Consider the following 72,089-nt stretch of genomic DNA (forward strand, 5'->3'; position numbering starts at 1 on the left):
TCAAAAGTCATAAGACAATGCTACGTTCTTGTAGATATCCTCCTATGGAAATTAACCTCATGGACTAGGATGCAAGTCAATAAGGGGTGGGGTTAAAATTTGAAGCCTCTGGTGGGATTTATGCTCAAACTTGTAAATTTCACCAGTGTTATTTAAACTAGCTAAAATTGCAAAACATCGGCTAGATTCCAAGCTTTCCTTCAAGTAAACCAGCAAAGTTTTACAAGTTTGAGTGTGAATACATGAAAACTCTTTGAATTGTGACCTAAAAAACAAAAGCTCTTTAGGTGTGCCCTTATTTTCTTCAATTAGAAAAATTGTTTTCAACAAGCCAGAAGTAGGGATATGTATATTCATTACTCAAGTTCTCATTAGGAGCTATGGTCATTTGTGTCGGTTGGCCAATGTGTATTTATTTTTAAGCATTGAAGAATCTATAAAACAAATACGTGCAAGAGGGAAATGCTCACTCTTGCCTGGCAAGAGATTGCTGGCTTTATTCTTCTTTCCTCTCCTCTCTTCTCTCTTGACGTGCCGGCATAGCACTCCGCTCTAGGGGGTGCGCCTGCGTGTGCTTTATCTCGATCTCTCTCTCTCTCTATTTGTGTATCATGCGATTATGCGCTTATGGGATTGCTAGGTATGTCAATTAGTCTGTTTTATGGTTTGTAGTACATTATTGTCGGTATTTGCGACTGTAAACTTGGGTTGCTTACCTTTTGTACAAAAGTTTACTCCCCCTCGTCGCACTACATTTGTACACAGACTGCTTACATAGATTGCTCATCAATTTAATTTCTAGGTGTATTTTAAGGGTATATGTATGTCATGAATGTGTATTTGAATATATATATATCTAACAAGTGAATTTTCCATTTCTATAGCATATTTCCCCGGTCTCATATCTTGTTTGATAATTGCTCCATTAACTTTGCTTTCATATCAGTTGCTCTCTTTATTTGTGACTAAACTTGATCTAAGCTATTAAGTTGAACTACAACGTTTTTCGTCCCGCTCAATTGTCTCACAATTCAATTTCAACGAGGGTATGACTCACTTTTTGTTTGTGTTCTACCTTAATTTATTTTTGACTTTGCAATTTTTGAATCTAGGTGCCAAGACTGTATGTTCTAAATGTGCAATCCATTTGCTTCTAATTTGCTTTTACGACAACAATCAGTGGTTTAAAACTTACTCACATATACGGTCCACCTCATTGATCACACCCTCATCTCACACAAACCCTTGATCCCATTACCCAGCACACTAGCTGCGACAATGTACATTTTTCTGGCAAGGCTCTTATGGGTTGACCTAAATTGGAATGGCACACTTTCTACATATGTTAGAGCTCTTATGCCTGAAGAGCGCAGGACTCTCCGATCCACACCTTGTTATGGAAATTTATGGTTATTGACACATGTCTTAGAGTGCCTATGCCTTGTGAGGTAGGCCTCTCCGCTTTGCAATATTGTTATGGAAAATTTATGGATGTTGATACATGTGTACTAGAGTGCTTATGCCTAGTCAGGCAGGACTCTCCATGGTTACATTATATGTGGAACTGGCCCACCACGTTTGGTATGGATTGATTTGAAAGGATATGATGAATTGGTATGGAAAGGTGGACAGATTGGAGGTCTATTTGGAACAACAACTCTACGCAAGGTTGCACTCCGCACCTATGCATATTTAATTTAATTTATGCACTCCCATCACACCATACACATGTTACACATTTTTGCACTTTTAAATTGCTTCCTACTAATAATTCTTACTCTTTTGGTTTTTAGTTATTGTGCAATGCACGCAGGTACTCAAAGTTTTGTACCTAACACTCAAATCCTCCACTTCTGCACCTCGCAACTGAGGGTAGTTGCTTTTTCAACCCTGGAGTATGTTATGAATAAGGGATCTGTATATTTATTACTCAAGTGATCATTAGGAGCCTATGGTCATTGGTGTCGACCGGCCAATGTGTATTCATTTTGAGCATTGAAGAATCTATAGATGAAATACGTGCAAGAGGGAAAGGCTCACTCTTGCACAGGGGGAGAATGCACCCAGTGCTTGTGTGTTCTTCTCTCCTCTTCTCTCTACTCTCTCACCATGACGGCGTAGTACTCTGCTCTAGCAGGTGCACCTGCACGTGGTATCTCGCTCTCTCACGCTATCTATCTCTCTCTGTTTGTGTACGATTGGACGATATGCTCACAAGATTCGTCAGGCATGCATGTTCGTTGTTTTATTGTTTTTATCAAGCTATTTGAGGTATTTTGCAGGGACACCATGCCTTCCCAATTCATTCCTCTAGCACCACTTAATTAGTCTCACATGGAGGTCTTTGTTGCTGTTGAGGTGGAGGTTATTGATTCTGTTCCTGAGGCCTGTTAATATTGTTGCTATTGTTATTGTTGTACCTGATGATAGGAATGCCTCTATCATTTTTGTGTCTGCACCACAGTTCATAATCAGGACCTTGTCTATGTCCTATTGCTCCACAATAATTACATTGCATATTATTTTGTTAGTATATCCCCAATTATTTTGGCTCTAAAACCTTCTTTGAGGTGCAGGTCCCTAATATCTCCTATTAGCACCCTGAGGAGCTACCACATTTGCAACTGCCTCCCTCATTTTTTGAGTAATATACACAGGTCTTATTCCCCTAAAATCTGGATTATAATAACAATTTTCATATCCATGACCAAATCTTTGACAAACCTAACAATATGGTTTTCCCGACATTCCAAACTGACTCATTCCAGCTGTCTGCAATTTTTCTTGAATGATTTTGTTGACTACATCTGCATCCGCTTATTTTCATTCTTTTGCTTACGCTTATCTTTCTTCTGCTTCTTCTTTTCTGACCAATCTTCATCATCAATATCAGTTTCCTCCTCAGTATCTTGATTTGAATCTTCATCTTCTGAATCTCACTCTTTTGATTCTGATTCTAAATCCTCGGTCTTCTTCTTCTTCTTTTCCTTTAGCTCTACCTTACCTCCATATCTTCTTTTAGCTTTTGCATCTACTTCCACCAAATCAGTAAAATCATGTGCATTTGCTAATGGAGGTCTCCCTGCAACGACTGCACTTCTAAACTCCTTATTGAGTCCCTTACAAAAGTAGTCTCTCAATTGCTCCATAGAAGGGTGTTGTGTTGCCTCCAGTCTATTATTGGAATTCCTAAATTTCTATGCATAATCTTCAACCAACAAATCTTTCTGCTTCAATTTTCTCAACTTCTTCAAAATGTCTTTAGGTGTTTTATCCTCCCTGAACCTTAATAAAAATCTCTGCCTCAAATCATTATAATCAGCAAAAGATGCCATGCCATACTACAATAACCAATCCATGGCCTTACCCTGCAGTGTTGCTGCAAAATCCTCTTTCTTCACTACATCCGGATGTAACACCCGATAACCACTTGCAAACCACCTTGTTTGAAACTGACCAACGTGGCTGTCAGTATTTTGGGACTTTTCCCCGTTGAACTTTGCCGTGTCCACTTTGGGATTTGGTGCAACCATTGGAGGTATTGGAAGTGTTTTGAGTACTCTTACCGGGAGTGGATTGAAAAGTAAAGTACCTGTCCCTGATGGTACAAACTACAATTGTCTTCTTGCCCTTAAGATTTTTTGAGTTAACAGTACATTAATCGATTGTCCCAAAAGTGGGTCTGCTATCAGAGGAGTTGTTTGTTGGCCTCCTTGGTTTGCAGATGGGGTCTCTTGAAGCCTGTTTTTAGGTTCTTGTAGTTTAGTCCCCACCCCAATAGTTTCTACTCCTATAGCAAGCCCCCTTATTATAGGTTCTTTTTGGCCATCACTACCTGACTCTTCTTCCTTCCCCTTGCAGCGAACTCTCTTCTCAATCTAAACCTTGTGCTTTATGAGTGTTGTAAAAAATTGGACCCTTGCCCTCACCCACTCATACATTGGTTCTTCTTTTTTGTCTTAAATACTGTACCAACACTTTCCTTTCATACAGACTATGACATGAAGGTAAATTGCATGCCCCAAAAGGTAAAAATGATATAACTACCTTGTCAGCAACTGCAATTTTGAAGTCCCTTGGCAGATTCGGGAAGAACTCCTCCAAGAACTTTGCATATTCCTCAGAATCTTCCTGCGGGGTTACCCAATTTGAGAATTCTTGCAGGTGGTCTATGTCAACCAACATATCAGTTCCTTGCTGCATTCCTGAGTACCATATGGTTCAGGCTGAATTTGAATAGTTGCAAAATGGCAAAAGTGTTAGGGGCTCACAACCATAACAGGTATTCAGTACAAAAACATGTAGTATAAAGGAAAACGAGTACAAGAGACTGCTCATTTAATCACAAAACTGCAAAGTATATGAATAAGAAACACCATAATAAAGATAAGAAAGTATTGCTTCACTGTGTATTCATCATCACCATCAAACTACTTGGAAAAATAGCAGTATGACTACAAGGGAAACTGCAAACTGCACGTTGGCTACATCCAAAAACTGCTACACACCATAAGACATTTCGGGTATTTCAAACTACCTAAGCAAAGGTACTGGTGGAAACATGCCCTTAAGGTTTTAAAGCTAAGACCTTAGTTAAAAGTCCAAAAAGATAAGTGCCCTGACACATCAGGCCCTAGCATTCACAGATGCAATACCACTTGATTTTGGGGATTATCTACACCAGCTTAAGTAGATGGACCTTTTGACAATAAGAAGAAATAGGATGATCCAAATTGCTGGATTTTTATAAGCTTGTATTGAGATTCAATTGGTTCACGGGGCCTCTGCCTGCATCCCTCTTCAACTCTAGTAGGCTAAAGGTACTTTACCATTGTGAGCACAAAATTACCATTTCAAAGAACAATTCAGGGTTTGTTTGGGAGACAAAGGTTAGCCGCTATAAATGCGTCAGTCAATCCTTTCATCCTACCATTGATTAGATATGATCAAAGCTTGAGATGCTTTCATCTCTGTCTTATTTTGAGAGCTATGTGTACATGAGTGGGTGAGAGAGGGTCTTCTATGGTTGCACTTTAAAAACCACACTTCGTTGAGTGAATCCTTTGCTACCTCCAAACAAGCTCTCATATCCAGAGGTTTGGTACCTTCCTAGCAAGCACACCAACTTCTTGACATATTTTTGGTGAGCCCAACACGAATCCGCCAGGGTGAGAGTTTGTGCGAGAAATCGGTGATGACACATGGCAACATTATGCCTTCATAGGGAGTATTCATGGCAAGTAGGTTAAGGGTACTTTACCTTAGTGCAAATACCTTCACAAGAAATATTCCTTGCAAGTAGATTAGAGGTACTTTACACAACAATTTTGTGGTCAAGTATGGTTTGTTGTCGTGATTCTATTGAGCCTCACCTAAGGTTATTTCTTGGCTCTCAAACTAAGGTATGAGCATTGGATTTAGGTTTATGATTAGGGTTTTTGTAGTGCAAGATTTCAATCATAAAGTAGGATTAGGGATATGGTTTTTGCATATCAAGGCTTCAATCCTAAAATTAGGGTTAGGGTTTTCTAAATTAGGGTGCTAGTCAACTTATTTGGATTTTGATTGCCATGTCATCAATAAGGGTCGACCAGTTGGGTGCAAAACCCAACAAGAAAGATTCTAAAATAATGTTGATGTTTGGCAGCACTAATGATAGAAGAATGCAAATACACTGGTCATTAGTAACTTGAATATGCATGCTAAAAATTTCAAAAGTATTCAACAGTATCTCGTCTCATCTGGGCATGCTCGCAACTCTTACCACATAAGCACAAAAAAACCTACATACCTCCCATGTACAGAGTATCATTCATTGTTGGGATGCATGGACATCCTCAAGTACTAATCCAAAGCTTCACTCTTGTGTTTGAAGGTTGCCATTTTTGCAACAGACAAGCACCCTTGTTTGGATGCACTCATTGAAGAGGGTGACACGAGGATTAAGCAAGCTTGATTCTTCTCCAGCTACGGCATGTTTGGGCAATATGGGAAGGAGGGCATGGCATGTATGGCATGACAATGTGCTCCCCATCTAATCAAGTAGGATATTTTATTGCAACAGTGTGGACAATAAATTTGAGGCTTCCTTTGGAAGCAGACTTGATTCCTTCCGTGGTGATGCTTGCATCATAAAACACATGTATATGGAGCTTTTGGTGACAAAAGTTTAGAAACTATATTATGTTCCTTGGTGGAGCTGATCACTTCAGCAAGTCAGGTCAATGTAATGTGAGCCTGGACTTGTTTAATTGTGCTCTTTGCTGGTAGTTGGATCTCCTTTGGGATAACCAAGGCAGCAAGACCATTTTGCAAGAGAGTTAGTCGTGTCAATATGTTCAAATTTAGCCTGCTACAACATTGCCCCAACATCTCCTCAAGACTTTGCAAAATACCTCTCATGTTATAAATGTATTTGTCAATCTGATTATCTATGTTGTTGAGAAATTTCTCAGCTACATCTATAGTTTCATACCTACGCTCACTCGGTATCCTCTTCACTTGCTCAACTTGGCTAGCAATTTCACCACATATATGTGCCAGCACACCAACAGTTCGAGACATAGCGTCGGATATCCTCATGTGCATGATACATATCTTGCATCAAACATATCCTCGCTTGTTGCATGCATCAAATTTGACAAGCGGCTATACACATCATCACGCTTGCCCTTGGGGACCTACACACAATAATAGAATTCATGTATGAACATCAATGCGTATGCACGAGTTGTCATGAAGAGCACATAAAAGATATGACCTACTTGGGGCAAGAGGTTCTCAACCGATGCCTTCTTCACATGAAACCAACACAACAAAACTATTCGTGGTGACTTGTAGTCACCTCCCATTGTCCTCTTCTCTCCAACAAGAAGGATCTTCATTCAGAACCTTGACAATCACACTTTCTGGCTCTTGTCGATGAAAATGGCTGCATGTTGTGAACCTCACCTAGCCTCGTAAAGAACATCTTGAATGTCAGCTCAAGGGCCACCTTTTCTAGGATGGTGGCGACATCATTACTGCATAACGTCAACCATATTGGAGTTCCTACACCATTTTGGTTTGGCAAGATTGCAGCGTTAGAGCAATAGACCAAAAATGTTTTTCTTTAGAGTGTGTCCACTGAAAGGAGGGGAATAATGTTGTGTGCTAGTCTCCACCCAACCATGCTATCTTATAGCCTCCCCCTAGCATATGTAACATTTAAATGGCCTAAAATCTTATTTGTAGCGGAAATTAGCATGAACATAGTGGGCATTTCATTAGAATAGATTCCTAATGAGAATTATAAGAGTGCTTGGGTGGAGAGAGCAACAAAAAGCATAACACCTAGTTAGAGAGCATCGACAATACTTTCAAAAGAGAGAGCAATTAAGCTATTGACAACAGTTGAGGACCGGATTTGCATGGAGCCGGTCCCCCCTCCAAAAGGCTTTGTATTATGGTTTCTCCCATCAAGAGAGACATTGTACAATACAATTCTTTGTGTTCCTTCAAGACTAGCTAGTGCAATGAAGATGGAAGCTTCATACACCAAGCAAAACACTTAATCAAACACAACTTGAATTATCCCCGTTCTCAGACCCAAGACCTCACACACCTTCGAAGATGGTGAGAGCTAGCAGGGTATGAGAGTAGATTGACAGGAAAAAGAAGTATCTTACGAGAAAGAAGTACATCTCCTCACATAATCACTCATATTAGCATAGCTTAGCTTAGTAATTAGCTTGGTAGAGAAGATGAGCATGCATTGAAGCTTGGCTCTTGGTTGGATTTGCATCCACATGCCAAGAGAGTGTTGATGTAGGCTTCTATCTCACAAGCTTGGAGTAGGTGATGAGCTCTCCATTAAAGCTTGGGAGGAGATAGAGTATTTTCCCTTCACACATGGTCAAGTGTGAGAGTGTGTGTGTCAATGCCAAGCAAAAATCAGCCCCCCCCCTCTCTTGGGCGAGCCCTAGCTGCTAAATAAGTCTGGCTTTTGCCTCATTGGACCTTCCCAGGTCAAGCCAATAGGGATTAAGCAGCATAAGTGATAGCCTTCTGACATGTGTCCCCCTTTCCCCTTTTGTGAGAGCTTTAGGTAATTAAATAATTAAACTAAACTCTCATTGGACCCCTTTGCCTCCTGGCCAATAGGAATCAGGCAAGCCATGGGGCTCCTGAATGCTCATTGGACCCTTTGGGAGACTGCCCAATAGTCTTCTAGGACACTTAATTCTTATTGGTTTCTTTTATTAAATGTTTTTAAATTAATTAAAGTAGATTTACTCTAGCTTAATTCTCATTGGTCCACTTCAAGGGTCTTCCAATAGGAATTGGGCACACCTTGTGGGCATCTGGCCTAGGGAGCTGACATGTGTCCCTCATTCCCTTTGTGTAAAGGGAGCCTGTGTGTGTGTGTGTGGCTTTCTCTCTCATCCCCTAGCTTTGGGGCTCGCCCCCTCCCATGTAGGGATGTAGAAAGACTTTTTGGGCACACACTAAGCATCCAATTTTCCCTAAGGTTGACCTTTGGACACAACCTTTGAATTTTGGAACCTTAGCATTTTGGAAGTCTTAATGGGCTGAACCTTAGGGTCTTTTTAGCCCGTTGTTTCACATGGCTCTTTTGCAGATGGCCCCCCCTTTGGATCCCTATTTTCCCTCTTTTGGATCCCTACTGTGGCCGGTCTGCTAACTTAACCAATATTCTATCTTTTTCTCCCTTGGCACTTCCCCACATTAAATCATCAGTTTAATATGAGAAAATCATTTAGGAGAATTAGATATTGATTATTATGAAATTACCTCTCTCTTGAAATCAGAGTCGTCCTCGACTATGGTGTAGAGAAGATAAAGCATATGCATGAGTCCTTTTCTTAGCGGGTAGAGGATCCCTATGTTACCCTACGACATCATTCCATAATGGATGACTAGTCCATTTGGCGCTTGAGAGCTTGAGGCTGCCGCAAGCATGTCTGCACATTAGTCCTATCAGTCTTCCATAGTAGAGTGACAAGCTCTACTTGGTGTTCGGGAGACGTCGTCTCCGCAAACTTGATCTAAGCATGCATACTACTTCATTTTTGTGCACAAATAAAGAAAAAGAGAGTCTTATAAGACAAAATTTTTTTGTTCATTTTTAACATTTTGTACATTTGCTTACTCTTGGGAAGCATTGTAAGCATTGACAAGGTTTAGGTTATCCTTTAATTGTATGCCTTGCATCCATCTAGCATCTTCAAAAGGATAATTCTTAAACTTAATAAGATATCGTCGGATAGTCTTACCGCCTCTTAATACCTTGTCTTCATGTCGGAGAATGGACTCGGGCTGCAGCACCTCCTCGTGGTCCTCGATCTCCGGTGGGTCTTCAATAGTTGGTTCTTGAGGTGGCTCTCCTTTGTAAGGCTTTAAAAGGCTCACATGAAAAGCATTGTGTATGAGCCAATGATTGGGCAACTTAAGTTGATAGGCCATCTCATTGATTGGCCTAAGAATCTGGAAGGGACCATAGTACCTTTTTGCTAGTTTAGCATAGTACTTTTGGTGGCCCGTAGGATTCTTGCCCGTCGTGTGCCTTAATCGAGCCTTGGGAAATTTTAACAAGACCCAATCGTTTTCTTTAAAGGCTTGGGCTCTTCTGTGCTTGTCAGCAGCAGCCTTTTGCCTTTGCTGTGAGATAGAGATAGCATCCTTAATCTTTTGGAAAGATTCTTGTAGGTCTCGGCTATACTCATCTGCAGCGAAGATCTTCCCATGTACCTTAAGTAGCAAGGGACTTTTTGATCTTCCCTCAATTACCTCGAAAGGTGCTTTTCCTGTAGAAGTATGTACAGTGTTATTGTAAGCATACTCTACTAAGGGTAAGTACTTCTCCCATTGGGATCTTTGATCTACTTCCGTTACATAGGCTTTTAGTAGATCGAGAATAGTTAGGTTAGCTATTTCACTTTGGCCATCAGTTTGTGGATGATAGGCCGAAGAGAAGTTTAGCCTTGTTCCTAAATTCTCAAAGAGACCCTTCCAGAAATTACTGGTCATTCTAGGATCTCTATCCGACACTATGGACATTGGCAAGCCATGGTACTTGAAAATTTGTGAAATGAAGAGGGTTGCCATTTGATGGGCTTTGATAGTCTTTTTGACAGGTATAAAATGAGCTTGTTTACTGAACCTGTCTACTATCGTCCATATTCCCGTATTCCCATGGATAGACTTAGGCAATCCAAAGATAAAATCCATGGATATGCTCTCCCACGGTGAATTAGGGATTGGCAAGGGTTGAAGCAATCCAAGTTGCTTCCCTCTATCAAATTTTGTCTTTTGACATACCACACATTTGGAAACATACTCATGTATGTTCACTTTCATGGTAGGCCAATAGAAATATGTTTCAATTCCCTTTAGGGTAGACTGAATCCCTCTATGCCCCGCATATGGGGGAGCATGAGATTCATACATTACTTTCTCACGTAGTGAGTTAGTAACGCATAGTCTATTGCCATAGAGAAGATAACCATCTTGTAAAGTAAATGGTTCTTCTTTCTTCCCTAATGCAAGGCTGAAATCACATCTCTAAAATCGGGATCAATAGCATACTCATCTATCATTGAAGATAGATCATTGTGAGTTGCTATGGAAACCGCATTCACTCTCGGTCGTCTTGAGAGTGCATCGGCTACTTGATTATGCTTGCCAGCAATGTGAGCAATATGAAAATGAAATTGCGAAAGGAAATTTTCCCACCTCATTTGTTTGTCGGAGAGCTTGGTCTGCGTCATGAAGTACTTAAGACTTTGGTGATCCGTTCGCAGAATGAAAGGAGTCCCCAATAAATAGTGCTTCCATGAGTCTAAGGCATGTAGAACTGCAAGGAGTTCTTTTTCGTATATGCCTAGAGCTTGCTCAACAGGGTCGAGCCTTCGACTCTCATAGCCTATGGCGTGCCCTTCTTGGAGCAAAACAGCCCCAAGGCAATCACCACAAGCATCACATTGGACCTCAAATGGTTTTGAGAGATCCGGTAGTGTAAGCACAGGTTGAGAGATAAGCTTTTCTTTAAGCTTTTCGAAAGCATTGTTCTCCTTAGCAGACCACGTATACCTAACATTTTTCTTTGTTAGGTCATGTAATGGTCCCGCAATTTGTGAGAACTTTTCTATGAAGCGTCTATAGTATGCACACATACCTATAAAGCTTCTTAGTTCATGAAGATTCCTTGGTTTAGGCCATCCTTTTATTACCTCTAACTTGGATGGATCCATTTGGATTCCATCTTGAGAGATAATGTGACCTAAATATTGAATCTCTTGCAAGAAAAATTCACTTTTCTTTCGATTAACATAAAGTTTATTCTCTCTTAAAACTTGAAATATTACCTGGAGGTGTTGCTTGTGTTCCTCTAATGAATTAGAGTAGATGATAATATCATCAAAGAACACTCCAGTGAAGGTTCGATGAGGTCTGAACAGCTTCTCCATCAAGCGGTTAAATGTGGCTGGTGCATTAGTCAAGCCAAAAGGCATGACAATGTATTCGTAAAGACCAAATGTAGTACGAAATGCGGTCTTTACAATGTCTTGATCAACTATCCTTATTTGATGATAGCCACTTTTTAGGTCAATCCTACTGAAGTAGGTCGATCCTTGTAGCTTATCAAATAGGTCTTCTACCCGTGGAACGGGAAACCTATTCTTGATAGTGATCCTATTTAGTGCTCTATAGTCGACACACATACGATATGTGCCGTCTTTCTTTTGCACTAATAGCACAGGTGAGCAAAATGGAGATGAGCTAGGCCTAACCATGCCCTTCTCAATTAACTCATGCACTTGCCGCATAATCTCCTCTTGTTGAGCTTGAGAAACTCTATAAGGAGGTTTGTTAGGCGGTGAACTTCCTGGAAGAAGTTCAATTGCATGGTCGTCATTACCTCGTTTAGGAGGTAGCTCACAAGGGATGTCGTCAATAAAGACATCTTGAAACCCCTTGAGAAAATTGGATAACTCTAATTCCTTTTGGTTGCTTTTATTTTCTTTTGCTAAAGCATTAGGTTCATTTTGAGAATCTTTAACAAAAATCATGTACACGGAAATAGAGCTCTTTATTGACTTGTTGAAAGCTGGTGTATGTACAATGGGGATGGTGTTACCCATCTCCCTAGCATCTATATACATGTCCTTTTCCCTGAACTTAAAGGAGATTCTCCTTTCAGGAAATTTAACATGGGCAGCCAGACGGTCAAACCATGGTGCCCCTAGGATTACATCCTCATGCTTGAGAGGAGAGATAAAGAAGTCCTCTTTGTCCACATAGCCTTGGACATGAAGCCTTAATTTCCCGATTAAGGGAGTGACTGAAGCTTCTTGCCCCTTGAAGGCACTGTCTGCGGGTAGGATATCTCCCATCTCGTAGGATTGTATGCTTAGCTTGGTGGCTAACTCCATAGATATAAAATTGTGAGTAGAACCAGGGTCAAAGAGAATAAAAGCATCATGTTCTCTTACCTTTCCCCAAGCATGGCATAGAGGAGATCCTTTGTGGTGAGTTTGGTGAATCTCCTCCTCTTGGATTTCAACCAAAGAAGCTCTAGGAGGATCTTGGCGGTTGTTCTTTTGGGGACAAGCGCGGTACGCATGCCCTTGTTCGCCGCACTTGAAACACCGGTTATCTTTACGATAACGCTCAAGCTCTTCAGGAGAGAGTTTATTCTTTCCTTTGTAAACTCCCTTCTCTTTAGCTTTGTTGGAATTGCCCTTAGGAGACTTTTGGACATTGTCCTTCCCCTTAGGCTCATTGGAACCCTTGTTTTCCGGGGGCTTATTATTTCTTTTACCCCCCGTTTGGAAGTTGATTCGCGAGGCCACCATAGTATGGTGTATTACCGCCGATATGGTACGTGGCCTTTGGGAGTTGACATACTCCGCCATTTCTTCGGTTAAGCCCGCACAAAATTGTTGCTTTTGCTCTCCAAAATCCAACTTTTTGAAGACAGTGGCTTTGAGTTGTAGGTCCCAAAACTTGTCTACATATTTGTGGATGGATTCATTGGGAGAGAGCTTTAAGCTTCGCCATTCGGTGAGTACTTTGTCTTTGGCATCGGTGGCCAAAAATTGCTTCATAATGGAAGCTCTTAAAGCCTTCCATGTTCGTGGAGCTTCACCGTTGGCTCGTAGGCTAGACCACCATTGTCTGGCGGACTTTTGAAAGTGCATAGCTACATGGCGTAGCTTAGAGGACTCCGTGAAGCCCTCATCTCCAAACGCCGCATCGAATTGCTGGATAAAGGCCAAAACTTTGTCTGTAGCACCGAAGGTGCCATCATAGGTAAGGAAAGAGATGCTCTTCCCTCCCTCTTTGAATTTCTTCAGCTTGGACGACCTCTTCCATGCGGCATAGGATTTTCTATGGCCTCTTCTTTTTGATGGTTCAAAAGTTGCACCATCACTTTCTTCAGAAGATGAAGAATTTGAAGAAGGTGGAGAAGAGGGTGACCTCTTTCTCGCCTTTTTTTTGTCTTGATCTTTGTCGTCTTCACCATAGCTTTCATAAGAGGAAGAGGATGAAGAAGATGGAGAAGAGGGTGTCCTCTTTCTCGCCTTTTTCTTCTCTTGCTTTTTATCATCCCTCTTTGAATTATGGCGTGGAGAAGAGTGTGATGGTCTTCTCCGCTTTGGTGGTGATGGAGAGCGTTTAGCCCGCCGTCTTCGTGGAGCCATCTCCGCCGAGGTGGCGGGAGACTCGCTTCTTTCTCATTCCTTCGGTGGAGGATCTTGAGTTCTCCTTTGGGAAGGAGATGCATCATCAAGAAGTAAGTTCTTGAGCCCTTCATATGGATTCTCTTCTTCTTCCCGAATCGGAGAGAGACCTCTTTTGGTAGTCTCACAAGGAGGCTTCCTAGGTGTTCTCTCGTCATGGTGATGAGCTTGGAGAATCCCGTGAGCACGGAGCTGCCGTTGCACTTCACTTTGGAGAGATGGATTGCCCATGGCTTGTTGAAGCCTAGAAACAAGATAATTAACAAGCATTGAAGCATCATTAGTAGCTTGCTCATGAGCAAAATCAAAGTTATCAACATTAATTTCACTCTCTTTAATATTGTAAGCCATTCTAACAACTTTTAGGTGTAAACTTTTTAGGTGTACTTTGGCACTTCAAGCCCTAGTTGCTACTCCTCTTTACCCCTTTAGAAAAAGCACTCAAGCTACTGTACCCGCGGCTCGAATACCATTAATTGCAAGGAATAGAAGAGAGGGTCTTTCGACACCAAAACAGCACCGGCTCTTGTCAAGCTTCTAATAGCTCAATAGTGGTTAAGCCGTAGGCAAGCCCCGTAGGACTCCACTATTAAGACCATAGCTCTCGACGGTGATGCCCCGTTAACTGCACAAAGGCAGGCGCACTGAAAGGCTGAAAAATCCCTATTCTACTTACTCACAGGCAATTAATAATACCAACCATTTGTAGCTAGCTTGAGGACCTCCCTTCTTGAGCAAGAAAAGAGAAACCTTGAGCTCTGATACCAATGTAACATTTAAATGGCCTAAAATCTTATTTGTAGCGGAAATTAGCATGAACATAGTGGGCATTTCATTAGAATAGATTCCTAATGAGAATTATAAGAGTGCTTGGGTGGAGGAGCAACAAAAAGCATAACACCTAGTTAGAGAGCATCGACAATACTTTCAAAAGAGAGAGCAATTAAGCTATTGACAACAGTTGAGGACCGGATTTGCATGGAGCCGGTCCCCCCTCCAAAAGGCTTTGTATTATGGTTTCTCCCATCAAGAGAGACATTGTACAATACAATTCTTTGTGTTCCTTCAAGACTAGCTAGTGCAATGAAGATGGAAGCTTCATACACCAAGCAAAACACTTAATCAAACACAACTTGAATTATCCCCGTTCTCAGACCCAAGACCTCACACACCTTCGAAGATGGTGAGAGCTAGCAGGGTATGAGAGTAGATTGAGAGGAAAAAGAAGTATCTTACGAGAAAGAAGTACATCTCCTCACATAATCACTCATATTAGCATAGCTTAGCTTAGTAATTAGCTTGGTAGAGAAGATGAGCATGCATTGAAGCTTGGCTCTTGGTTGGATTTGCATCCACATGCCAAGAGAGTGTTGATGTAGGCTTCTATCTCACAAGCTTGGAGTAGGTGATGAGCTCTCCATTAAAGCTTGGGAGGAGATAGAGTATTTTCCCTTCACACATGGTCAAGTGTGAGAGTGTGTGTGTCAATGCCAAGCAAAAATCAGCCCCCCCCCTCTCTTGGGCGAGCCCTAGCTGCTAAATAAGTCTGGCTTTTGCCTCATTGGACCTTCCCAGGTCAAGCCAATAGGGATTAAGCAGCATAAGTGATAGCCTTCTGACATGTGTCCCCCTTTCCCCTTTTGTGAGAGCTTTAGGTAATTAAATAATTAAACTAAACTCTCATTGGACCCCTTTGCCTCCTGGCCAATAGGAATCAGGCAAGCCATGGGGCTCCTGAATGCTCATTGGACCCTTTGGGAGACTGCCCAATAGTCTTCTAGGACACTTAATTCTTATTGGTTTCTTTTATTAAATGTTTTTAAATTAATTAAAGTAGATTTACTTTAGCTTAATTCTCATTGGTCCACTTCAAGGGTCTTCCAATAGGAATTGGGCACACCTTGTGGGCATCTGGCCTAGGGAGCTGACATGTGTCCCTCATTCCCTTTGTGTAAAGGGAGCCTGTGTGTGTGTGTGTGGCTTTCTCTCTCATCCCCTAGCTTTGGGGCTCGCCCCCTCCCATGTAGGGATGTAGAAAGACTTTTTGGGCACACACTAAGCATCCAATTTTCCCTAAGGTTGACCTTTGGACACAACCTTTGAATTTTGGAACCTTAGCATTTTGGAAGTCTTAATGGGCTGAACCTTAGGGTCTTTTTAGCCCGTTGTTTCACATGGCTCTTTTGCAGATGGCCCCCCCTTTGGATCCCTATTTTCCCTCTTTTGGATCCCTACTGTGGCCGGTCTGCTAACTTAACCAATATTCTATCTTTTTCTCCCTTGGCACTTCCCCACATTAAATGATCAGTTTAATATGAGAAAATCATTTAGGAGAATTAGATATTGATTATTATGACAGCATACACATTGTTCGGTCGTGCTGGTGGACTTTCTCGTAGGACCCGTGTCCTTATTACCCCCCGTCCCCCCCCCCCCCCCCCCTTCCCCCCCCCCCGCCCCCCCTGGAGAATCGTTTTCGTCCTCAAAAAAAAGTAGGAAAATGTTTCTTAAGTGCGGAGACATTCTCCCATGTAGAACCTTCTTCAGGTTTATCTAGCCATTTTACCAACACCTGTCGTCTGACATGATGTCTAGTGCGAAGCTCGTGAGAATCCAAAATATTTTTGGGTTCATGAGGGATGCTTGGTGGTTCTATAATGTCAAATAACACACAAGTGTCAATGAAAGGAGGGGAGTAATGCTATGTGCTAGTCTCCACCCAACCATGCTATCTCATAGCCTCCCCCTAGCGTACACACTGTCTGACCGTGTTGGTGGCCTTGCCTGTAGGACTCGTGTCCTTACATCCACAGCCCATGAGTTATGACGAGAGAAACAAAGAGTGACTTGTAGAATCCACTCATCCTTAATGATGAGGATGAAGGGCCATTTTTTCTCATCAACTGCTTGGGAATTGCAAGGATGCACAAAGATTACCTATGCATACGAGAAGTTTACCTCAAGAAACATGCTTATTAAATGTATTAAGAAGCTGAGAATGCAATGATACCTTCTTCAATTCTTGCAAATGTTGAGCCCGTGCAAGCATTGTAGCCCATTCATTGTCTACAAAGTTACCTATAGTCGATGAATGTGGATCAACCGAACAAATCAAAAACTTAGTAGAGAATGTTACCATATACATGTGGTAGTGATGTGTGTGAACATACAAGGACCGCTGGGGCGTTTTTTCCCTCTTTAGGAGGCAATTTCCCCCGTGCATTAGATATACACCCATCACTCTAGGGCTATCTATCTTTTCCATTGCACACTAAGCAATACACTCTCATTTGTGTGCCTTTAACTTCCTTCATCTTCTCCAAGATGTGTGTGTTTCTCTGCAACCCTAATTCCAACAATTGTTATCAGAGAGAGTTGCAACCTCTAGGGCTTAGTCACCAACAACTCCAGCACACGCCTGCTCACTTTCTCCAATTTCAGTGAGCTTTGGCAAGCGTTCACAGGTCGACAAAAATTTGGGAGAGCTCGTAGAGCTTAGTCTGCTCAGATTTCTGATTGGGGCTCATTTCGGCCATCGTTTCCACTACAAGCAGCACGTGTTGTTCTCGCTTTGTTTCTCCTCCTTACGAGCAATTTTCACATCAGGTGCAGCATTTACCATGGCTGACAACAACACAAATGTGTTCAAGATGTTTGCTGTTGAGGACAGGTTGGATGGGGACAATTACCCTATGTGGGCTTACATGATGCAACATGTTCTTGTGTCAAAGGGCATCTAGAATATTTTGTAGGGCATTGATGTACGTCCTGGTTCTGAGGATGCGAGCATTGTTGAAATGTTGCATGTCTTGCTGCAAGAATTGCTGCTATTAGAGTTGTTTTGCCTACGGCAGAACAATCTCGTTGGGATGTAAAGGATGCGCAGGTTCATGCATTGATTGCATTGTCTATGAAGCATACCATTGTTCCTCACATTTGTTTAGCAAAATCTACAAAACAGGCTTGGGATATTTTGGCTGGTCTTTATGCAAGTCGCAATGAGGCTAAAATTGCTTTGCTGTGTAAAGAGCTGGAGTCGAAGATTATGCATGAGGAAGATGATATGGACACTTTCCTTGCTGGTGTCAAGGATATCAATGAGCAACTTATTTCTGTAGGTGAAGTCATTTCAGACAGTTCCCTTGTGCAGATTGTTCTTGATGCCTTACCAGATTCTTACCAAATTTTTGCTAGTACTTGGAGACTTATGACCCAAGGAAATCCTGAAGTTGTCAAGTTTGATGCTGATGGGGGCTTTTCACAAGCCAAGCTCCCATACCCCTCTTCTCTCGTCCCCATCCCATGAAAACCCCCTCTTAGGGAGGGAGTGATAAAAGGCATTGGAAAAAGTAAGAAAAAAATAAAGTATGATTATGTAAATATATAAGAAAGATAAAATAGGCCACCTCATGCCTGCGGGGTAGCCCATCCCCACCTTGCCTCTTTTTTTCTTCATTGTTGCCTCGCCGTGTGTCCCTTTTCCTCTCCTCCACTCAAAAGGTCAACCCCCTCTCTCTTCCCCTTGTCCTTTCTCCTTTCTCTCCCCTCAAGCTACCCCACCTCTCACCAATAATGCATTATAACTCACCAATAATGCACCCTAACTCACATGCAACTTACCCTATCTTCCAAAATAGTATACCCCACCCCCTCTTTCTCTCTCCTATCATATCCCATGACCCAAATACCCCCCCCTCTCTCTAAAGGGCGCCATGTCTCTTGTCTTGTAGCTAAATAACCTCCCCCCCACACACACACACTCAGTTTCACTAAAAAAGGTGCCCACAGACCCATCCCCACCCGATGGTTACCTGATTTTTCTTGTGTTCACACACATCTGCACACAGATTCACCTCTGAACACACTCCCCTCTCTCCCCTCTTGTAATTACTTTATTCTCCATGTCACCTCTCACTTTTTTTCATCCACCCATCTCTCTCTCTTAGTCTCTCTCTCATGAGACTGTTGTTCTGGCACATATACACATAGCCAGACAAGTGGGGCCCACAGTCACATGGCCTATGTAGATAATGATTTCTTCATTTCTAAATTCTAGAATTTCTCCCCCCTCCTCCCCTATATAAAGAGGGGTCACCATCACACTAAATACACACACAACATCACCAAAGAACACACTATGCACTGTGTGTGCCTAGTGCACACACAGACACCCACACCATCACCATCACCGCAATCACCATGCTTGTCTTGAGCATGACCTCTACACCCTTGGCTATGGAAGATGAAGGGCAACTAAATGAAGGATGATGGCCATAACCCTCGTGCGAGTCTTCTCCATCAACTCCCACCTATCCGCCATGTGCTCTACCACTCTCTCCCTTCTCATTCCCCTACCCTATGCTCCCCATTTCATCGCCTTATTCTCTAAATAAATCTTGAGGTTTTGTGAGTATGTTTTCTTGCAATGTTTTGCCCATTTGAGGTGTGCGGAATCGCCACCTAATCTTGTGTTTGGAGTGAGCTTGTGTATGTGTGAAGGGTGTGCGGATTCGCCATCCTTTTGTGGTGCCTAAGTACTAAGCCGCTATACCCCCTCCCTCACTCTCTCTCTCTCTCTCTCTCTCTCTCTCTCTCTCTCACTTGATCTCATTCCCTTTCCTCTTCATCATTACTCCCAAGCATCCATCTCTCTTGGATGAAAACTTTGTTATGGTGGTGTGTTGTTTGCGTCCTAGCCGCTGAAGCTAGGTGGTGCCCTTCTTTGCTTTACCATGACAGGCTCGAGGCGCTCCATTCGGTCCCCGGTGTTTTAGAGGCCGTCGGGGGTTCGGAGTTTGCTTTGCTCCCGTCAATGCATTATGCACATTGTTGTTGCAAGAGTCACTTTCCAAAAAAACGACTAGATAGCGTGCAGTTGAACAGGATTTTATTTCTTCTCAAAGAAAGGGTGGTAACAGCAATGCAGCCACTTCTTATGGTTCTACTGCGAGTGGGAAACTTCTGTTTCCAATGCTTCTGCTGGCAGCACTTCATCTGGCAATTCTAGTTATAGGCGCAAAAAGAAGATGCGTTGCCATTATTGTAAAGCTAACGATCACTTGATCAAGCAGTGTCTTAAGTTGAAGGACAAAGAGGCTAAGAAGAAAGAGGGTAGTTCCATTGCAAATGCTGGTTCCACTACAAGTGTAGATATTGTTGAGTCTTCTGTCAAAGGAGACTCTGATGTTGATGTTGATGCAGAATGGGCTTTTAGTGTAGAGTGCACTTACAATACTGTTGTCCATGATGTATGCATTCCAGTTGTTGCAGATTCACGTGTGTGGTATTTTGACAGTGGTTCAAAGCACATTACCTCACATTGTAAATTGTTCACCTCTCTCGAGTCTGTCCTCATGGGAATTCAGTCACGTGTGCCAACAATGCCTCTTATTCGGTTCAGGGAGTTGGAAAGATTGTGCTTACTGCTGCAAATGGCAGTTCCTTCACACTTGTTGATGCACTTTATATACCTGGGATCAAGAAGAATCTTTTGTTTGTATCCGCACTTGCTAGACTTGGACTTGTAGTGAAATTTGTGGATGACAGATCGACAGTTCATGATCTCAGTTTTGGTAATGAAATTGTTGCATCTGGGCTTTTGTGTCGTGGGCTGTATAAGCTCACTTTGTATGACAAGTGTGGACAAAATTTTGCAAATGCAATTGCAGATTCAAGGGCTATTTCAGATGCAAAACTTTGGCATGTACGTTTTGGTCATCTGAATTTTGCCAATTTGCTACATTTGCAGAAATCTGATATGGTTGCTTCTTTGCCGCCTCTTGAAGCACCTGTCAAACATGTTTGTGAAGGCTGTATTTTGGGTAAAATGCAGTGTTCTAAGTTTCCAAAGGATGGTTCAGTTAGGGCCACATGATGCAGGTTGCAGCTTGTGCATAGTGATGTTTGTGGGCCCATGCAGACTCTGTCCTTGGGCAATTACCTGTACCTCATGACTTTCATTCATGATTACTCAAGGCATGCATGGGTATTTTCTCTTAATGTCTTCAAACAATTTTTGGCTATGGCTGAAAATGTCTCAAAATGTACTATGGGAACCCTCCGTTCTGATCGAGGGAGGGAGTATATGTCTCATGAATTTAATGCATTTTTGGCTAGTCATGGGATACAACACCAATGTACAGTTCCTTATACACCTCAACAAAATGCTGTTGCTAAAAGGAAATAAAGGTCACTTACGGAAATGGCACGATGTATGGTCAAAACTCAAGCTTTGCCGCATTCTTTTTGACTTGAGTCCATCATGTGTGCCACTTATGTACTTAACAGGTGTCCTAAGAAAGCTTTGCAGTCTATTACTCCATATGAAGCATGGCATGATAGAAAGCCTTCTATTGAGCACATGCATGTTTTTGGTTGTTTGGCATATGCTTTGGTGCCACAAACACAGCGCAGAAAATTGGATGATAAGGCTATCAAATGTATATTTTGTTGGTTATAGTGTTGAAAGCAAAGGTTACAGGTTGTATCACCCGCAAACAAAGTGTATTCTAGTTTCACGTGATGTAGCGTTTGTGGAAAATTTTGTTCATCCCTTGATGTGCCATGTACTAGAGATAGTAATCTAAGCTCAAAGGACATTTATAACACTTTGTTGCCTCTTTTTAGTGGTGGAAGGTTGAATGTAAATCCCAATGAGGCAAATGTACAGCCTATGAGGGTTTCTGAAAATGTTACAGATCAACCTATTACTGATGCAGATGTACATGACGTACTTGATGAGGAAAGGCTGAAAATGAGCAAGCTAGAGGTATGCCAAAATGGCTGGTGCATACATTGCATGACAGTAAATTGGATGCACCTTTGTCTAGTCATACTCGTTCAGGCTCTTGCCATGCATCTTATGCATCATATTGTTATGCTTTTGTTGTGTCTAGCTTACATGATGTTAAGGAACCTCTATATTTTGATGAAGCATAGAATTCAAAAAATTGGATGGTTGCCATGCAATCAGAATATGATGCACTTATAGAAAATGACACATGGAATTTATGTAATTTGCCTCCTGGCAAAAAGGCCATTGGTACGAAGTGGGTTTACAAGTTGAAACGCAAGTTGGATGGTGAGATGGATCTCCATAAGGCTCGACTTGTTGCAAAGGGTTATGCGCAGCAAAAAGGCATACATTATGAAGAGACTTTTGCTCCCACTTGTCGTATGACTATTGTGCATTTTCTATGTGCATTGGCAGCTCATTTTGGTTGGGATGTACATCAATCAGACATTGTTAATGCTTTCTTGAATGGTGACATATTTGAGGAAGTTTATGTAACGCGGTCTCCCTGTTTTGTCATAAAGATGTAAGAAGGCTTTTTGTGGGTTGAAGCAATCTCCTCGTGCTTGGTATGAGAAAGCTGACATTCGTTTGGTAAAACGAGGCTTTTGTAACAGTCCAACAGAAAGCACATTGTATGTAAAGCGTGAGGGTGATGTACTTCTCATTGTGGTTCTTTATGTAGATGATTTGCTGATCACTGGACCAAATGAGAGACATATTGCTGAATCTAAGGCTGATTTAAATACTACTTTCAAGATGAAAGATTTGGGGCTGTTGCATCATTACTTGGGTATATAGTTTAAGTAGTGTGATGGTGGTATTGCCTTATGTCAGAAAAGTTACATAGAGACATTGTTATGTAAGTTTGGACTTGAGGATTGCAAACCTATTTCCACTCCCATGGAAACAGGTTTGAAGCTGAGTCTACATGATGGTGGCGATCATGTTGATGTCACTCTTTACCAAACTGTTGTTGGTTGCCTCATTTATGTATGCAACATGAGGCCGGATATTCAGTTTGCAATCTCACAGGTCAGCAGATTTATGCATAGCCCAGGGTCTAAGAACTGGCAGGCTGTCAAGAGGATTTTATGCTACCTTAGTGGCACTTTACATCTTGGCTTGTTTTATCCCAAGGGGGGATCATTGTTGCTAGACTTACATGCTTTTTCGGACTCAGATTGGACTGGTTGTTTTGACACATGAGTGTCCACAAGTGGTTTTTGTTTCATGCTTGGCAGTTCATGTATATCATGGTTGAGCAAGAAGCAACCTACTATGGCTATTTCTAGTTGTGAGGCTGAGTACATGGCAGTATTCATAGCTTCGGTTGAGTGTGTATGGCTCATGGATTATTTGGGTGTTGGACAAGACACTGCCAACACTATCTACACTGAAAGTCAGAGCGCATTGGTAGTTGCGAGAAACCTAGTTTTTCATGCTCGCACAAAGCACATTGAGGTGCATTACCACTATGTCAGGGAGAGGCTCTCAGTAGGAGAGATCAGCTTGGCTTATGTGCCAACACAGGACAACCTTGCAGATCTTTTCACAAAGGCATTGTCTCGTGAGAAGCTTGAAGCTTTCCGCAAAGCTTTGGGCTTACTCCCCTTTGTGGACTGATCATGGAACTTCCCTTTACTCATGTGCCATCTCTCGTTCATCGCATCACTCCAAGGGGGGTTTTGTTACCATATTCATGTGGTAGTGATGTGTGTGAACACACTAGGACCTCTGGGGCATTTTTTCCCTCTTTAGGAGGTTTTTTCCCATGTTCATTAGCTATACACCCATCACTCTAGGGCTATCTATCTTTTACATTTCACACTAACAAATACAATCTCAGTTGTGTGCCTTGAGCTTCCTTCGTCTTCTCCAAGCTGTGTGTTTCTCTGCAACCCTAATTCTAACAGAAAAAAGACTTCTCAAAGCTTTCAATGGCAAGTTAGGTACTGAATATGCACATCTGATGGAACAACATTTACACCTCTTTTGGTATCATTAAAAAACCTGTAGATCACACGATCTAGCTCAAATGTATTTTCTATGTGAACCTTTTCTTGGAGATTGAAATTTTTGCAACATGGTAGCATGACTCTATGTCAAACAAATCATCCATACAACATGCAACTATAGTTGAATGTACTGACGAGTGGTAAAGGTCAACGTGTGAGCCAGATATGTGTCCCTTGTTATCACCATGGACTGTGATAGTCACCCTATCAACATCATGAAAGTTTTGGACAACCACCTTAAACGACCCATACTTCTTGGACTTTCGTTGTCATCGCTTGTCCGCACCTCTTTGATCTATGCTTCCACCTTGAAGACACATGTATTCTTGTAGCCATTTAGTTGCTCTATGCTTCTTCGTTGATCTAACTAGGACCAATCTTGTGTGGTGCTTTGTCATGATACTAGTCAATTGTTACTTTACTTGAGGTGTAGTTGTCTCGATTGCTGAGCTGGAGTAAATTGATGATCCACAACTGGTAGGAAAAGCGCAGACATCATGATCAATGGTCTTCTCTTTTAGCATGCATCCGCATGCAATAATTGAGTCTTTTATGTAATCAAGAGGCAAGCCATGTTGTTTCTTGTCAGTGCACCATTCCACCTTGATTGTCTCAATAGTAATAGCCACTCCCAAATGATTTTCATGCATAGAAGGGCAATGGACTCAATGAACAATGCATGCCCAATCTTCCATGAAGGAAATCCTACAGCCATTGGATTTCAATCTCAAGTAGCACGATTCCAATACTATAGTGGGACAAAGTGTCAAGGCCTCTCTTATTCTATTCCACTTCTTTAAGTCAAACACTCTCCATGCATGATGAGCTTGAAGTACTTCATGTGATACTGTAGGTCCCCCTCCCAAATCTTTGACCATTAATGAGTATGTTTTCTTGTCAAAAGACACAAATGTTTTTGATGTACATAGAAATGGATCTAGTGCATCCGCCGATGAACATTAAAGATGCAGAAATGGATTAGATTTCAACCTTATTTTAACCCCAAGTCACTCAATTTTTGGCATTCGTCCATGCCACTATCATCATTTGTTGCCAATCATCTGATGATTCCCCTTTTGTCATTGTCTCACAATTGAACTACACAATATTGATGGGAGGCAGCTATAGATACACATTATCTTTGTCTCTCTCTCTCTCTCTCTCTCTCTCTCTCTCTCTCTCTCTCTCTCTCTCTCTCTCTCTCTCTCTCTCTCTCTCTCTCTCTCAAACACACACACACACACACACACTACCTAGTTCAAATCCATGGCTCCCTTGGAAGCTTTTCTTGACTTCACCAGATTCCCTTTCTTGTTTTGCCCTCTAGCTACCTGGTCAAATCCATGGCTCCTTTGAGAGCCCTTCCTGATCCTACCAGGTTTTCGAGCTCTAGCTTTGCATGCATGCATGCGGGCCCTCCAAAATTCAAATGGCCCGCCTCCCATGCCTTAGCACTCCCCCATGTAAGCTTCTTCTTGCTCCATGTTTACTTTTTAAATCCATGTTCACTTTTTTTGCTTGCATGGACACCCAAGATTGCCCTGGAATATGCACCCAACTTCCCATCCCTTAATCCCATCATCGGGGTTTCATTAAAGGCCTTGTGCTCCTTAGTGCCCAGGGACTATAAGCAAGTCGAGGTAAATGTGTTTAGCTTCATAAAAATATATTGCACTAGTATGAGGTACCAACCGGAAAAAATTAAAAAAATCACCTATTAGTTGAAAGGGGAGAATGGAAGGGTCAGAGACCACGTCTCTCTCTTTTAGTCTCTCTCTCTCTCTCTCTCTCTCTCTCTCTCTCTCTCTCTCTCTCTCTCTCTCTCTCTCTCTCTCTCTCTCTCTCTCTCTCTCTCTCTCTCTCTCTCTCTCTCTCTCTCGTGCTTTAATGGGATCGAGATTGTCAAGAAAGGGAAAGGCAATGAAATAACCCCCACACCAACCATCATCAACTTGACACTAAAAGAGGAGCAAAGGAGACGTGTGCGGGCCTTACACGTAAGGATATGTGGCCTCAAAGACCAAGATAATGTGGAGGAAGAGGTGAAAGAACTCATGACTCTGGTGGGGGTCAACGAGCAGACGCATACGAGGGCCTGGAGAGTGGGCACAAAGAAAAGCGGGAGCAACGGAGAAACCTCGAAGGAAAGGGCACTCATTCTCCGGTTCCCCTCCATGGAAGTGAAGAAGGACTTCCTGAAGAAGAGACTGACTCTAAAGAAGATTGGCATCTTTCTTGGAGATGACCTCGCCCTCTCGCAGATTGCTCATATGCAAGAAGTAATGCCGGAAATTAGAGCAGCAAGGGAAAAGGGGAAGATTTCTTTTTACAGAGATGGAAAGGTGGTGATATTGGAGCGACGTCCCGCATAACGGTACGAGACCTATGGGACCACACTAAAGATGGCAACCTGGAATTGTAACGGGTCACTTCGTCTTGATGTAGGGGCCTTTGAGGATAGCTTCACAGGAAGAGACATCATCTTCTACTCTGAGATGCATCAATCCCATGGGCAATCCATTGCATAGGTGAGCGGATATAGATGGGAGACAGCTTGCACAAGAGACCAGATCGGAGCATCGAGGGGGAGGCTCAGGGGGAGTGGCAGTTCTATCTAGGGAGGAGTTGCAGCCATTGATATATATAGCGCGCAAGGATGAGCATGCTAGATACATGTGGGTGAGGCTCAGGGAAGAGATGAGCAGATACCTCTACATTGCTATCTGTTACTTTCCTCCTAGTACGTCAGTATATGTATCACCTAGGGGACAATCCCCCTTTGCTATTTTGGATAATGACATATGGGAGTTTTCTAAGGATGGTGACATTATCATACTAGGGGATTTCAATGCTAGGATTGCCCACCACCATACAATATTTTATGATACTTCCGAGGAAATGCTTAGGGATCTAGACGTTTAGAGATGGGTCTATCCATATTATCACAAGATGAGGAATACACGGAATATGGCAGATACTTGATAGATATGGGAACTGCACATAGATTGGCCATTTTGAATGTCCTACAAAGATTTTTGATAGCTGGAGGTTTTACTTGCTTTCCACACCGACATGGTGCCAGCACAGTGGATTATGTTATGTCCCAGCCAGGTCTCATTCCATTCTTTCAAGATTTCATGGTGGGCACTAGACCAGTTGGAGTAGCAGTTGATCATGCTATCTTGTCCTTCACTCTGACGTTTCAGTTCAGCACAGCTCCATTAGGAGAGGTCCCTACACACATCCGGTATACCTTCATGAGGGAGATGGACTCTGTGTATATGGATGAGATATTCAGGAAGCTATGCACCCAAGAGCGAGGACAACCGCCGCTGACATAGATGCTCCATGATGCAGCATCAGAAGCATACCCCCACAGCTAGCCTACATGGAGATGATCTGGAAAAATGCCCGAGAACAGTTGGTATGATGAGGAGTATAGAGAGATGAGGATCAAGTTATAGAGGGAAGTGCTCATGGGTATTACCACACATAGACAGTCACAGATTATCTTTTGCCACCTAGTGCGGCGAAAGAAAAGGGCTTATTTATCCCAGCTAGAGCAAGATCTGTATCAATTATTTATAAATCAGGACTCGGGCGATGCATGGAGGCTATTCCACGAACATTCACCACCGCCAGCGGTCACCTCCACTGAGACATGGGGGGAATATGCCACATCTTTCTACACAGCATCAGGACAACCACCTCTGTCGGACCCACTAGAGACATGCCCGGAGACATGTTCTTTCTTTACTGTCGAGAGGGTAAGGAAAGCTATTGTGATAGGATGAAGACAAGGAGAGCACATGATCATGATGGTTTAGTAGCAGAGCACTTCATCCATGCCAGAGATATGCTCGTAGAGCTCCTGGCTATGATGTTTAATCGATCCATGTATGAAGGCTTCCCTGAGACTTGGAGTACGTCCACGATTGTGCCTATTTTCAAGTCAGGAGATCCCATGATTCCCGAGAATTATCGCACCATCATGGTTGGTCACACATTAGCTAGGCTGTATGCATCCATTCTTGAACAGGAGTTGAGTAGATGGGCAGAGCAAGAGGGCATAAGAACACTAGGGCAAGTAGGTTTCAGGAGAGGTTTCTCCACTCTTGACCAGATTCTGACACTCAGAGCTATTATTGAGGAGGGTAGACACCATGGCAAGAGGATCTATTGTAGCTTTGTGGATTTCCGCAAAGCTTTCGACACAATGTCAAGAGCCAAACTTATACACAGATTATAGGACATGGGTGTGCCTACAGAGCTGATTTGGGGGATTCTGGCTCTATACAGGACAATGACGGGCGGGTATGCACCACGGAGGGAATGTCGGACATGGTTCTCTCCACTATTGGAGTAAAGCAGGGATGCCCCCTATCCCCGACTCTTTTTGGGATGTATGTGGATGAGTTTTCGGACTATGTAGAGCGTCAGGGGGACAGGGGGGCTCAACTAGCAAGGACATGGATTCCGATGTTACTATATGCTGATGATATTGTGTTGATTTTTGACTCTCCAGAGGGGATGTAGCGTCATTTGGATGATCTGCATACATTTGCTCGTGACAGTGGATTGTCTGTCAATCTAGGAAAAACCAAGGTTATGGTGTTCAACACCACACCATAGTGGGTCAGGAGGTCGGCACCCACATTTATATATGGCCAGGAGACTGTGGAGTACACAGATGCATATACTTATCTTGGGGTAGTCTTAGGTGGACCGGTGGTTTCACTAAGGAGAGCATCAGAGACAAGACTGACGAGAGCATATGCAGCTTTGGGAGGACTGGAAAGGATGTGTTCGTAGGTTCAGTTTCAGGAACCGCGAACAAAGCTTTGGCTTTTTGACACTCTAGTGACTCCAGCTATGCTCTATGGAGTTTAGGTATGGGGACCCTTAGGAGACCACCATGGGAGATCTGGCAACTCAGATGGATAAAGATGTATGGAGAGGCCTTTGGTCTCTATGATCGCTCGGATGATTCAGGCTAAGGCCTCAGTACCACATGAGATTATTTGAGCCGAGCTAGCCCCCCCCCCCCCCCCCCCCCCCCCCCCCCCCCCTTCTCGTGGTGGAGGCATTGACGAGATCAGTTTCCTTTATGCACGGTCTATGGAATCTCCCCAAGGACAGATATGCTCGGCTTGCCCTGGAGTCATCTCGACAACTAGCTCTACAAGGCGATACAGCATGTTGGTATGGTCAGATGACAACATGGTTTCAGTCGCATAGTCTTAACATGGATAGATTACCTCCGCTTCAATACTCCCTAGATGCACCCTCCCTGTCTCTCACACGGACAAATGCCATCAGAGTAGCATTCACAGTATCTCTGCCTGAATGCGAGCAAGGCACCCGTCTGTGCAATGAGATTGCTTGTGTGACAAAGAGGGGGGGGGGGGGGGGGGGGGGGGGGTGGATGACCATTGGGTTAATGTTTTTTTGGTGGGGGAATCTCACTAATTAATACATTTTCTTTTACTCTCTCCAAGTGCATGTATGCACTCGTATGCACTCTCCAAGTATGCACTAGTATGCACTTGGCACTGGTAGGAAACATGACACTTTAATGTCGAATTATAGGACTAAGGATAATTATTAAGTGGTTGCTCAGGAGATTCGGTTTACTTGGCCGGCTTCGGGTAAGGCGTGCCACTGTCAGGGATTTCACGTGGCATTGATGTATCCTAACAGCGACAAATTTCAATCCATTGGGTGGAAGCTCTGCTTTGGTCTTGTGCATACTCATCACTTGCTGCTCTACCGACAATTTAGTATACTCTCTCCTTTTGGACTTGTTGCAATTGGGACATTATTGATCCAAAGATGCAAAGCAATTGATCTGCATCTTTTGAACAGTGCGGACCCATGGAGGAGTTCCATTCTGTTTATTTATGCAGTTTTTTATGTACTATGCATGCATGCGTGTGTGCATGTATGGTTGGCTAGTTACCTCAGTGTGCAGAGGAGACAGAGAGCTTATGGCTATGGGAGGGCCCTCCATTTGCACTATTGGGAATTTGTGACCGAGTAAGTAGTTTGTTGCAGGATTTTGTTTTACCTTCTCAAACTTTTCCAGAAAATGCATGCCATGATAAACAAAATTCCTTGTTTATCATAATGGATGGATAGAGATGCCTTAGGGCCAGCTGTCTAAAAGCCCTAACTTTGCCAATTTTGCATTTACACATTCTAAAAGCTCTCTACCATGCTTTAGTCTTGTAACCTGTGTAATTATTTCACTTCACCTGAGTTGCACACGTATTAAGCTTATCTAGATACTTTATTGAAAGAGCAAGCTGCATATAACTTCGAGTCACATAGTTCAAACGATCTAATTAGAAGTATAACAGAACTGTAGCCCAGTGGTGTGTAGGTTTCACTCGGAGCAGCACACCGACACACCCCGCACCCCAAAAAAAGTTGGATTAGAACAAATATTCTTTCTTCACTCTTTGAGAGTTTGTCAGAATTTGTTGAGCTGGGATAGCCAAAACTCTAGAAGTCATCACTTTGAGGCTCTGAATTACCCAAGGGTTCCCTGCAAGAGGTTGATCTCTTTTAAAACTTCACAGTGCATAGCTCGAAAAGCAAACCCAAGAGCTTGATTAGATGCCCAGATGATAGGTAATTGCATCATGATTGCTGCCTTCTTGCTTCTGAAACACAGTACGTGCTTTCAAGAGTGAGTACTAGCACTGCAGACTGTCATAAAGAAACTCACAAAACTGGTGCTGTTGATCAACCTTCGAGGAGCTCCTCCCAGGTGGCAACAACTACAACAAGCACGACGGCAACATCAAACAAGATATGAATGCTTTCTTAGCTTAAAATGCCAGTGCCAGAAAGTGGGAGTTTGTAAGGCCTTCAGAGTTTACCAGGGTCTGGTATAGTTGCTGGAGGTTGGCTGACTTCTGTTCTTGCCCCCTTTAAAGGTTTGTTCTGTTTTCAGTAAAAGAGTTAACCCAAGGTCCCAACCACTTCAAGAAAAGCCACGATGAGATTGAGATACTTATTTCCTTCTGAGCAGGGTAAATTTTTCTACGAAGGATTTTCCATCAAAAATAATTTACACAAAATCCATAAATAGTAAGAAACGTCTAGTACTGACACCATGGATAGTCAGAGCGTGCATGCCACCTTTTTGCGTGCAAATAGCTGACGAAGTGGAGTCCTTGGCAAAACCGCCCTGGCTACTTCTCTTTCGGTGTCTCTGATTCTCTGTCGTGCAGCATCTGGTAATTCCTGTAATAGGAAGAAGCTATCTTGTCCAACTGTATCAGACCTTGAGCAAGGTGTTGTATTTTTCCCCTTTGCATATTACCAAACTTCTATGAAAGATAAGAAACCCTGTGTTCAATTTTTTTGTTTTTTGAACTGATGGTGACTGGATTCCATGTCAGCACAGTATTTTGATACTGCGAACAAGAGTCTCTAACTGCCACCAAGTTCCAACACCATATGAGAGGTAGACTTGCTTGTTAAAATCTCCTCTGAGTTGCCTTACAGATTGATATAATCATTCAAAAAAATGAAAAGCTTATGTCATAATCATCATAGGTGATGGTGGAAGCGCAACTAACCAGAAACAAAACTTTACAGCTAGAGCCACGAACTTGAGGACTGTAGGTTTCCGGAAAGTGCCACCTTAGAGACTGCCTCAAATTGTTGTTACGATAATGTGAGTGAGGGTTGGCATACTGGCAATCAATTATCGAGCACAGTGGACTCCGATAGGTTACAGGCTTCATTCGAAGGGCCAACAAGAGAGATACCTGTAGTATGGTTAAAAGACTTCTTGCTAAGGTGTTTACTCCAGACTTAACCTCTTACTGACATTTCTCGCCTGGCAGTAATCCTTGCTAATGTTTGGGGTTGTTTTTGCTTTTGATCGTATCTAGCAACAAGTCCACTAGTATGTATGCTATGCCACAATGTACTACAGAAAGCTATGATTCACCCCGGTGGATCTCTGCTAATGATCAGGTACTGGAGTGTAGGGGCCTTAGCAGCAAATTGGCATTTCCTTGTTCTCAAACCTGCTGTTGTCTTTCTTCCTGGAGTCTACAAACTAAAAGTTACAAGATTGATTTCTTCTGAGGATATTTTGTATTCAATACGTGGCAGTCGTAATGTATGCCACCATGGTTGGCCTTGTGCTGATGTACTGGTCCTTCTGTCCCTTCATCATTGTCTAAGAGGCCAAATGGTACTTGCTTACAATCCTCAAAACATTTAGTGGTGTCCAAGTCGGAGTCAGCTTACTTGTGGAACACTCAGAATGTCGGTCTCCATAATTTCGGATAGAGCTTCAACCTCAGCATCAAGTGTTTTCTGCGATTTGAGAGTGCTGACCTAGAATACAGGAGCAGTAATACCATCTTTTAAAAACGTCTAGTACAGAACAACATAGAAAATATTATAATACATCTGGACATATCATTATGCAATTCTTCATTTAACACAGTTCTTGATGTGAAGTTATTACTCAAAAGTCAGATAAAGCCCCAAACTAAGAGATGCAAACAGGTCATTTCCCTTGAAGAATACACTCCCATCATGCATGCTCTGTGACTGAATACTCATTGGCTGAAGGTAGCTAGCACATGTCTCACCCTTGCACATAGACATTGCATCAAGCCTCACAGTAATACATAGCTTCATCCCCTTGCCCCTACATGCAATCGTCTTTAGTATCCATCAATTTCAGGTCATTGAGCTCACTAATAATTACTTCTACTTCCATAATGGCCAGCGGACTAACAACTTGTTCCTGGATTTTTTCTGAGGCCTTTAAAAGAAAGTTTACTGTAAATCTGTCTGGTATGATCCGCACAACCAGACTTTATGGTACAGAATGGATCCCTGTATACCTTGCTTAGTTGAGACCAGACATGCAGCACATACAGCCATAATGTCATTGGACGGGTATGCTAGCCTCCCTCCTTCAGCTTATTCAGTGAAGGTGGACGAGACCAAGCAAGCAGCCAGGCTGCTGGTGTATCTCATATATGACAAGATGGCTCTGTCTATGCCTACAATAGACTGTAAAAATACTTCTCAAGTTTCGCAATCAGTATTCTCGCTTTAATCCATCCTAATCTTTTACCAATCTCACATTTCGCAAAACATAAAACACGGATCTTTCAATGAATCCTTGATTTGAGCCCAGATTGGTCGGTTGATACTTACCCCTGGAGTGAAGCGGCTTTCATTTTAAGCGTTAAAAAAAGAAAAGATTTTCCGACTCTAAATTATAAAAGCAAGGGTCACCAAACCTTTGCTCTTACCGAGCTGAAGTTATCATCATCCTCTGCATCAACTGCTAAACCTTTGCCTTTGTAGTCATAGCCTTGCTTGCCTCCATCCTGTTTGTTCTTTAAAATAGAGACCTTCAGACACTAGATTATAATATATTTTTGAAGCAAGGGTCACCAAACCTTTGCTCTTGCCAGGCTTGAGCTGTTTTCGTCCTCTGCATCAACTGCTAAACCTTTGCCTTTGTAATCATAGCCTTGCTTGCCTCCATCCTGTTTGTTCTTTGGTGCTGCTAAAACTTTACGTTTGTCAAAAGAGCCTGCAGCGTGCTGGCCTCCAGCCTGTGCCTTCTTTTTATCCTTCTGTGAAGATTACATGTCGAGAGGACATTGATATCTTCAAAGTCAGGTATGTCCAATCGTGCCAAGAAATCACAGCTAATGGCATATACTCATTGAACTCTGTGTGTCGACTAAAGACAGCTAACAGAAAAGTGACAACGGAAGTTATTTTGTGCTCTAGGTCTGTTTGGAACAAAAGAAGAATCCTTCTTCTTAAGTTTTTCTGCGTGTTGCTTTGAAAGCTGCTCTCTCGGAGCATACAGAACTCGATTAAGTTAGAATCCTGCGCATTTCTTCAATGCTGCTCTTTCGTGCGCAAGCAGAACTGAGAAATCTGTGCATCTCCAAAATCTCCTACGAGAGAGATGTAAGGTGCACTGTACCTTAAACCACTTCACGAAGGAGGTCCTCCATCGCGAGAGCTTCTTGAGGAAAGGATGAGAACGCCCGCGATCATCGCCTCCGCCTGAGGGGTTCACCATTGTCGTCGTGAGCTGCGCGCACTTTTCTTGTTCAAAAATTGAGACAGCAGTGTTTATGTGGAAAGAACAAGCGATGAGCTCTACTAAGAGCTGAGTCGCACCAGATGCTAGAATGTGGTTATTGCATGGGTTATTGGCAAGTTCTACTTTCAGGCAGTAGACTTCCAAAATTTCTTGCATCCCTATTCCCTATCCACCCACTACTCCTACTCCTCCTGGGTGCCTAAGGCTGCGATCAGGACGCAAAGTACTCAATTTGATTTGGCAATCAATGATTGCCAGAAGGCACCGCCCTTCCATCTCCGGACCCGCCACATTTCTTCCAACCCACCCCCCCTTGGAAGAAAAGCTCTATCGCATGTGTCATTGCTAGGATTGGTTGAGCATTGCGGGGCCCAAGGTATCCACCACTCAAGGATTGCAATTGCCTTCCCTTGCCTCAATAGTGTGAACAAGGTGGGTGCCGACATAACTGCGTACTGGCATTGCCTCTATTCTCGTCTAAACCCGGCCAATAATACATTTGAAAGCATTTACAAGGTATGACCTTTATGCTACCTTCTTTCCCACTCCCACCACTAGCACTGGCGTGACTTGGCTCTCCAATGTGGCATATGGATAATGGGAAGATGGGCCTCAATAATTATTCTACTCTAAATCCACTTTGAGCACAACATCAAGACCATTTTGTATTAGATGATAAGTCTATTGGATGCTTGCGAGACGGACCAGCTGAGGACGAGCTACTGCAAGTGTCTGTAATCGTTGTACCATCACACCTTTTGGCAGTAAATCGTAGTTCAACTCAGTACTTGGGAGACTAAGGTTGGGTTCACACGCGATAGAGATCGAAAAAATTTATTGCACAGACATGGATGTATTATCCCCTCTCCCTCGGTAGGCAAGGACTACCGCCTCAGTTTACAGCATGATGGAGGAGTAGAGAATGAAACTTTTATGCAAGAAAACTTGGTTTGGTTGAATTCGTTGTGCAAGAAAGCTTTTCATCATGCCTTGTGAATAGTGGTGGTGGAGGTAGTAAATTGAGAGCTATAGCTACCAACACCTCCATCAAAACCCACCCTAAGTGGTTGCACTATTGTTTGTATACACGTTGGGACATCGTAACATTAAAAGAAAATTTAAACAAGCATGTCATAAATGCAAAGGCAGTGGTGACGAAGCAAGGCTCTGTGTGGGAGTCGTCCCCTACACACACAAGCTGGAAATTTGACCTGCACAAAATCAAGTGTGCTTGGGCTCTTTGGATGCACCCCGGGGAGGTGGGCGATTTTTGTTTTAGCGAGTGGCACAATCACGTTTCTTAAGTGCGGAGACATTCTCCCATGTAGAACTTAATGCAGGTCTATCTAGCCATTTTACGAACACCTTTCGTCTGACATGATGTCTGGTGCGAAGCTCATGAGAATCCAAAATCTTTTCGGGCTCATGAGGGATGCTTGGTGGTTCGATAAGGTCAACTAACACATGTGTGTCAATGACATTATCATTCTGTCCTAGTTGTTTTCGTAAACGGCTAACATGAAAAACAGGATGAACTCGTGAGTGCTCTGGAAGAGCTAGCTTATAGGCTGCTTGACCTATACGTTTGAGAATGGTAAACAGTCCACAATAGCGTGGTGAAAGTTTAGCAACTTTTCTCGTCTTCAAACTTTCTGAATGCTCCGAAACTTTGAGGAAAACATTGTCCTCTTCTTCGAAAGTAGCCTACGTACTTCTTATATCGATCTTGAGCTTGCTTAACATTTTGTCGAGCAACTCGAAGCATGTCAAAATGGTCTTGGAGAAAATCCTTCGCTTGTTGTATCTTCTCCTTAGCCAACCACATCGAAACGGGTGATCTAGGTTGAAATCCATATAAAAGCATAAATGGACTAAGCCCTGTAGTCACATGCTTTGAACTATTATAAGCAAATTCCAATATAGGTAAGTAGTCTTCCCAATTGGTTTGATTCTTGCTAATGTACGCTCGTAGCATATCCTCTAGCACTTAATTAACTCTTTCGATTTGACCAATATCTGTTTCTGGATGATCAACCGTACTTAGATTAAGTTTAGTTTCCAACTTTTGAAACACGGCTCTCCAGGAATGATTATCGAACTTTCGATCTCTGTCACTAATGATACTAGCTGGAAGATCGTAGAGTCTATATATATGCTCGACAAATAGCCATGATAATTTTGGTGTCTTAACCGTAGTCTTAGTGAAAATGAATCGACCCATCTTTGTGAGATGGTCTACAATTACCCATAGAGCATCATGGCCACGATTTGTAGTTGGTAGTCCTACTACAAAATCCATAGAGATACTCTCCCACTTACCTTGTGGAATCTCTAAAGGATGTAAAAGGCCACCTACCTTGAGGCGCTCTACCTTATTAACTTGGCACTGTTGGCAGTTTATTACGTACTCTTGAAGATCATGATGTTAGCCCAACTAATAAAATTATCGTCGAACTAAGGCATACGTCTTATGAATATCTGGATGACCAACGCTTGGACTATCGAGACACTCAAATAAGATTTGGCACCTAGTGTCTGAGTCCTTTGGCACACATGCTCTACCCTTGTGGAGTAAGTAGCCATCATCAATGGAAAAATTCTTCCATTGCTTAAGCTCTTTCTGAGTAGGGGTGGAGCTCTGTGTGTTGGAGTTTTTATCTGCGCGTGCAGAGACATGTTGATTTGGTTGTACAAAGACATGTGAATGTGAGGGATCCCTTTTTAAAACTGCACTCCACACTTTAGCATATGATTGATCTTGTGCACACTTGCCACGAAATGACTCCAAAAATCCACTCTTTATTTTTGTGACAACAAGTAAATTAGTCTGAGGCATCCGACTTAGTGCATCCGCTACTACATTATATCACTACTACATTATATCGCCCCTTGCGATATCATAGCTTACAATCATAATCTTGAAGGATTTTGGTCCATCTAGCTTTACGGCCCTTCAAGTCCATTTGAGTAGTAAACCATTTGATACTCTCATGGTCAAAAACTACTTCAAACTCGGCACCATATAAATAGTGTCGCCACTTTCGTAAAGCGTGAAGTATGGCATAGAGCTCTCTCTCACAGAGAGAATAATTCTGTTGAGCTCTATTTAACTTTTTACTTTCAAAGGCTATAGGTCTTCCCTCCTGGAGAAGCACCGCACCAATTGCTTTATCACTAGCATCAGTCTCTACCACAAATGGCTTAAGTGGGTCAACGATTTCTAGGATGGGAGCAGTGGCTATAGCTACCTTGAGCTATTCAAAACTGCGTTTTTGGGCTTCTTCCCAAGAAAAGGTCTTACCTTTTGCTTTTAGTCATAGGAACAACGATTTTGGTATAGTCGTGGATATACTGTCGATAAAATCCAGCCATGCCTAAAAATATTTGAAGCTCCTCAACCGTGTTGGGATGTGGACATCGAAGAATGGCAGCGACCTTGTCAGTGTCCATTTTGATGCTAGAATAAGAGATCACATGACCGAGGTAATGTATCTCTGTTTTAAAGAAATCTCACTTGCTTTGCTTAGCATACAGTGCGTGAGCTCATAGCTATTCGAACACTAATCGTAAGTGTTCTATGTGTGAATCTTCAGTCTTACTGTAAATGAGAATGTCATCAAGGAAAACCACAAAAAATTTTCCAAGATAGGGACGTAAAACACTATCCATGAGTGTCATAAATGTAGCTAGAGCATTGGTTAGACCAAAAGGCATAACCAAAAATTCAAAATGTCCAAACCGTGTTCTAAAGGCAGTTTTGGAGATATCTTGCAAAAGGATACGCACCTAGTGATATCCTAAATGAAGATCTTGTATAGTATCTTGCTCCATGGAGTTGATCAAACAACTCATCCACTCGAGACAGAGGATAATTTTTCTTGATGGTTATGGCATTTAATCCGCGATAATCTACGCACATGCGCATAGTACCATCTTTCTTTTCTACGAATAGAATTGGTGAAGCCCAAGGCGAAGTGCTAGGTCTAATGAAACCACAGGCAAGGTAGTCGGCCAACTGACTCTCAACCTCCTTGGCTTCTTTAGCACTCATACAATAAGGTGGTTTACTCACCAGTTTAGTGCATGGCAAGACATCTATGCTATGCTGCACATCACGTGTAGTAGGGGGTAAACCCGGCGGTAAATCACTTGAGAATACATCACTATACTCTATGAGTAAGTGAGTCAGTTTTTGCCGTGCAAAAGGAGAAAGTAAACTAGAGTTATGCTAGGATGGAGAATCTTGTAGTTCCTATAATGTTTGTTTTACAACAGTTGCACGTTGCTCTATAGAATTAAAATTGAGAGCACTTTGCTCATTAGATTTGTTAATACTTTGCTTATCGTTAGAATTCATTGCACTTTGCATACCATTACTAGAATTCACAGCACTTTGCTCTTGAGAATTCACAAGACTTGGAGATAAGCAGTAACACAAAAAGACTTCATCCATTAAATCTTCTTTCTGCAAAATAAAAAGCTTGGCTGTACATATAAGAGGTGCAGATGGTATATTTTTCTCACCAAGCAAAAGCACATGTTTACCATTGGCCATAAAGGATAAGGAGTTGTATTCATAATTAGTGTGCAATATGTTTCCTGAACCATGCAATCACTCCTGTCCTAAAACTACATCAGCACGGTCCATATTCATATCTTGGAAGTCAAGGGTCATCGCATGATCTTGAACAATAAGCTCAACCCCTTGAACTACCGTGTGCCATACTTCTTTATCATTCCCAGACATCTGCTCCACCACATACTTGTGGGAGCAGGGAGTCTGTGTAAGTTCAATTTCTTGACTAGCTTATAGTTCAAGAAGTTATGAGTTGCACCATCATCCACTAAAATATGAACACGTTGTCCGTTAATAGTGCTATGCATGCAAATCAAATCATGGGGGCCAAAGGTGGCCTGCCACATTGAAGCAGGCACACAACACTGGTGCTTTTCTTCCATATGAAGAACCTCTACAACACAATATTTAGAAGATGAATCTAATGAGAGGCGTTGCACTGTTGCATGCCCTTTTCTTTGCCTTGCAAAAGAGAATAGTCTTTCTTGTTATGTTGGTCCGAAAGACATTGAAATTATTGAATTCTTGAGCTATTTGTAAAGTGTTCAAAGGGCCATAATTGCCGCATTTTGGCATACTCAAAAACTACGAGAGAACACAGAGCAATTGGAAGAATACAAATTAGCGAGGCTAATTACTTTTGCTTGCGGTGGTATATAGTTGGTTTTGATGTGTTTCCAATCGGGGGAAGACAATGTCATTGACCATCAACTTTTGGTTGACTTTGCATGAGCTTGAACAAATCTTAGACTCTCATGATTTACATACTCATCATCATGTGCGTCAACAAGTTTTAGTCAAGTGTAAAGACCGACCTGAAGAAGGTGCCACTTGACAAAACATTAGTGTTCTTAATAAGAAGTTTCCCACTTTTGTTTTTGAGGGCAAAAACACGTCTCCAAGGGGGGGTAATGTAAAGCCAAGGGCAAACCCAAGGGTGTCATGAACCCACGCCAAGCGCCAATTGCTAGATGTGGACAAGGGATTCTAAATATAGACGGCCAAGGGATTATATAATAGGGTGGTAGGGTTGGAAATTCTCATGGCAATTCCCCTGGGTCTTTCATCAACTATTATTGAAAAGGTACACTATTACTTTGACATATGGAAGGATGGCCTTGTCTACCACATCTAGATTTGGTATTATGTTCTGCAGATTTTTTGCTTACATGTTTACATTTAGAGAAATTCCTGATTTTGGGAATTTATCATGCTCCTCTGCCCCACTTCCAATACGTTGTGCAAGGAAAGCTCATATTTTGACATGCATCTATGCTTGATAAAATTCACACAAAACAGCTATAAGGCCATTTTTAAAGTGCAAACAATTAGGGAAACAACTTTTTTAGAAAGTTGAAGCAACATTGTGCTTTGTAGGCTGTAGCACCACTTGAAAATTTACACTAAGACCTACGTTGATAATCGTGCATCTCTATATATTTTTCAAACTGAGGGCACCAAAAGAGTCTAGGTAATCTAACAGAGACTCGTCTAGATAATTTGATAGAGACTCGCCAGTGTAGTCAGCTCATAAACTCCAAGGGTAATATGATTATGCTGCCCAGATAAAAGAGAGGGAGGAAGAGGAATCTCCATCCTTGTTGTTGTTGTTGTCTCTGCAAGGGCACATTATCATTGATAGGGACTCGACAAAGTTTGTTCATGTTTGAGGATACTGCATATAGGCCTAACGAGGGAACACACTTCCCATCGTCTCCACCATGGCTAGAGGGTGCCACATCAACCCTAGGGGTGTCCAGTAGGAAATATGTAAGATAGCACGAGCGAATAAAATAAGGGATTTATAATTAGGTCCATTTACAAAAAAATGTACTTACACAAAGGATTTTTTAATTGATAAGTGAAAATTTTCATACATAAGGATTAGCTTTTTTACAAAAAATGCATACATAAGGGATACATATAGTACTTGAAAATATACAGGTAAGGGACTATTTAAATACCTCTCGTTCACACATGCTGTATGCAATTTTTACATCCCCAGGCATCAACCATAGCCTAGCTCTGACCGTGGTCCTACTTTGCACTTCTCTTCTACAGTTAAATTAGATATTAAGCACCCCATCATGAGCCCACCAACTAAACCCACTACTTTGGTGATTATCTAGCTAACCATATCCACAGGTTGATGATTGACTCGAGATTTGAGCAACATCGCACAATTAGTCTGTGAATCATCAAATGTGACTACTACATAACCTAGGCCTTTGGGCAATGTAGAGCATTCAGAAGGCGAGATGAAAATCTAGCAAGGGTAAATCTCTTACTAGTACAAGACATACCATTTTTTGTTGGTTGCATTACGCGTTTCTCAACCAAGTTTCTCCTTCTCATGAAAAATCTATTTTTGAGTCACTTTTCCCTTTCCCCAATTAATTCATACATTGCCAACACAAAGGAGCAGGAATAGCTGCAAAATCTTCAATAACACAGGAGATTGATAGGTATCATGTATCAACAACTAACCAGCTCTTCCCTCTTCATTTTTGCCATTTCTCTGCTCTCCTCTCATGTTTGCATGTTTGAAGTTTCCTTTTTTTAAGGTACAATTTATCAGAGATCGTCCTATTCTGATGATGTTCTTACCTTTTGTGGTTGTATCTCGGCAACTGCAAAGATTTTAGTTGCCTTTGTAGCCCAATTCACATTGCTTTCGTCACCTCTATAGATGAATGCCAATCTCTATGAAAATTATTATATGGACATGTCTGCAGCTTAGTCTAGGTAGAACTTGCATGGATGCATCCGAGCACTAGATAGAAAGGTTTACTGTCAAAGCTTTGCATTAACTTGGAAAAAGTGTTTCCAGCAGCAATGCAATCAAAGCGCAGGCGGCCCATGCATTCTTTTACATTTTTATCCACATGGAAGGTCCCTTGAAAGAGCAAGTCCTCTTGCTGTTGTTCAAGTCTCACAATTGGAAATTATTTTTGATAATCGCAATGGTCCAAGTATGTTGGTTGTCTTCTTGTGGAATGCAAATATAACGTTGTTGACATTAGTGACCCTTGTGAACACCTTGGCAAGAATGAGGAGAATGATAGGCTATTAAGCTTCAATAGAAGGTTGTGTGCCTATGGGATGTACGGTATTTTGTGTGTAATGGCCCATTTGCATGGTTGTTGCTCAGTCTTCACACTGTCCTAGGTGGAATTTTATATGGGAAAGATTCAGAAGTGATTAGGTTGAGGAATAACTTTGTTTGTATTCTTCAAAATTCAAACTTTGTATATTTTACCTCGGCTATTTGACTGGAATCTACCCAGATGCTGCTAAAGTCCACGCATGCTATCCAGGTCAGCGGATATTACGCAGCACCATGGATGCACAATGTTGCTGCTCGTCCTGTGCTGCACCCACAAGCCTGCTGTCTCTCGTATCGCATCTCTTCCACCGCCTCCGCACCCAACCTCCCCCCGCCTGCACCCACAAACCTGCTGTCTCTCGCATCGCGTCTCTTCCTCCCGCTCCGCACCCAACCTCCCCCCGCTTGCATCCGCTCTACCGAGAGAGACAGAGAGAGAGAGAAAGAGACAATTCTGCACGGATATAACCTCAGCCCAACACACATACACAGGGCATCTCTTCGCTTCTCTCTGGCATCACACTCTTCCTCCCCCTCTGCACCCAACCTCCGCCCGCCTGCATCCGTTGTACCGAGAGACAGAGAGAGGAGAGAGAGAAATGAAATGTCAATATATACGCGCCCAACACACATGATCGCCTTTTTCTCCTGCCTCCACGTGTGTCCTTGCTGCTTTTTCACTGCAAACTTTTCCAAGGGATCTCCCAAGATACCCCTTGATCGACCTGCTTCCAAAATTGGGCACGCCTACTTGAGAAGTCAATTTATTCAAAGCAACATTGGTTTGAAACAATGGATTTGAGAACTTAGTTTATTTAAAGCAACTTTGATTTGAAACAATGGGGGTGTGCACACATGTGGTGTGACTGGGTGTGCAATGCATCTCTCATATCATAAGAAGTGATGATGTCATTGCAATATGTGTGCACAAGTGTTGGAAGTGTTGAGAAAAGGGGTGGCTTTCCTCAGGACTAAATAACACATAGCATTAACGGGGGGGTAAGGGGATCGAGGGCAGAGAAGTGCGCGCACAAAAATTGGGGAGATTGCAGCCATAGATGGACACTTAAAAACTAAACCCGGCCACAGACTAAACCCAGGTAGCGCCTATGTTTTAATAATAAAACCAAAAAAAAAAACGGGCCATGGTAATAGCATGCGCGCGCGGGTGGGAAGGTTACCCCATGCGTCTCAATTTGGGCGATGAGGCCATGGGTTCAAATCGAGTCGACATCCGCCTACTTTTTCACGTTAACTTGCCGTGCATCCGGGTTTAATCTGCCTCGAGCTTCTCATGTCCACTTCCATGCCGTCGATCCCCTCACCCCCCTCTCTTTAATGTTATGTGTTACTTAGTGTCGTGGGGTGGCTTTCAACTTTCTAGATGTGACCATATATACTTATATTTTGAAGGGGGGTGGCATTATGCAAGAGATTGACAGGGGAAAACAAATTCATGATGAGGTTGTAGTCAAGGGCTGTTGAGAAAAAAGATTTGCCGCTTGACAAAAACTCCCCACTAGGCTTGCCAAAGACATTTTTCCTAGCCAAAGAAAATAAGGGTAGAGTTAAAACTTTCCAATTTCTAGGTCAAATTTTGAAGATTTGCCAATAACTACAAGAAGGCAAGCTCAGAATCTAACTGGGATTTTGCAATTTTAGCCGGTTAAAATACACTGCACCCCAATTTTTGGCAAACACTATTGCTCACAGTATTTGCAACAACTATTTGCATTAATGGGTTACTTGTGAAGCACATTATGTAAACTAAGTGCGATGCACTTCTCATAGCACAAACAATCAATCTTGACAAGCTTCATGCTCCTCCTGATGAGGTCTCTTGGAATGCATTGATTATAGGATATGCCAAACATGAGTAGGGCCAAGAGTCTTAGGCTTGGGTTTGACATGGGCAAGAAAATTCATGATAAGGTTGTTAGTGAGGGGTTATTCAGTATTGCCTGGAAACACTTCAGGTGGATCGTTGTCTCTTGGACTGCTCTTATTGCAGGGTGTGTCCATCATGGACAAGGCTCATGCTAATACTCACTCTAGTTGGGCACTTGAGAAGGACGCACACACTTATGGAGCACATTAATCAATATGTATGCTAAGTACAATTTTTTAGAGCACAAGTTTATGACAACCTCCCTATTTGGGATGTTGTTCCTTGTTCGCCACTTATTGGTAAGGTCTCTTAAGTGTTTTGACTGTAAGATATTCACGACGAGGATAGGTTGGGGAAGCTATGGGCCCCTCATAGTGTTTGGTTTAGTTGGCTACTTGTGAGACATAGTATGTACACAAGTGTGACATGCTTCTTGGAGACAATCAATAGATCCTTTCACTTTTTAGAGAACAATCAATCAATCTTGGAAAGCTTCCTTCTCATGATGAAGTCTCTTGGAATGCATTGATTGCAGGATGTGTTCAACATGGGTAGGTGGAGAAAAGGGTTTAGGTTATCATTAGGTTGTTAGTCGGGTAGTTGAGAGAAAATGTCTGCTTAGCAATGCTTCATGTGAAATTTCATTTCTTGGGCTCCACGTATTGCAAGGCGCATCAAAGGGCAAGGCTCTTGTTGATATTTGTTTTAATGGCGTACTTGAGGATAGGGGTAAACACATTCATGATGAGCTTGTTAGTTAGGGTTGAGAAAAGACTTGATGCTTGGCAATAACCCCTCATAATATTTCGAGTAGTTATTTATGTTAGTGGATTGCTTGAGAAGTTCAATATGTGCGATGCACTTCTCAGAGCATATAAACTACCTCTCATTATGAGGTCTCTTGGAATGCACTAGTTACGAGATGTGCCCAACATAGGCAGGTTTAGGAACCTCAAGATAGAGGTTGACATGGGAAAATATATTCATGATGAGGTTGTTAGTGAAGGATTGCGAAAAGGTATACTATTTAGGAATGCTTCATGTGATGTACCTTCTCTTGAACTGTTAGTATAGGGTGTGTCCAATATAAGCAAGGCTCATGCTTCCATTCATTTTGCTAGATTTTTTGTACTCTTTTGTACTCAGTTTGGATCAAGTCCAATTCAATGCATTTAAAGCTAAAAAAGCACTCTAGTTCTTTCCACTCATGTATAAAATAGACAGCCATTAATCACATTGAGAAGAATGACCTCGTAGAACATGGCTTTTGTAATTTTGGCTTTTGATAAGTTTGTTGAAGTTTTCATTAGGAGAAAGTTTGACTCACTTTTGGGTCTTTCAGTTCTAGAGAGAGTGGCGCTCGACCAATGAGGAAGAGACTAACGTTACATTGAGAATCGACATTTTGAGCCAAGATCTTTAGAAAAAAGGGAGAAAATATTATTTTTGTTCATCAAATTGCACAATTTCACGCTTTCAAAGCATAAATGCCATAAGTCTCTGTACCGACGAATTTCAAAACTTTCATTGAAGACTCTATCTAGTATCTGTGTTCCCGTCCAAACATGACTTTGAGTAGCTCTAGTTCCCTCTCAAAACTTCGTCCCTTTTTCATATTTGTGCTAACCTTTTTGTGTATTCTAGTGTACACCATGACTACTTCTCGAAGGCCTAACACTACCATTGACTCTGTTAGCATTTTTAACCGTTATACTACAGATGATCAAGCATGGATACCATCTCAAATAACTATCGGAAGTTGGGTTCTATTGCAAACTAGGAGGAGGAAGAGGAGGCAACACAATGATTTCGTGGAGGCTTTCAAGAGACAAGTTAAAGAGTTTAAAGTGTGTGCACAAAGCTAGCGGGTGAAAGAGGTCCTCATACAACATGCTTTCTAGCATGCTGACTTAAGGTTGCAAACATTTCTCCAAGTTTTCCACGACATTGACCCAACTGTAAGTTATTTTGAGCATCTCACTTAGTGCATGATTATATTCGAAGGTTAAGTGGTGGATGTCATCTTTGGTATCTTTCAGATATTTATCCATTGAATATGACAGATTGGCAACCAGTTGATAGCATAGTTGGGATTTTTGATGCTTTCCATGCATTTATTGGTGAGCAAATGTACCGAGGAAGACAACACAAAGAACTTGCAAATAATGGAATATTCTTTTATGATATGTCATATTTGAAACCGAGGACTTCCTTTGGTTGGGATTGTGTAGCTCCTTTGTCACTTCCATCCTTTGACAGCAAGGATTGGTCTTTACTAGCTTTGCAAACTAGTGAAAGATTTAGGAATAAGTTGTTTCAGGATATACAAAAGTCCCAAGTATTCAATTGCCAAAAAAATAATTCGGCTCGCATTATTTATGCTTCTTGAAGTGTTTGTAGATTTCTTCTTCAATGAGCAAATAAGAATTACCGCAACAATGTTCATTTGCAAGTCTGAGAGCTGTTTGGACTTTTCAAATGATAATTGGGATAGGAAACAATCACAGGGAAATATGTGTATTTTGCAAAAGAAGTCCATAATTTTCAAGTTCATTATAAGCTCTCAAAATTTCATAGTGTCGTTTTACTATTTTAGATATCATCTTCTTAGCGGGAAGCTTATTCCACTCGACCAAGATATAGAGTCTAGCCTCGAGAACAAAACTTTATCAATGGAACTCTACTTTTGAGACAGCCTACTTACAGTGATGGAGACAATGTCAAGCACAACTCTTGCACAGCTCAGGCTAGATCTTACATGTGAAGAACTTCCACTTTTTACGAAATTGTATGCATTCAGTCTCAACAACAGAAAGGTGCTTACTAAATGGATGAATTTTGATTGTCGTTAATACATTAAGACATAGAATCTAACTTTTTCTTCTTTTTAGATTCCAAGACGTAAGGAGAAAACAACATTGTGCAAGGAGTCACTCTCAAATACACTTCACTTAATTGCTTCCACCAGAAGGTAGGTCACATACTTTGTGCACGCAATGAGCTTTGATGCCATGCAAACCATGATGTACTCTTCAAAATAACTAATATAGAGACATGCTGTGCGGCTCAAACAATGTTTAAAAAATGTACACTTTTCATTGTCTCAAAACTTTACAAATTGTGTTGTTTCTATCAAGATGTATACAAGTTATTGCTCCCTTTCCCTACTACTGCTCTCCTGTCCTCTCCCCCGGTTTGTGCCCCCTGTCCTCTCCCCCGATTGCCGCCACTGGTCCCCTGTCCTCTCCCCCGATTGCTGCCACCATTGGTCCCCTGCCCTCTCCCCCGGTTGCTGCCATCACTCCCTTGCCCTCTTCCCCGGTTGCTGCTACTTCTGCCTCTGGGGACGGTGGTCTCGGGCATCCTTTCGTGTCGTTCGAAATCATGGGCCTCTTCCATGGCTTCCCATGCATCTTGCACCTGTGAAGCTTCCCTTTGTTCTTGCTCTTGCCATTAACGTGTAGCCCATTCCTCTACTTTTGTGGCATCCGCATAATATTGATTTATTGCTTCTTGCATATTTCAAACCTCTTCTTGAGTCTGATTGTAGTGCTGCTTCATTTCGTTAATGTGAGCCTATTTGAACTCCTCAACTCTCACCCCTTCCTCTCTTGTACGTCTGTTTACTGAGATAATGATATGTTGGATGGCCATTACAGAAAAATGTCGCACATCGTTGGGGGTGTAGTTATGTAATTGAAGTTCTTGTAGAAGCATGAGAATAGGAAAGTAAGTAAAGATGTTGCTTCTTTTAATACAAACGTTGCAGCAAACAAACAATCAAACAACACGATTACTTACGTTTGGTACATCCAAAATTTGACTAAGGAGCAACAAGGCATTCAAACAAGCTCATCAGCCACAGCTATAGTCATCAACCTACGTGGGCACGGTTACACGTTCGTATCGGATGGTATTCCCTAGATCATGTTCTAACAAAACATGCTCTACACAGCATACAAGTTTTTTTGCGGCACTACATACGTTGTGAGCGGGATGAAAACACACACAGCGCCTCTATAACGACCCGACACACACTCTTGGGAAGATACACACACACACACTATGGGGCACCACTCGGCTTACACAACACACCTGGCCGAGACAGGGAACACACCTCTGGAGTGAGAGGAGAGAGACTATCCACTTGCCCACTCCACACAGACACACACACACACACACCCCCAAAAAACTCAGCTCAAAAGAGGAGAATTTCTGATGTTTAGATACAATTGAGCTTGGGCCAACACCAATGGGGCAAATAGCTCACACAATATGGGTAAAATATGCCAGATACAATCACAAATTGGAGAAGAAGCTTCATTCATAGGAGAAACTTACACAGCCAAAACAGCAGAAAAAGAGGGAGGAATTTGGCAAAATGAATAGCGCCATCATGTCCGGAATGTCCCAAAACCCCAGTCTACAATGTCAAAGTGCTCAAATCCGACATCGGATGAGCAGTTTACGACCAAAAAAAGGCTCCAAAAACCCCAAAAACACACCTGTGGCTGTTCCTCCTCTCTTTTCCACGTTTTTTCTGGTCTTCTCTCTGTTTTTTCAGTTCCCACACTTAGCTTTATTAGTTGGGCACCCTTGGCCTTTTAGATGACCTCAAACGGACCCCGAACCGGCCAAAAACTGACCTCGCAGTGCATAGTTGTCACCTTTTTGCATCATTCGCACACCTGTCACTCAGCTTTTTTCCAATAATGCATCTCGCCACCACGTGAAGTGTCCCCAAAAGAAGGTCCTCATGATGACCTTTCTGCATAATTCTCACAAGCAAACACCCACGTTGTGTCTGTACTCATCCACGTGTAAATATTGACCCCATTCGGCCTCCTGGCGCCACTAGATACCATCTGACGCACTCGCTTACCTCATGTCGTCGGTCCGCGCATAGCTTCCTCGAGAATTTTTACACGCTACCAAATCCTCCTTATTGTAGAAAAAACACACTGGTACTGGTAATAGTGAAAATCGATGCACTATGTACATGCTGTCCTACCTGTATACATGTGGGCCCCACATAACCACCTGGCTCTGGAGAATGGACAATTCTTTATTTGATGCACCATGCATGTGTATGTACATATGCACAATCCCTTGCTCCAAAAAACTCCTGACAACGTAACCACTTGAGTCAGTAACACATTACAAAGAGACACTACTTCCAAATGTACCTAGATGTGCCTTACATTTTTACACGACCGTGAAACACCCTGCTTTGCCCGGAGTTTGCGTAGTAGGCAATCTTATCTTCAATGTCAAATAACAACAGACTCCAATGATCACTACACCAAAACCATCAAAGATGAGGAGAAAGATCCTAAATTCAACATGGTTTTTACAAGGCAAGAAGAAACTTACGATTGATTGTATGCAGTGACCACAAAGCATGCTAGATCAAAATTGACTCTGCTAAACCAGCCCATCACAGCCAAAAAGGAAACTCCGTGGTTCTGCAGCATAGGTGATATCAGCGGATCTATTACGTATATTTTGTTTTGAACCTTAGCGGGGAGAAGTGAGATAGCGTGCCTAACATGAATCAATGGCAGAGATTAGACTTAAGATATTTCAGCAGAGGCTGTCACTGCCACAAACCCATGAGTCAATACCGAGCGACTGGGGCAGCTATCAAATTCCATAAGCCACTGACTCGCTTGGTATTGGCCCATGTCTTAGCGGTAGTGAGCCATCTAATGAACCAAGCATGACTTATAAAGAAAAACTTGAGACGTAACACAACAACGTTGACGACTTCCGCGAAGACATGGGTCAATACCGAGCGAGTGGTATGACTATCCAATTCCATAAGCCACTGACTTGCTTGGTGTTGACCCATGTCTTGGTAGTGAGCCATTTAATGAACCAGCCGTGACTTATAAAGAGCTTGAGAAGTACCACAAAGCAATGTTGATGACCGCATCCGTTGTGTTGGAGTTGGAGAAATTACACATGCATAGGAAGTCTTGTTGATGAAGGTTGAAAATGCAAGCCTCCTCTGACCTTCCAGGTAGTAGTATCTGTGCATGCAGAGGTGCTGACCAGAACTTGCAACTCCTCTTCGTTCTCTTCGTTGATTTGCTCTAAAATAATTGACTCATTTGATAAAGGCTCCTCATTGGATGGCCCTTGTGAAGCAGAGCCTTTCCCTTGCCTTTCTTGAGCTTTATCCGTGGCTGCCTCAGGCTCCTCCCTAACAGGCACAAGGTCCTCCCTAACAGGCAAGGGCTCCTCCCTTACAGGCACAGGATCCTCCCTTACAGACATAGGCTCCGGATTCTCCATGCCTTGCTCATTTTCCTTCATAATTGGTTCCTCTATAAATGTCTCTGTTTCTTCAATGACCACCTCAAGGTCCACCCTGGCCTGCTCATGCCCCTCATCGGCCTGTTCATGCCCCTCATCAGCCTACCCATCTGTGTCATTCCTCTTGACTCGTGATCGTGTCCTTTTGCTGTTTAATCCCCAGCCCTGGAAGGCTCTGTCTGTCGTGTACGAGGATGGAGAGGGGGGATGTTAAGAATATCCATTGTTCTCATATCACGGATAGGTACTAACTGAAGCAGCCCATTGTAGTGGAAGCGCAGCCTCCGAAGAGTGTCAAAATACCGTGGCATGATAGTAACACGATGTGTAGGGCAGCCAATATATATCCATCGCTGAAGAATTCAACGAGGTAGTCTTCTGCAATTTCTTGCAGATAGAGAAGTGCATTGTTGGCCCATCGCATGCCAACTCTCCACTGCTCGAAAATCTCTCCCACTACTCGCTGGAAAGGAAGACGTGGAATGGCCGGTTGCACGTGTTGTTCGATCCTTCGTAGCTCTTGCAGTACACCTTTGTGCGCCTCATATCAGTGTCTTCTTGCTTCAACATTCAAAGAGTCACCTGTTGTCCTTCTAGGCGTGGCCTTTTCACGAGGCATCTCTACAAATAGCATAACAGAAAACGACATGTCATTTGTTGCACAAGGGACTTAAGATTTCTAGGGTCAGCACGAAGCGAAGAAGTGCACCAAATACGGTTGTATTGCCTCTAATCGCTTGGTACTGACCTCAGAAAAGGTCAGTACCAAGCGAACAGATGCAACAAACAGAGTTTACCTTCCCTTATTCGCTTGGTACTGACCTCAGAAAAGTGTAATAGCAAACATCATTTACATTTTTTGAGGTCAGTACCGAGCGAACAGGTGCATAGAACAGAGTTTGCCTTCCCTTATTTGCTTGGTACTGACCTCTGAAAAGTGTAATAGCAAACATCATTTAAAATTTTTGAGGTCAGTACCAAGCGAACAGGTGCATCGAATAGAGTTTGCCTTCCCTTATTCGCTTTATACTGACCTTAGAAAAGTGTAATAGCAAACATCATTTGGTCAGTACCAAGTGAACAGGTGCAACAAAATACCAATGTGAAGTAGAGGAATGAGAGCTCCAGTCAACTCAAGATGAGTCCATGCTGCATAACTGTCATGTCGTGCCCTCCCATCACCTCCCCTAATCTAGGGGGGGTGGTACCCCTACTTCTCCCTCCCACGTCTACCTCTCATGAAAACGCATTGCGGTCCTCCAACCCACTACCTCACAAACCACTCATCAGCCAAAACCTAGGCCCTGCTTTTCAGGCATGTCCGTCTAGTCTATTTACCCAACAGCTTTTTCGGAACCTCCCTCAAGGTTTCGCAGAGCAACTACATGAAGCTTGGAAAAGTGGTGATGCCTTTCCAAGGGACACTCCCGCAGTGCCAGCAGGCCCGCATCCGGGCCTTGTTCATGAGCCCCCCCCTTGGTCCTCCCCCGATGGTACCCCGAGCGTTCTCCATCAACACAGCCCGGGAGTGGATGCTGTCAACACGGGAGTCAATCCTCAAGGTAAGCCGTTGGTAATTCTACCTACCTCCCAAGATAGAAATTCTTTCCTTTTTGTTCCCAATTTTCAAGCTCCTAGTTTGAAGATATTATTTGCTGGATGCTCTATGCAGGATGCTAACCTCAAGCTGGAACAAATGAGGATCTACAGGCCTAGAGTCTCAATCCTCAAAGACTCTCTGGAGCTTTATGCAAGAAGGGATGAAGACCTGCAGGGATTGCTCGAGGACAATGGCTCTCTAGATGTTATCTATAATTGGGTACATGAGATGAAGGATGAAGTGCTTGAGCTAGCCAGTAAATATAAGGAAGCCCTGAACTTTGCCAACAAGCTTCAGGAAGAGATAGACTGGCAAGGATTAACTTCTAACTGTTTATTGCCAGTTGTATCCCCCAAAAATTAGTAGACCACTTTTTGTAAAGTCTGAAAGATGGCCTTTGGGCCCGTCCCTAGTGTTTACTCTCATCTCCGTCCATGGGTGTTAAGTTGTAATTTCACTTCTTCCTTATAAATTCAAAACGCGTATTTGGTATTTAAAAAAAACAGGTGCAACAAACAGGGTTTACCTTCCCTTATTCGCTTAGTACTGACCTCAGAAAAGTGTAATAACAAACATCATTTATATTTTCTGAGGTCAGTACCAAGGTGCATCGAACAAAGTTTGACTTCCCTTATTCGCTTGGTACTGACCTCAGAAACGTGTAATAGCAAACATCATTAATAAAGACGATGGTCAGTACCAAGTGAACAGGTGCAACAAACAGGGTTTACCTCCCTTATTTGCTTGGTACTGACCAAACAAAATACAAGTGCACAAAAGTGTAGTAGCATACCTCTTTACTGTGTGTAGAGTTTTGCGTCACTAAAGCACTGCAGAACAGGAGTAAGAGGAGAATGCACAAAAAGGAGGAGCACTAGAAAGTAAGAGGAGATGCGCAAAAAGGGTTGGGAGCACAAAAGAGATGGTTTTCTTACCGCATAGCGTCGACGGGGGTAGAGTTAAAATGATGGGCAGTAGAGGATACGAAAAGAGGCAGAAGAGCGCTCATCTAGGACGAGGGTATAATTAAAATGTTTGGCGGGGGTACTACCTCTAAACTTAGAATTCTTACCTCGGCAAGGGTGACAACTTCACTCATGCGCATGATTACACCCGAGATTGTGGTTGGTAGATCGTACTGCATGGGAATCTAAGCCCATTTATTACTGGTTGTACTTGTGATCACAACCCACGTTCCTTTTTCGAGTGACCGTTTAGAGTCAGACGCCGATCGCCCTTGCAGTCGCCATCTCCATCTCCAAGTAGAACAAACAGATCGCCGTTGCCTTTGCCTTTTTTGCACTCTTTCCCTTGGCCACCTCTCGTGATCCTCCGTTGAGCGACCTGCATTGGTTTGAATCCTTTGTTGTCGCGTCGCTATCGCCCTTGCCTTTGCCTTTTGTTCCTCTTCCTCCTAGTCACCTTATGGTTCTTGCTCTCAGCGACCTGCGACATCACCATCCAACTCGGCACCATTGGATATTGCAGAGACAGGTTCTTTCTCCCTCTCTCTCTCTCCCCTTCCTGTGTGCTGTTAACTGTGTGTGCACCGAAGCCACTGTGTTACGGGGTTAGAGCACAATGGGAACAACACTCCAAGGGCCAAAGAGTGGTCATTAGGGTAAGATTAGAAGTCTTGCACCGCATGGTTGGAATAATTACTCCTTATGTGACCATGCCTGAGTTGTTATTCAATGCTATTTTTGGGCATAGTGAGTGAGTAGGCCTATATATCTATTATTGATAACATTAAATGCCCTCTTCTAATCCACCTATTTTGAATGGATGTGGGTACAACGGGAATTCAACTTGAGTTAGAACCAAGCGAATAGGGTCCTTCGGAGATTCTTGGGGCCCCTATTCGCTTGGTTCTGACTCAAGTGACGTTACCTATTATGACATTAGCGCATGGGACCGAACCAAGTGAATACAGACCTTGAGGGATACTCGAGGCTCAATATTCGCTTGGTTATGACACCAAATACAGACCAATTTGTAGTAGTTTTGGATTGTTTTTTCTTTCAGTCATGAGGATCATAGTCCTGGAGACAGACGTGGGTACAACGTAAATTCAACTTGGGTCAAAACCAAGCAAATAGGGCCCTTCAGAAATTCTTTGGACCCCTATTCGTCTGGTTCTGACTCAAGTGACATCACCTATTTTGACATTAGCGCACGGGACAGAACCAAGCGAATAGAGACCTTGAGGGATACTCACTTGGTTATGAAACCAAATACATACCAATTTTGAATAGTAGTTTTGGCTTGCTTTTTCTTTTTGTCATGGGGATCGTAGTCCTGGAAACAAACACTGTGGGCGAGGATACATTTGAAGAAAAACTATTCACGTTCTTATACAACGCCCGTGCTCATCACCGTGCACGAGAACTATCAGGAATATTTAATGTAGAGTTTTGTATACAGAGGATTATAGATTGCTCATTTGAGTACCTACAAACCCATTTGCAACAGTATGAGGCAGTCATTTGTGACAATTCCATGACAGTTGATAGCATGAGATATGTGCACCCAACCGACTTTGACCCTGACAAGAGTGCTTCAAGGAGACTGAATCGTTGTCTAGAAAAGTGTCCCTCCGATGCACTGCTTGTACAAGACAAGTGTATGAAGCACTTCAAAAAGTGTCACTTAGTGGAATTCTACCATGGGTTTGTCTGTTACTTATACTTGGAGACGGATGGTGAGTCAGAGACTTTCCAGTCAACAAATTTTGGTAGTTGTCCATTGGCACCGGAGGAAGAGGTAGAGGATGTGGAGGTGCAGTTTGATCCAGAAGAATAGCGGAGAAGGAAACTTTTGATGTGGGCTTAAATCTTGCTTCTCTTGCGAATGCAGCAATAGGGTGCAAGAAAGAAAGCCCAAATAAGGAAGTGACTTTGCCTTTGAATTGCGCTCCCAGCTTTGCTATGGCGGGTGACACCCACTACATTCTGCTCACAGATATCATGCATGAGCTGAATATACAGGAGGACTAGTACCTAACTGCAATTGCAAATTTTTGTGAGCCAGACATGGGATTTGTGGATGATGGAGTGGACCAACATCTTATTGCTGACACAGTTGTCCACGACTCACAATTTACTTCAGGGTGGCAATTGATCAAAGATACATTCAATGAAGCAAAGTCCAGAGAGGCCAATTTGCCAATAGATGAGCAGTTTCAATCGACAACAAAACGACTCGGTTTGGAAAACATGGGTAGGCCCGTGGAACCCAGAGCTCAAGTAATGAATAGTCAGTCTATTCACTTGTGGGGAAGGTCGATGCTAGAAATGGAGGAGAATCAGATGGTAATTTTTAAAGGCATTCAGATGGTATTGGAAATGGCCCAGTGTTAAAATATCATGATCAATCTTTTTGTTGATAGGTGCTAGTGTATGACGATAGTTTCCTTAGAAGAGCGGGAGGGTCACGGCTCACTGGAGTACAAGGCAAGGATGCGGCGTTGTCTCACTACATCGAGCGTTTCAACCACAAAAAGGTTTGTAGAAACGATTCAAGTACTTGGAAATTGTACTCATCTCACTTACGGCCCATAAGTGCTTTACTATTTTTTTGTAGATCATAATATACCATAAGGAATACTCCGAGGACAATGCAAAGTTCCAACTGTTTGCAATGAAAGTTATTACAAGATTGTGTGGTGGGCACTCCCTCCCACTAAACGTAGAAAGACTAATTCTGATTGAGAAATAGTTTGCTCTACGTGTCTTTGGCATTGGATATGGGTGCTCAGGCTTTGGCTGCAGGGGTTGAAGACCCGAAGAGCTTAGATCCATACAACAAGTGACTGTTTTTGAGGGAAAGAAGACGCCTGATGCATGTGGGGATGCTGCCATCAATAGAGGAACGAGCTCATCTATAAAGCTTGCACATCGAAGAGGTACAAAGTGAGGAAGACGGAGGTGCATCGAAGAGGATAAAAACGATGGGCTCAGGTCCATCTTCTCCCGCTCTTGACTCGTGACTGTCGCCACCTTGCATGGCGCTCTCTCGCATTTGAATTTCCCCAAGGCATCTATTTCTTCTCTTTGCGGATGTGTTGTAAAGACCGTGTAATTTTTGAACCCTTAAGGAGCTCCTTCTACCTTGCTCTATAAATTAGTCATCTATAAGTCCATTGGTGTGACTCTAAAAGGCTATTGGCCTTATCCTTTCCTCCCCCATGTCTAGTGTGCTTAAAATAACCTGTTCTTGCCATGTAGTGGGTTTTTTCCATGCCTTGTGTGAACCATGTTGATAGTGAGCCGTATGTCTTGGCAAAATATGGACCATGGTTGAACAGTATGTGCTACATTGAAATAAAACAAAATGGTTAGTAGAGTACAATTTGAAATTTTGTTTTGTATATGTAAAATGCTAACCCACCATGTAATGTGTGATATGTTGCCCACCCCACCCTGTAAGGTAAGCCTTCGTCCAATCCAGCAAGGCTGCTTGAAATGATGTGAGCTTACTTTGGTCCCAAGAATGCTGCTCAACATAGTGGAAAATTTTATCTAGTGATTTCCACATGTTCGCCTTGTGATTTTGGATTGCCCTACCACCAGCATTGTCTTTAACCACTTTATGTAACTGTTTTCATTTGTTGAACATGTTTCTCCTTTCTTCTCTATCTGAATCTTTGAGGCTAAACCCAAGAAACCTTTTGGCCTTCACGCTGCCTATCGATGCTTTCCTAGGTACCTTGTAACGACTTTGAGACATCTTAGGGTTCTCTTCGATTCTGACATTGCCTCCATGCAAACCAATGTCTGAGAGCACTCCATCTAATGCTTTGATCACTCTTTTCGACTCACTCTTTGGCTTTAATGTCCATGCAAAACATATGTACAAATGAACCACCTTTTAATTATTTGACAGAGTGCATGAAGTGTATAGATGTGAACTCTACTCAGAGGAATATCAAGCATTGGCCTAAAAGTTTTATCTTGAAGATGTCTGTTGGAAGCTCTATTCCATTGCACACTCTCAAGAGATTGTGTATCAGCCATGCAATATAAGCATGGATTTGCCACAGCTGTTGGGAGCTCTATTCCATTGCACACTCTCAAGAGATTGTGCATCATCCATGCAATATAAGCATGGATTTGCCACAGCTGCTCAGTGTGTTATGTTGTACATACACTTTAAGTCACATGTCATGTGCCATTCTACTGTACAGTCACCAAATCCTTCCACTAAAAGAGTGACTCCGTTTCTTTGCTCATCACTGATGATAGAAGGAATTTGGGTTTGATAAAAACCCAATCGAGGATTTTAAAATTTTCCTTATCAACGTGTAGTGAAAAACGAAAACACAAAATCAACAACCAAATAATCAATTTTTTTGTTATTATAGAGTGAACGAAGTATACCTGAAATTATCCTAGGGTTAGAATGTTGTTTTTGGATTGCACACTGAAGTATCATGGATCCTCTCTTTCGTTATTGATGGATCCAGAGCTCTGCTCATGAGGGTAATGGTGACTCTCTCCAGCTTCTTGTTCTTCAGGACCTCAGTACACTTGTCGAGCTTCAAAACAAACTTGAGAACCCCACTGCACTCCTCTGTACTGATGTCAAAGAAGTGAACTGCATACCTTTGCAATGATTCAAGATCAACGAAGAGGTTGTTTTGCTCATTAAACTATACCTCTCTGCCGCCCTTGCCTAAGAACGTTGCTTCAGTATGGAATGGTGACCCAAGTTTCTCAAACACCTCATCATTTACGTGCCAACAAGCAGCCTTTACATGTGATGGCTTTGACAGCAATGATCCTCTCTGTAGTTTATTTTGAGAATTTTTAGCTAATGCTTTGAAGAGTACCCTGTATCCCATCCCCGCGAGATGCCACTCTCATCAAGTATTGCTTGCACTTCCATTTGTTCCAACTGATTCTCATTCATGAAGAAGGTAAGGAGCCTCCCTTTCAACTTACAAATTTTTTTCTGAGTTATCATATCTTCAACTACTTCTTTTGGAACTACACGGCTGTAATGCACTCCGGCAGTGAAGCCTGCACCATTCGAGTTTAGATGCAGTAAAGACCTGCCAAAAAAGCACCATGAGTTACGATCATGGATAGGAAAGTGTATCCATTTCTTAGTGAAGCACATTGAAGATACAAAAGCAGAAACAAACTTCGAGTTACCTTAAGGCTCGTATTCGTTTTTTCATGCCACCATTACCAATCTTCATGTTCTCAATGTTGCACAGATCTCGTTTTCTTTTTTGACTACCAAGCACGGTGTCTTTCTCTCGCAAACTTGTGATCTTCTTCTCAAGGCCTTGGATTGTCTCTTTGTTTGATGAAATCTTCTTAGAGCATGCTTCATTAAGTTTCTTCAGCTGCATGTTCTCCATCGCCACGACGTTTCTTTGATTTTTAAAAATTCAATCCTCTTATTTCCAAACGTTTGGTGTATCCCAATAGCCCATCCTTGCCATCGCATGTGAAATGTAAGACGTTAGTAATATTAGCAAAGGGAGGTGGCGCATTTGTCGTAGGATCCTTTGGATAAATAGACCCATCGGTCCACAAATCCAAATGATGTTCCTTGTTTTTCCTTCTAAGTTCTTTCTCCCGTTGAGATAAGAAAGACTCCCTCCTACGTTTCTGCAACGGTGCGTACTCTTGCAATACATCAACATGAAGATGATGTGTGTTATTTCTTTGGGTAAGTGTTAAGTATGAAGGGGCTGAAGATTTTCAAATTGGTGTTTTCATCAGAAAAAGAAGCGTTCTCCATTCCTAAAGTTGATAGAGAAAAAGACAGACACTCAAAACTCATGAAATATCTCAGGTTTTGGGAGGGAAGACCATATTCTCAAGTTTAGAGTTGATAGAGTTCATGTGGCTTATGTTTCTGAAGGGAACTCTTGTAAGTTGGCATTTCAAATCATTAGTCATACGGTGAGTTGGATTCCTGACAAGAGAACGAAGGATAAGAATGATAAAGACGGCGGCTACCTACCAAAGAATGTCATTTTGGCTTTTTGTTGGCGCAAAAAAGTATCACATAAAATGCACAATTTAAGATTTTCATTTTCTCTCTCTAACCCGACGTGGAACTTCTTACAGGGCCCAAAAGTGACTCCAACTTTCTCCTAATGGGGTCTAATATGAATTGGTTGATGAGAATTCAATCTATCAAGTTACCAACATTGATGGTTTGGCAAAATTTTGAATTAAATGGGACATAGTTTGAAAGGTAAATATTTGAAATTGCATTGCATCTCTTAGGTGCTATGTATCATGTCTTGGAAACCACTGAACAAAACGCATTACCTGCGTAGTAGTATTACAAAAATTTCAATAGATTAGTGTGATAGGGAATATGAGCTAGGGATGTCTTCCATTGTTGGGTAGGATCACTAATGCCCCCAAATATTTTTGAGTATTGCGGTATTTTATCCCACCATTTTTGCTATTATTTTATGTAATGAAATGGACTATGAACGTTGAGAATAGTGGAATTAAGAGAATTAAAGTGAGCATTTTTGTGAGATTACTTTGAGAACATAGAGGGTGAACTTAATTGATGGTAGAAACATGAGCATAATACTTAATTAACTTGGCATAGACAATACGTTTTCAAGAGAGAGAGTATTAGAGAACATGACAATAGTTGAGGACCAATTTACTTGGAGCCGGTCCTCCCTTCAAAAGGCGTGTGTATTATAGATTCTCCCATGAAGAGAGACTTGTTACAATACAATCTTTGTGTTCCTTGTGACCTTGGTGATGCTTTGAAGATGGAAAGATTCATGCATCATGAGCTTAATATAAACTTTACAAAAAGTATTAACTATCTAAAGCATCAGTCTCAAGGCCTCAAACACCTTCGAGAGCTAGCAGGGAATGAGGGTAGGGAAGAGGAAGAAGAATCATCCATAGGAGAAAGAAATAGTTCCTCACTTATCATCACTCTTATTGCTTAGCATAGCATAATAGCATAGTAATGAAGATGAAGAAGATGGCAAGCTTAAGCATTGAAGCATGGCTCTTGGTTGGATTTGCATTCCATAGCCAAGAGTGTTGGTGTAGGCTCTCCACTTCTCAACAAGAGTGTTGGTGTAGGCTCTCCACTTCTCAACAAGCTTGGAGAAGGAGATGTAGCTCTTGCACTTTGCACTCCACACAATGAGAGAATGTGTGTGTGTGTGTATAGGAGAGTATACCCCCCTCTCATGCTTGGTCAACACCTCTCTCTCTCTCTCTCTTGTATTATTTAATTATTTCATTTGGACATGTGTCCTCTTTTTCCTCTTTGAGAGAAAGAAATTAATTATTTATTTTTATGTATCTAAATTCTCATTGGACCCTTTTAAAACCTATCCAATAGCAGTCAAACACATCATGAGGGCCACATGTGGAGGATCATTTGAACATGCGTCTTTTATGCTTATTAAGTCATTTGGTTTGAATTGAAAACTTCAAGAACTTAGTCAATCAAGCATGTAAACGTTGATGCCTCTTGAGAGTTTATATTTAAATTGAACACTTCAAGAACCTTAGTCATTTAAGCATGTGAAAAACACCTCAAGCTTTTGGGCAAGGTTCCCACTAACACTTAGCAAGCCGACAAGCACCTCATGCTTGGGTAGGATTACCACCTCAAGGTCAGCCCTAGCTTGCCTAAGATTTGCCTAAGATCAAAGGAATTTTTTAACACTAACTTTTGGAGGTCTTTAATGAAGATAACCCTAAGGTCTTTAAGCACCATTAGGTAGCATTTCTCTTTAATAGACCATCCCTCATTTGGACCCCTTTAACCTTGGCCCCATGTTGAGAGAGATCCATAAGCACATGGCTATATTCTAATCCTTGTTCACGTTTATCTCCCACATTAAATGATCAGTTTAATATGAGAAAATCATTTGGGTTGGTTAGATATAAGATTTTCTGACATTTTCTCTCTTTTGAAATCATAGTCGTCCTCAACTATGAGGTAGAAGAGATAAAGGCTTAGTTATTAGTCTACGTTTTTTAGCTGGTAGAGGATCCCTTTTCACCCTGCAACATCATTTCAGAATGGATGACTAGTCCATTTGGGCTTGGGAGACGTAGCTGCTGCGAGCATGTCTGCTCTTTAGTCCATATCATACTCCCAAAGTAGAGTGACAAATTCTACTTGGTGTTTGAGGGACGTCCTCATCACAAACATGATTCTAAGCATGCATACTATTTAAGTTTGTGCACAAAAGAGGATTAGTCTTATAAGACAAAAACATTGTTCATTTAGAAAGCATTTACATTTGCTTACTCTAGTGCAACATTGTAAGCATTGACAAGGTTCATATTATCCTTAAGCTATATTCTTTGCATCCATCTAGCATCTTCAAATGGATAATTTTTGAACTTAATAAGATACCATCGAATAATATTACCATGCCGTAGTACCTGGTCTTCATGCCAAAGGATAGCTTCGGGTTGTAGCACCTCTTCTTGGTCTTTGATTTTTGGAGGGTCTTCAATAATTGGTTCTATTGGTGGCTCTCCTTTGTAGGGCTTAAGTAGGCTCACATGAAAAGCATTGTGTATGAGCCAATGGTTGGGCAACTTGAGTTGATAAGCCATGTCATTGATTGACTTCAAGATTTGAAAAGAACCATAGTATCTTTTTGCTAATTTAGCATAATATTTTTGATGGTCCATAGGGTTTTGATCGTAGTTTGCCTCAATCGAGCCTTGGGAAACTTAAGTAAGACCAAATCATTTTCTTTGAACGTTAAGGCCGTACTGTGCTTGTCAGCAAATAGCTTTTTGCCTTTGTTGAGAGATGAATATAGCCTCCTTAACCTTTTGAGAAGATTCTTGTAGGTCATAGCCATACTCATCAGCAGAAGCGAAGATCTTCCCATATACTTTAAGTAGCAAGGGACTTTTAGGTCTTCCCTCTATGATCTCAAAATGTGCTTTTTCTGTAGTAGTATGGACAATATTATTGTATGCATACTCTGCAAGGGGTAAATACTTCTCCCATTGTGATTGTTGATCTACTTCTGTAACATAAGTCTTTAATAGATTGAGTATCGTAAGATTGGCTATCTCACTTTTGCCATCCGTTTGTGGATGGTAGGCCAAAAAGAAATCCAATCTTGTACCTAGATTTTCAAAGTGACCTTTCTAAAAATTATTGGTTAATATAGGATCTCTATCTGACACGATGGGTGTTGGTAATCCATGGTGTTTGAAAATATGACATTAGGAGAAAGTTGGACTCACTTTTGGGCCTTTTAATTCTAGAGAGAGAGTGGCGCTCAACCAATGAGGAAGAGGCTAACGTTACGTTGAGAATTGACATTTTGGAGCCAAGCTCTTTTAGAAAAAAGGGAGAAAATATTATTTTTGCTCATCAAATTTCACAATTTCATGCTTTCAAGGCATAAATGCCATAAGTCGTTCGGATATGAAATCAAGAGCTTACATTACATCTCTAAAGTCAGGGATAGTAGCATACTCATCTATCATAGAAGATATATCATTGTGAGTTGCTATAGACACCGCGTTGACTTTTGGTCATCGTGAAAGTGCATCGGCCCACTTGATTGTGCTTACCAGCAACGTGAGCAATATGAAAATAAAATTGCGAAAGAAAATTTTCCCACCTCATTTGTTTGTTAGAAAGCTTGGTTTACGTCATGATTCAGTACTTGAGACTTTGGTGGTCTATTCGTAAAATGAATGGAGTCCCCAATAAATAGTGCTTCCATGTGTCTAGGGCATATAGAACAACTAAAATCTCTTTCTCATAAATGTCTAAGACATGTTCATCCGTATTGAGCCTTCGACTCTCACATGTTATGGCATGCCCTTCTTGAAGCAAGACTGCTCCCAGGCAATCACCACAAGCATCACATTGGACCTCAAATGGCTTTGAGAGATCCGGAAGCATGAGGACTAGTTGAGAGGTAAGATTATCTTTGAGCTTGTCAAAAGCTTTTTGCTCCTTAGCAGTCCATGAATACTTAACGTTCTTCTTTGTTAAGTCATGTACTGGTCGTGCTATTTGAGAAAATTTTTCTATGAAGCGTCTATAGTATGCACAAATACCAATAAAGCTTCTTAGCTCATGTAGATTCCTTGGATTTGGCCATGCTTTTATTACCTCTAGAATTGATGGATCCATATGGATACCATCTTGAGAGATAATATGACCTAAGTATTGAATCTCTTGAAGGAAAGATTTGCTTTTCTTTTGGTTGAGAAAAAGCTTGTTCTCCCTCAATGCTTGAAAAATCACTTGGAGTTGCTGCTTGTGTTCCTTCAAGGACTTGGAGTAGATGATGATATCATTAAAGAACACTCCAGTGACCTTACGGTAGGGTCTAAATATTTTCTCCATCAAACGATTGAATGTGGCTGGTGCTGACGAGCCCAAAGCACGAAAGGACCCAGACGGCCTCAACGCCAGGTCCGATGCACACCGAGCTAGCCACAGTGAATGAGCAGGGGGCACCACCTAGCTTTGAGTGGCTAGTATGCGGACAACGGTAATCTAAAATAGCATAAATACTGCACACACACACACACACACACACACACACACACACACACACACACACACACACACACACACACACACACACACACACACACACACACACACACACACACACACACACAGAGAGAGAGAGAGAGAGAGAGAGAGAGAGAGAGAGAGAGAGAGAGAGAGAGAGAGAGAGATGTAGGTGATGAAATCCCCTCGGGATGTGAGGGGAAACTTGATTCCATGTGAGATTTACAGAAACCTTCGCTTCGGCAAGATGGCGACTATGGTGATAGAGAGAGATAGAGAGATGGAGAAGAAGAGTGAGCCTATAGTGCATTCCCTAGAGGTGATTTCATAAGCATGGAGATTCTACCCTTGTGTGTGGTGACCCGTGGAGTCAGGGTGTGTGCATAGCTTCCTTCTCATAGTGCTAACTTCCCAAGCCCTAGTGCTCAAGTGCCACCCCAAAAATGCTACACCACTCTCCCAGAGTGCTCTCCCAAAATGCTCCCCTAAAATGCTTCCCCCTGATAGTGACCTCTCAGTGCCCTTTTATAGGTACAGGTTGCATTAGTTTAGGATAGTCTCATTAGGTTAGGGCCCTAATCACGAGAGACAAAGCAAGGAGTTGGGTCCCAGATGGTTGACCTTGCTTTGTCTTAGGAGAATTTTTAAAATGATATCTCCTAGGTGGGCCTTTGTGAGCATCACCTAGAGAGAGGTAGCAATATACAATGGGTTTTTATACAAGATTTTTGGCTTGAAACCAAGAAATAATAATACCCTACGGATGTTATTGCAGAGATGCGTTGTGGACGAGACGCTGGTGAATGGTGGGCTTTGCTGGTGCGTCAGTGTAGAGCGTTCACCACTTTCGAGGCCGACCGGGGCATGCCTTCAATGTTAGTCTTTGAATTGGCGCCGCTTTCGCGTGCTTTTGGTCGTCTCCTTCCTTTGTCGATGGTGTCCATTGCCGCGTTCCTTTGCTTTTTTTACTTTTTTGTGGGTGCATATGGCATGCATGTACTGTGTGTTTGACTGTGTATGTATGTGAGTATTTGAATGTGTGCGTGCTCGTAGATGTATTATGTGAGTGTGTAAATGCGTGTGGTGTTGTGAGTGTGTGTACGCATGTATATGGGGTTGTGTGTGTGTGTGTGTCGGCAAGAGTGTGTGTGTGTGAACAAGAGTATAGGAGGTGTGTTAATATATATATATATATTATTTTTCATATGTTGCTTACGTGCAGGCTACAGAGAACGGGGGGGGGGGGGGGGGGGGGGGGGGGGGGAGAGAGAGAGGGTGTGAGAGATGACGAGAGGTTTGGGGGGTGAGAGGGGATGGGGAGTGTGTGGGTGTGTGTGTAGAGGTAGGAGTGTGTGTGTGTGTGTGTAGAGAGAGAGAGAGAGAGAGAGAGAGAGAGAGAGAGAGAGAGAGAGAGAGAGAGAGAGAGAGAGAGAGAGAGAGAGAGAGAGAGAGAGAGAGAGAGAGAGAGAGAGAGAGAGAGAGAGAGAGAGAGAGAGAGAGAGAGAGAGAGAGAGAGAGAGAGAGAGAGAGAGGCAGAGAGAGAGAGAGAGAGACTATTGCGCCAAACTGGTTGTATGGGGAGGGGGGAGGGGGGGGGGAGAGGGGGGGGGGGGGGGGGGAGAGGGGAGGGTATGTGTGTGTTTGTGTTGGTGTATGTGTGTGTGTACTAAGAGAGAGAGTTTTCTGTTGCGCCTCGGGCTGAATGAGGGGGGGAGAGATGGAAGGTCAACAGGAGTGAGGGAGAGAGAGTAAGTAGCTGAATGAGGGATAGAGAGAGAGAGGGAGAGTATGGACGGGAGGGGAATGAGGGGCTGTAGCGGGCCAGGGAGAGTGGGTAATGGGGAGAGAGAGAGAGAGAGAGAGAGAGAGAGAGAGAGAGAGAGAGAGAGAGAGAGAGAGAGAGAGAGAGAGAGAGAGAGAGAGAGAGAGAGAGAGAGAGAGAGAGAGAGAGAGAGAGAGAGAGAGAGAGAGAGAGAGTATCTTGGTGAGGGCGAGAGAGTGTGGACGAGAGGAGAGAGATGAGGGAGGAAGTTGTGAGAGTGTGAGTGTGTTTGAATAATGAAAGAGAGAGAGGGAGACTCTTGTCCCATTGCATGGTGCCCCCTCGTGGGTTGACGGACGAGAGGGAGAGAGAGAGTGTCCGGTTACATGTGATAATGGAGGAGGGAGAGGGGGGGAGTGGTGCCAAAGGAGGGGCGGCCCACTGTGGGCGCATGCATGGGAGGGAAGAGGGTGGTGGTAGTGCAGGGGAGGGAAAAAAAAATTTATATTATTTTTGCATTATTAAGCTCCCTAGTTGGGGTTTGTTACCACGGCCGCGGCTTGTCAAAGCCGGCCACCATCGGAGGGCTAATAATGGGCGGTGGTGGGGGGGGGAGAGAGAGAGAGAGAGAGAGAGAGAGAGAGAGAGAGAGAGAGAGAGAGAGAGAGAGAGAGAGAGAGAGAGAGAGAGAGAGAGAGAGAGAGAGAGAGAGAGAGAGAGAGAGAGGGAAGGAAGGGCCACAAGCCTAGCATGGCGGGTCCGCCTTGTCAAAGTGTAAGCAGGACTACTCGAGATTTGTAGATGAAGGGATAAAAATGCGCCATGTGTGGCTCACCGATTGACCGGGGAATTGTTGAACCCTCAGGTGGTGTTGTCGTGCTTCGAGCAGAGGAAATATCAATTTTTTTCTTTTTTTTCTTGATTTCTGAAAACTGGCTATCATTAACCCTCCCCTTTTGGCTAGAGGCATTCATGCCTCTAGTTCTACTTCTGATTCTTCTTCAGCTGATCTGTAGGAGCCGATATCAAGTTGCCTTCTGAACTAGCCATTCCATTTGGCCGTTGGTGAGATTTTTGGGATGTCAGCTGTCTTTTCTGGTGTTGATAGTGATCCACATACCTTGCGGCTTAAATACAAGCGTAATCAACTTACCTCTCTCCAAAGAGAGGATGTACTGTTTGTAAAAAATTGCACCAAATTGGGAATGGGGCCTTCATTCTTGCATTTTATCAAACTTTTGTCTTTCCATGGATCCTTAACTTTTATCTCCATACTGATCTTACCTCTATATGTTCTAGTGGTTAACCATAACCATAGGTCTGATGCATCCCATGCAGACACAATGCTGCATTGTGGAGGAGTCTGGAACATCCTTAAAAGGTTGGCACCATGTTGATCATCAAACCTACTTTGAACACCCTCACATAAACTGGAGGCATTACCTATGTCCAAGTTTATAACACCTTTCAATAGACTAGAGGCATTAGCCATCTCCAAGTCTATGACACTACACAATAAAGTCTTGCTTGGGTGCCAAGCCTCTGGAACAATATCCAGCTCCAAACCTTCATTCATACTTACCTCTTGGTTATGGTCCTCTGGTTATGGTCCTCTGATGAAACTTCCTTGATGCAGGATGCCTTTAGCTTGCTACACTGTTCTTGGTCCATGTTGGTGCAAAGGCTTCTGTTTCCAAAGCCCTCCCCTTTGCTTGATACGTTGTCCATCTTCTGCAAAGCCTTGCTAGCAGGCTGGTCTTCCTCTTCTCTTGTATCTTCCATGCTCTTTGCATTCCTCTTACTCTGATGAGGCTTGACCAACACTTTACACCTTCTTAGCCTTACTACCCAATGCTATTGATTGATCGCTTTGGTGTCTACTTCATCCAAGGTTAGAGATGTACTAGAATTTGTAACACGATTTTCTTGACTTACCTCCTTCACTAGGGTAGCATCTGTTGATTCTTTAACCTCTTGTTCCACTGCTTCAGTCCTTTGAACAAACTTCTCGCTTGGCCCTTCTTTTGTTATCTTCATCTTGACCTCTTTTGCAAGACCAATGAGGCTTAGTGTGAGGCTGCCAATTGGTGGTGGGCGTAGGATGAGTGTAAGTGGTGATTGTGGTGGCGGTTGCATTGGTGGTTGTAGGACTTGAACTGGTGGGACTGGCTGTGGTTGCACGGCTGGTGGTGGTCTCGCCCTTGGTGGAGAGATTTGATTCTGTCTTCCTCCTCTATTGAAGTTTTGCCTTCTAGGATGAGGAAGTAGTACATGCCATGGCCGTCCTCCCGACAGTTGTAGCAGTAGTACTCCTGGTTTTGCCTCTATTGTCCTCTTCCTTGCTCTAGATTTTTGACAGGTGCATGTCCTTGTTGCACTAGATGCACGAATAAACTTTCAAGCTGAGTAGTGATGCAACTCAACATGTCTTGTTGCTCTTTTGATGCCTCTTATGGTTGGGTTCTCTGAGTGGCTGTCGCAATCGTGATGACTGGGGTTAATCGAACTGAGCTTGATTCCTGTGACTCGTTGACTCTTGCTTTTGCATCTTCTTGTCTTTAAGGCGGGCTACTTCCACTGCCAACTCATACGTTGCAGGGAATCTCCCCTTCACCTTCTCTTTAAGGGGCGACGATAGGCCAACAATGAAATGGTCCTTCTTCAAGAAATTAGGCTCTCCTTCACCTTCCTCGAGTGAAGCAACCCATCGCTCCCACAAATCCACAAACTTAGATTTGTAAGTGGCATACTCTAGCAGACCACCCTGCTTTAACTCTGTCAGCAAAACTGCCATAACTTTTCTAAGGTTGTACCTCCATCAAACCTCTTCACAAAGGTAGCACGTAGTACGTCCCATGCATTTTGGGTAGCTTGGGGCAAAGCATTATACCAAGACTTGGCCTCTACTTTCATCAATAGAGGCATCGTCATCCAGAAAATCGGTGGTGATGTCTTCTCCCTTTTTGCCACTAAATGTGAAAAAAGAGACACTTGCCATGGTGGTAAATCAATGAGCAGGAAATTACAAACCTTTTTTTAAAATATTATATCATAAATGACTTAGCGGCTTATATCGGCTTCTTATAGGGTTGAGTGGATAGATTTAAACAGGAGCTAAGAGGATCGCAAAGCGAGAACAGAATAAAGATGCTTACATCAAAAGAGTGGTAGTAATCAAGAAGGGGTAAGATGATGGATGTGGAGATCTCAGGATTTTATCAAGCATTTTTGCTCCGAATAGGAAAACAATCTTTTGCTGGTAGAATATCTTCCTATCAATATGTATGTTTAGATGGATGTGTTGTAAGAAATAGAAAGGAAAGACTTCTAGTTTATTGTTATTATCCATGTCGGGTATAGGGAACTGATTACTAGAGTTGCATACCTTCAGTGTTGACAAGGTGACACCTTCCCCACATGCCTCTACCTCCTGTTGAAGTCTGCACAATCCTCCACATTAGGTTCAGAACAAACTGGGCGAGAGGAGTCTACCTCAATCGGCTTTCCATTCTCCATGCGGCGGCGGCGCTTGGGTGGCCGAACTTCACTTGAACTCTCTAGGCCTAGAGAGAGCGTAGGCCCACTCGCATCCACCAAATGATTTAGGCTTTGTGGCTTGGACTTTGTCATTGATGTAGTTGACGACTCTTCTCAGACCATTAGAGAGAAAACACTTGGTGCTACACAAAATCTAACTGTCGTGAGAGTGTTGCGGTTCTCAAAAGCAAAACTCACCGTTCTTTCTTCACCTCCTCTATCGCCACTCATTGACATAATGCTTTGGTTGACGACAGTGACGACATTTTGTAGCCCTCCCACTTGACGCTCTTGATTTGCGATTAGCACGAGCAATGCGAGATGGGGAGCTTACCTCTTGGATAGACGACTGGAAAGCCCTGAGTTCCGTCTTCTCTTCTCAGAAGAAGAGGATATTTGCCATGCTATAGGATCATATACCCAAGAAATTGGATTAGAGACACTGGATGTGTACTCTCTCCCTTATCTTATGGGAAATTTTAAAATCCATAAAATGGATTTTAGATGGATCACTAATGCACATAATTGTGTTTTCACTCCCGCCACGAATATGATTACTAAATTACTCAAAAGCGTGATACAAGGTTTTGAAGAATTCACCGAAATCACACATAAAAAACCGCAACTGATCTCTGGGACACAAACGAACGGATATTGGATGATTAATAATCAGTATGATTTTTTAATTAATCTCCCAAAACATATTACAAGCATTCATTCCTTTGATATAACATCCTGTTATGAGGCTATCCCTCACAAAGGCATGCATGGGCTTTTTGGGGTACTAGACCACATTATTAGACTCATTAAGGGTATGAATTATCTTGGGTTTAAGAAGAACCGCAAGCGGATTGTGCTCACAAAAAATAAACGAGAAATTGTCTGGACGTTCAAGTATTTGCATAACATCAATGAGTTTGTGCTTGATAATTGCTTTACCAAATTAGGTAAATACATTTATCGCCAAGAAAAAGGTATCCTAAAGCTGTTCACCATTATGGTGTAATTTATACTTGGCTTATTATGAAGTTGAATACATAAAAAAACTATCCAGGCTTACCCGATTTGATATGATGACGGCATTTTTGTACTCATGGCGCTATATGGATGATTTGTTATTTGCTAATAATCCCTTCATTTCATAATGTCTGAATCACAAAAAACCCCTGTCCCAAGAGGACCCCTTCACAATCTACCCTTTGGACATTATCGGGATTAAATCCACACATATGGAAAACCAAACCACATATTTAAACACACACATCCAGTTAAGCGAATCAATCGAAGGTGAATATATAACATACACTGCATGGAAAAAAGACAAATTACCATGCCCCAATGTATCGTTTATTCATGCCGCCAGCAATAGACCAAAAAAGATGGCATATAATGTTTGCATATCACAGGTTCTTCCCATATTATATAATGCATCCCAAGAAGCATATGCGGTAACGGATTTAAATAAATTAGTCTCTATGTTTGTAGAGAACGGTTTCAAAAAAGAGAAAATAATTACATGTATTACTAGATTTATTGAGAGAAATCATTTTCCAGGCATAAGGTTTACTATCTGTACATTAAAACAATGAATTGGCAGAGGATAGGTCCACTTGGTGGCCTATCCTCCACCAAGTGTACCTTCCTCAGGGTTGGGGGAGGGCCACACACACACACACACACACACACACACATTTTATGGAACATAGTTATTATTTTCCCTCTCCCTGAATCACACATATTTCTCTCTTTCTCTTTTATATCCCTCTCTACCTGTGTTTCTCTTTTTCTCTCTCTCTCTCTCTCTCTCACACACACAGACACAGGCCCACACTTTATGGTACACATACTGGAGTATCATACACGAAGACCATGCACTTTTCTGAACACACACACACACACAAATACACACACACACACACACACACACACACACACACACACACACACAATTTATGGAAAATATACTGGCATATCTCATATCTAGCTTACTGTCAACTTTTTTGTATTGGCTCTACATCATGCCCCAATTTTTTTCTCTGCTCTATGGGTGTCATAATCAATTCAATTCATACAGATTATAGGTATAAACACACTATTCGATATACACACACACACACACAACATATAGAACAAAAGGATACGGGATGTCCAACACTTGATAATATAAACAACATAACACACACATGTTAGCATAAAAACAAAAGCGAATGTTGTACTAACATTTTTATATAAAACTGACACAGACAACAACATCATTGGCTGAGGATTGATGAAAAGTCGAAGACATGCAACACAAGCAGGATGATGGATTATTCAAGCAGGCACCCTTACTTTTTTGATTTTTGCATCAACAAGCCAGAAACTTTGTAAAAGTTCCCTAGATTCATGTTAACCTCCTTGAAATTTTCAAATTTTTGAGAATTTACATCATATGGATGCAAAGTGTGTAAAAAAATCTCAAGAGCCGTATCCGTATCAAAATAATTTTTTTCCCTTGATTTTTAAACTCAAGCACTTATTGGTACTGTATACAAGTAGAACTGTTTTTTTTAAATCTTGGAGGCAAATATACACAAGAACAAATAAAAAGCGGAAAAACCTTGGTATACAAAACTAACCATGGTTGGTTAAAAGAGGAGCCTTGCAAAATATCAACCTGGCGAATTGCCAGCAACCATATGGTGTTTTAAAAGCATTATGCACACCATACAAGTGGCGCAATTTGCCAAAATAAGCCAGCGCAATTAATTGAACGCCTTAAGCAGGCTCTGGCGAATTCGCTCCAGCTAGGCATCAACGCGGACTGCTTTGAAAGCACCGCAAGGAAGAACCCTTTATAAACTGAGGCGTCGCAAGGCATGAGAAGTGCTAATTCAAGATACACACACACTCTGCACAGAGAGCCTCTCACACACAACAAAGACACTGTAAAGCACTCATATTGGCAAGGCACTGCACGCATTTCGAAAACGCTACACCACCAAGGTTCCCCAAGGAAATCATCCTCTCCCATCCACAAGGGCAAGCTTGCAGATTGCTAACAAGTACAGAGAAGGTAAAAAAAGTTTTTTTTGGTGTAGCTTTCTCTGCCAAATAAACCTTACTCTAGTTTTTTACAAAGTATGCTATGACGGTTGCTGTATTACTTTCTCTGTCAATACTCAAAGCTTATCTTAACGCATAACACTAATCTCCCTTGACACGTCTTCCACTAGCAGTTTTTTTCACAAGGAATCTACTCGGTTATAGGCATACACATGAGCCGTACAGTCTCATAAGCAAGAAACTCATACAACTAGGACTTGCCTATGGGAGAGACCTCAGGTGTATCATAAACTTGTTATGCATACATGAACGTAATGCTTACAGTTCTGAACGAATAGCTTCACAGCATATTCGTGACACGAAAGTAGTCACAAGAATCATGTATTAATAGTCCACACTCGTATGTTTTCATACTCAAGCGTATGACACAGCAGGCATAAGCACAATTAATCGTTATGTTAATGAGACTAATGTTTATACACAATTCTTTGACAAATGAAGGTGACAATTTCAAGGAGTACACTACCTTAAACCTCAACTAGCAAAAGGAGAACCACAGATGTCTACTTCAAGTAACAACCAGGTGAACTCTAAACCTTGAGTATAGTGTTCGAAGTTTATTTTCTCTCCTTATCAGTTTTTTTCTTTTGCGAAATATCGGACATAAGAGGTATCAATACTTGGCAAAGGGCTTCATGATAACCTCCGATTAAGAAATGGTCATTAGGTAAAGAAATTTTTTTCTGAAAAAAGATTGATAAAACAAACAAGGTTCTGCCAAAATTTTCACGACATCAGAAACATAGCAAAAACTAGAGAGAATGGCTGTCTCTAAAGCAAACATGGGGTATATAAAGAAAGGAATTCGTACATAAAAACCTTGGATATAAGGTTTGTAAGTATAAACGAAAGGTTTAAAATCTACACTGCTAGAAACGAATGGATCAATGAGTTAAGACACCTCTTGTGAGGATACATGTCTGGTTTGATTGGAATATGGTTTTTTTGAAAAATAATTGCCTTTACAAACAGAATGCTGCCGAAATTTTTAAGAAATCATGAAAA

The 72,089-nt window shown here is 42.3% G+C and overlaps 1 protein-coding gene across 4 annotated transcripts; it reads right to left on the minus strand.

Annotated features, from left to right (window-relative positions):
* Nucleotides 1–29,882: 29,882 nt before the first annotated feature.
* On the minus strand, nucleotides 29,883–33,751 carry LOC147441046 (uncharacterized). 4 transcript variants are annotated; one of them, XM_086483628.1, is made up of 8 exons: nucleotides 33,544–33,751; nucleotides 33,002–33,181; nucleotides 32,840–32,929; nucleotides 31,827–31,916; nucleotides 30,702–30,822; nucleotides 30,440–30,503; nucleotides 30,308–30,337; nucleotides 29,883–30,220 (listed from the first exon to the last, which is right to left on the minus strand). In XM_086483628.1, exons 1-8 carry the CDS (start codon nucleotides 33,640–33,642, stop codon nucleotides 30,088–30,090), a joined length of 807 nt encoding a protein of 268 aa, XP_086339754.1. In that variant the 5' UTR covers nucleotides 33,643–33,751; the 3' UTR covers nucleotides 29,883–30,087. The 4 variants fall into 4 exon arrangements, with proteins under 4 accessions (XP_086339754.1, XP_086339755.1, XP_086339757.1 ...); XM_086483629.1 differs by having other exon boundaries at nucleotides 32,852–32,929; nucleotides 33,544–33,749; XM_086483631.1 differs by having other exon boundaries at nucleotides 30,702–30,806; nucleotides 33,544–33,749.
* Nucleotides 33,752–72,089: the final 38,338 nt, after the last annotated feature.

Source organism: Adiantum capillus-veneris, chromosome 15 (assembly GCF_014529385.1).
Source record: "Adiantum capillus-veneris isolate H3 chromosome 15, ASM1452938v2, whole genome shotgun sequence".
Classification (NCBI taxonomy): domain Eukaryota; kingdom Viridiplantae; phylum Streptophyta; class Polypodiopsida; order Polypodiales; family Pteridaceae; genus Adiantum; species Adiantum capillus-veneris.

Excerpts from the sequence above, each read along its gene's own strand:
- LOC147441046 (XM_086483628.1), bottom strand. The coding sequence starts at position 33,642 with ATGGTGAACCCCTCAGGCGGAGGCGATGATCGCGGGCGTTCTCATCCT. Across the intron at positions 30,504-30,701 it reads AGCTATTTGCACGCAAAAAG|AACAAACCTTTAAAGGGGGC; the intron begins GTGGCATGCACG and ends TACTGAAAACAG. Across the intron at positions 30,338-30,439 it reads AGCAACTATACCAGACCCTG|TTGTTGCCACCTGGGAGGAG; the intron begins GTAAACTCTGAA and ends TGCTTGTTGTAG.